This window comes from Mytilus edulis, chromosome 1 (genome assembly GCF_963676685.1).
Source record: "Mytilus edulis chromosome 1, xbMytEdul2.2, whole genome shotgun sequence".
Lineage (NCBI taxonomy): Eukaryota > Metazoa > Mollusca > Bivalvia > Mytilida > Mytilidae > Mytilus > Mytilus edulis.
The window spans coordinates 85,024,126-85,089,116 of NC_092344.1; the positions used below are offsets into that span (position 1 = coordinate 85,024,126).

At 32.8% G+C, this 64,991-nt stretch overlaps 1 protein-coding gene across 1 annotated transcript; it reads right to left on the reverse strand.

The window, feature by feature from the left end:
* Positions 1-25,066: 25,066 nt before the first annotated feature.
* LOC139492950 (uncharacterized) lies at positions 25,067-52,706 on the reverse strand. Its single transcript, XM_071281098.1, has 2 exons — positions 52,479-52,706; positions 25,067-26,674 (listed from the first exon to the last, which is right to left on the reverse strand). The coding sequence occupies exons 1-2, from the start codon at positions 52,546-52,548 to the stop codon at positions 25,965-25,967; spliced, it is 780 nt and encodes a 259-aa protein (XP_071137199.1). The 5' UTR covers positions 52,549-52,706; the 3' UTR covers positions 25,067-25,964.
* Positions 52,707-64,991: the final 12,285 nt, after the last annotated feature.

Sequence of the window (64,991 nt, forward strand, 5' to 3'; positions counted from 1 at the left end):
TTAGTAATCGCAAAAATTAGAATGTTTTTTCATGACCTTTGACCTTGATTTAACAAAAATTGCACCGTACGATTTTTTTTTACGACCGGGCAAAACAGAAAGTACAGATTAACAGCTTTCGAATGATATATAATACAGCCGTGTGTTAGGTGGGTGCATTAAAGTCGTTAACTAAGCGTCTTTTTGAAATAGGTCACTCGCCTATAAATAAATAATGATTTTAACAGAAGCCGAGTCGGACAGAACATGAATAATTAATATAAACATCAATTAAAAATTTCTAATTTATTTGAGACTTTAATGCCTTAATTTTTTCAGTTTTTGTTCTTAATTTATCTATCTCTCACTGTTTCTAATTCAATTTCAAAATACCATTTTTCTCTATTGTTTTCTTAAGTTGCCTTTTTATCTGATTTTCTTTTCAATTGCTTGTCTTTGGCCTCAATTCTTTGATGTATTATTTTAAGACGGTTATTGAATAATTTTTTTTTTTTCAATCTAATTAAAATTAAATCTCTCACTCGCTCATTTTTTAATGCTTGGTCGCTGGGTTTCTTAAGTTGCCTTTTTATCTGATTTTCTTTTCAATTGCTTGTCTTTGGACTCAATTCTTTGATGTATTATTTTAAGACGGTTATTGAATAATTTGGTTTTGTTTTCAATCTTATTAAAATTAAATCTCTCACTCGCTCATTAAAAAATGAGCGAGTGAGAGATTTAATTTTAATTAGATTGTTTTTTTTTTTTAAAGCGATCTAAAGTTACTTGTTTTCGGTTTTTAATTGCAGTTTTTAATCAAATCTTCTTGTCAGTGTTTGATTTACTGTCTAGCCAAGTTTGTGTTTTGTTATTGTTATACACAATTTTATTCTCAACAGCGCCTACACTTGAGTTTGGAGACTGTTTGATTGCACCACCGTCTGTGAAAATATCCTGAATATCATATAAATAAATATTGGACATGCATACTACAGAGATACAGATCCTAGACATTTGCTATAAAAATAAATCCTGAAACCCATTGTATACAGTATACTTATGAACAGGACCATAGCTCCATTGTACCTTTGAAGCCATAAAAGAATCTGCATACCTTTTCGATTGAATTTTGAAAGTCTTAGCTTCTTCAGAACAAATTTAATGCCGTCTTCTTTAGAAAGATTTTTTGTCTGAAGGAATTTATTTTGAACCATCTGTAATTTTAACTAAATACAGTAAATCTTTATGCATAAAGAGGCTATTTGCCTATATGGACAACAAATTACATACCATTCCAAATTTTACGCCAGAAACCATACGTATGGACAAAATTGAAAACAATGTTAGTTGAGTTTTTGAACTGAATATCAGCAAAAAACAAGTTTTGTCAATGTAAGATCCGAGCGAGAAAAACGGACACCAACTTTGAAATTAAAGAATGGACACCATTATAAAGAATATTACCATTTTAGGAATTTAGAAAAAATTGTATGAAATGAAGTAACAACTGGAAACATTACAAACAAAGAAAGAAAACAATGGGCGTCAACATTAAATTCATATAAACATAAAAAAAAACACAATTATAGCAATTTATTACTAAAAGGAAACAACATATCATTTAAACTCCAACAAACAATTTTAGAGCTTTGATTAAATAACTATCCTAATGTAAGTAGTGTGTCAGAAACAGACAACGGATATTTAAAGTTGTTCAGAACTCAGAAACAGATTCACGAATATTGCATTTCTCCACACAAGGAGTCACTAATACTTGTTTTATAACTCATACGGTCTAACTGTAATTTCAGTTTTTCTCATATATGTACACTATTACAACAAAAATTCGCATAACTACTTATTACTACTAGAGTTTATCACAAAAGGACTCTCTATAGTATTATAGTTTACACTGACGGAACCAATTTTATTACAGCTCTTCAAATTTGACCCATTAGGATTCTCCTTTACAAGTCTTTTTCAATTTTCACTTATATTAATTAAAGATATATAAGTACTCACTATCAAAACAATTTATCAATTAAGTACTCGCTTACCAGTACACAAAGTTCTCCATAATTTGACGTACTATACACATACAAATATATTACTTTTATAATTAGTGTCCTTGAACTTTTTGGGGTCTCATTTAGAACTGGTTATTTTAATGATTAAGATTTTGCAGTTGCATTTGTGGTTGATTAAGTCATTTACGAAAATCTTTCACGTATTAACCCAAAAGTATGGATAAAGTCAAACCTAAACACAAATTACTACAGTGGTCGAAATATGGCTAAACCAATTCGGGCCGGTGGTACTATAATCTAAGAAAACCCTCAGATCATCTTCAGTGGTGGTTAATCTGTTTAACTTACAGTCGGAACATTGTATTTGCAAAGCGTGCAATATAAAGATGGCGAAGTTATTTTCAGGAAAGCCACCATATAAGAGACAAGAAACAGATCATTGATCATAGCTATATGGAAACATCGGATAACATAATCTTAAAATATATTATATGTCCAATTATTTTGGGAATGTATGGAGGAACATATTAATGAGACGCCAACTAATCACACCAGAGTTTTGCTTTGCGAATCAAATTATAAGAGATGGCGAGCAGACATGAGACTTTTCGTGTCAAAACATTTAATATGCCACACTGCTCAGAGGCAATCGCCCGCCACTGCGATCTGCGTTATTTCCGAGGAATACCATTTATTATCCAAAGAAGGCTACATCTGTAAGTATGCCACAATACCTGAAGTAGGAAGTAGTCTCTCGATTATGTAAATAACACGCACATACACATTCATTCTCTTTTTCTTTTTTCTACGACCTTCAGACTGTTCAAACAAATCTTCAAAATCGGTGCCCTCACATTTTTGTACTTTGTACTGGATATTTGGTATCTGATAAACCAAGTTTATTGTCCGTCTTTGTGTCAGACACAACTAAGCTAAAAACAACAGCGGCTTGGATTAAAACTGTTTTTGGAGATGTCATTGATAATCTGTTTTAGAGTTTCACTAATATAGGAGTAAGTCCTTTGCTGTTAACCAGAAAGGGGGAACTATTATCTTGGGAGAAAAACGTCAATCTAGTCACAATAATGCACCATTTGTTTGTAGACAACTTAAAATACAAGGTACGGACAATTGCAAGTTCACCTGATAAAACTTATTGAATCTCGAAATGTTAACGACACTAGGCTCTTAAGTGAATAATCAACCGTCAAACCTGACCACAAGATTCCAAGATTTGAGTGTAGGATTGAAGTACGACTTTTAAAGTGTTGATTTACGCAATCTTGAGTTGATTGATATTTCCAAAACAATTGACCCTTCTATTTGGAAATGTTATTTCATTTGTCAGACACTCTTTTTTTGACACTCCTTTTTGACACTCTACCTATATACCAGTTGACTGCCATACATATCCCTATATACGAAACAGAATATTTAACTTTATTTACAATATGTCACAATCTATTTTAAGTGACTACGGGTCAGTGTACAAACTATTTTCATATTCTCTTAGACACGTGCACATATAAGTATAGTGCCTCTGGGAAACTAAATACGATTCTGAATGCGTTTGGCATCCTTTCTTCTAAAATTGATTGATTGATTGTTGGTTGCTTAACGTCCAGTGGCAAATATTTCATGCATATTCAGGACGAGAACAAGTTCACAATACATACAATATGTAGGTTGATACAATAGAGGCCATCTGGGATGATGGTCGGGTAAATTTGGACTGCCACTGGAAAATGAGGGTATATTGGATAGGGACAGAAATTTTGCCTTGCAGCAGGCCACCTACGGACCCCTCAAAGAGTTGTTGCAAGGGTTCTTAACGTGCAAAGAGCATGGCACTCTCTTTACACGAGGCATCGGATTTAACGTCCCCCTTCTGACCGGACGTGACTGCGAACTTGATACATCCCGCACAGCCAAACGGACGCCCCACTTCGGCAAGCGTTTTACTGCCGGTCGGGAGAAGACCAAGTGACCATATTTCTATACCCCAGTCACCCTTGGGGATTTCTTCTAAAATAAAATGTCACATATCAGTTAAAAGTTGAAGAGATAACAAGTACAAAATAGGATCTTGATCAAGCTGCCTTCACTGTAGTTGCAATTACCAATATTGATGCAAGACAGACTCATGCATCAGCACAAATAAGGACACATAAAGAGGTTAACATAGTGATACTACATCTTATCAAGCTCTCAATATTGATTCATCTGGACCTTTTACAACTGTTTATTGAGCTTATAGATTATCTATGCTTTACTTTTTAATAAATGACGTTGAAACTAACGTCAGAAAAAAATACTTGAATTCCTCTTGCAAAAGTAATGTGATGAATTTTCAGACATTTTGCATCCCTGACCGTAAGAACTTTTGTCTCATTTAAAACAAATCAAACAGAAAAGGACAATATTGTCTATCTTGGAGTTCTAAATGAAGCATGCGACAACAAAGAAACTATTAAGCATGTTTTTGAAAACTTCAACATTTTTTTTACCTGTTTTGTTAGTTGAAAAATGGATATACTAAAGGGTTTTCTTTCGTATTACCATTTTTTATGTTAAAGAAAGTACAACCTGTTTTATATAAGATTTGATGCTGGTCTTAAAGAGATAGCAAAAATTAACCACAAAGAAGATGTTCGATTAACTGTTCTTGAACCAGGCTTCAATTAAAACAAAGCTCATGCATTCTTGCTTAACGTTTTGGAGAGCTTCTAAACTGTTCAAACTCTAAAATTCTTGGAACAAAGAGGGGGAAAATGCATTGCTATTTCATCTCAGTATTTGAATCACAAAACATAAGAGTTTTTGTTATAAACTAATAAAAATGTGTAGAACAAAAATATCTATCTAAATTTCCATCAGTATTACAAATGTATGAAGAAGGCATTAACATCTCTGTTATTATGGATAAATTTGACAAATTATGCATGGAGAAAAACAATTTCTGTTTAGGAATTATTTTATTCATAGATCTGGTTTCTCTCAATATATTGCTTTCCGTAGTTCTGCCTTTTGAGACAGATGTGTATTCCAGGTGTACTAAAATAATGCTATCTCAATTTTATAACTTTGTATTTACTTGTAAATATTCATGTATATGCATACAGGTAACTACTAAAGACCAGCAGAGCCCTAGGCATTTTGTGGTAAGCTGAACCTTTCTCCTGCAAGATATTCTGAATGCACAATTCATTCAAATCGCTTGTATTGTAATAAATTGCATTCTATGAAGTCGAAAAGACAATTGACAGCACTTTCATTTCGCGCTCTTCCAAACATGCACAGTGGGTAACACAGTCATTGACAACAATATGATTTGCCTCAATTGTAATATGGAATGTGAAGACGAATCTGATTTTGATACCACAAAAATGACGGCGGGCTCACTGAAAATACCATGATTGATAAATGTAGAAAATGAACTCATCATAGATACCGGGATAGAACATTTGGATTTGCGCCGGACGCGCGTTTCGTTTGCAAATGACTCATCAGTGACGCTCAAGTTAAAAAGGCCAAAAAAGTATGAAGTTGAAGAGCATTGAGATCCTATATTTCCTTGAAGATTTTCAAAATACAGCTACGGTAATCTATTCCTGAGGTAGAAAAGCCTTTTGTTTCAAATATTCAAATTTTTGTTAATTCATATTTATGACCACATCAATGTTAATTCATGTCAGCACAGAAGTGATGACTACTGAAGTGCAACAATATTTTATTACTTTAAGGTATGTTTTCACAATGTCGCGTCAATTTTCTTTTAATTTGCTTTATAATTTGTTTTATAATTTATGAAATCTATTGAAGCCTCAATATTGCGAGAAAAAAGACATAATTAACAATTTTCTGATAGTATAATCTTGATTCTGTATATAAAGAAGTCTTTTAACAAAATGACCAACCAGGAAATTTAATAGTGTCCATACCAATTTTAATCTAATAAAGTCGTCTCGCAGGGCTCCAGATTTCTAGGAAAATTTAGTGTTCACCCCAAGAACCGGTTTGGCCACCACATAACACTTTCAAGTGAATTTAGAATTTACACAGTGTGTATATGTTGTGTATGTTTAAATGAACATATGTTCCTATAGTTTAGGACTTTATTAATTATAGCTATAGGTTGAAAAATACAAGTTCAGATGTTTATGAAGTGTCCTATATTTTGACTCAAGTGGAACCTTAAATTCCGAACACCTGAAAATTGGATTAAGAGTAACTTGATATTTGTCAATGATATTATAGACGACACTGGTAATATATCTCAACATTTTATTCTGGATAAATTAGAATGCAAGATTAATTGGATTGCAGAAATAAATATTTAAAAAAAAGCCATTCCAAAAGACAGTTACAGTCTGAAAGTTCAGAATCTATTAAAAGTATTCTAAATATTCCTAGACAGAAACTAATCTGGAAAGGTAATTACATTGAGGCTTCAAATTTTTCAACAAATATATTATATAAGTCAATTTGTAAAGATAAAACTGAACCATCAATTGGTGTTAGCAAATGGATGCGTATTTTACAAATTAATGAGAACCTTAGTATTAACCAACTATATGTTTTCCTGTTATGCAATGCATGTAACGAAGAAGAAGATTATAACCACTTTTTTATTTCTTGTCGATTTTTAGAAAAATTTTGGAAAAGTATTCATTTAAATTTTAGAGTATCATTAAAGCAATCAGTCTTTGGATATAACATTTTGGACAAAATGTTTTTTGGTCTAAATGATTTCCTAACAATCTTAGGTTTTTCCATATACAAATCATATTATGTATCTAATCAGAAATTGACAAAGGTAAATGTTTATCAAATTTTTGTTCGAGTATACATAAAAAGATACAACGAAAACAGAACAATGAAACTTAATCCCTTACTAAAGTCATTAAAAAGAAGTTTAGACGATTGATAGAATAAAACATAATGTATTAAAATGTTGTATAATTGTATTTCAAGAAATTTATACATATTATTATAATATACATATAGAAAAAAGTATTGCAACACCTTGATTTTTTAAAACTTGAAAAATCAGTCTCTTATTTTGGATGGAATATGATAAAATATTCTTAAAATAATATTGAAACGTAGTTGATGACATTGGCATTAAAACGACCAAAAAATTAATGAAAAAAAAGTTTTATCTAACCAAAATTTTTATAACAAAATGAAGTGTTTTTGGTACAAAAAAATGCATTTTACAACTTTTGCTGTAGTCGAACTTTACAATGTCAGACATTTCAAAATTAATCTTTAGATGATTGTTCACATCATGGTTGATCGTTATACGCCAAAGAATTAGTACTTTGTGCGCAGCCTCCATTCAAACGGATAACCGCATCTTAACGTCTTCTGATTCCTGCCATAAGTCGACTAATTTGTTTCTAAGGTAGCAGCAACCATTCTTGACGAAGGGTATTGTTTATTTCGTGACGTGTTTGAATTTGGGTGTCCTTTCGTGCACTTTACGCCCAATAGTGTACCATGTATGCTCGATATGGTTCAAATTCGGACTACGATTTGGCCAAGGAAGATAAACCGAATTCCATTGGAACAATGGATCTTCCTCCACGACGCCAATTTCCAACTTTGGCGAACTCTGCACTATATTGGATACGCGAATCTGTGTGTCTGCTCGTAGGCAAAGGTCCCCGAAATGGTATTATCGCACGATAACCAGTAGCGATGAGCCAATCTCGAACAGTTCTTGTTAAAAGGCTCCTGTATGGTCATCAGTCTCTTTTTAGGATTGTATTGTTTGCAATGGGTTTCCTTCTGACCAACCTTCATTATGCTTGATTTTCACTAGCAGATGTTATAGGGGGTCTTCTTGACCTCGGAAGGTCTTTAACATCGTTTCTTGACAGATTATTATTCTCAAAACGACTTATAGTGGAATGGTGATGACCAACAATACGTGCAATTTTCACAGCGACATACCTACTTCCCTCATGCTGATTATCTGCCATCTTGCTGCAGTTATGAGTTGTGGATGACCAATTACAAGGTCTCAATCACATAAATTTATAAACTTGGTTATTTTAAGTGTTGAAAACAATGAGGATAAAAACAGCTGTTTTAGTGTTTACGAGTACAGTACCTGCATGTGCAGATAAGAACTAATAGAGTCGATATTTATTAATTAAACTCAAGTGATATTTGAATAATGTTTAATTAGTTATATTTCAACAAATTATTTACCAAAAAAATTAAAAGTGTTTTTTTTTATTTGAATTTCAATTTGGTGTTGCAATACTTTTTTCCATGTGTATATATACATATATACCAGCAGCTGATTGCTAACCTGGGCAATCGGTGGAATGTTACAGGATGCATCAAGAAAAGCTTGGTTTCTTGGTGTAACAATGTAACAAGCATATTTGATGAATAAATATATAATGTTGTTAAAAAAAAAAAAAAAAAATTCGAACACCTCGTGCTCTGTCGGTAAAGTCGAGCGAACCCTAGAAGATGTACTTAAATTGTTCCATATTTATATTGTTATAACCAATATCTAAATTTATAAACTTGTTTAAATAAAATCATTACTAGCACTGCACGCAATAATAAACTCATCATAGATACCAGGACTAAATTTAGTACATTATACGCCAGACGCGCGTCGCGTCTACAAAAGACTCATCAATGACGCTCGAATCCAAAAAAGTTAAAAAGGCCAAATAAATTACGAAGTTGAAGAGCATTGAGAACCAAAATTCCTAAAAGTTTTGCCAAATACAGCTAAGGTAATCTATGCCTGAGGTAGAAAAGCCTTAGTTTTTCAAAAAATTCAAAAATTGTAAACAGTAAATTTATAAATATAACCATATCAATGATAATTCATGTCCTGGGCTTGTGATACCCTCGGGGAAATAAATCTCCACCAGCAGTGGCATCGACCCAGTGGTTGTAAATAATCCTCTTTCTATCAAGTACCGAATTGCCAAAATATGAGAGTAAAAGAAAATATTTCGGCTATTTCAGTGTCATTAATTTTAACAATACTAATCGTTTGTGTTTAATGTCTCAATAATACAGGTAAGTTTTGGTCCATTGATTTAAAACCAAATCTTGAATATCATAATATAAAACAAAACTCATAAAAACAAACAAATGTTTTATTTGCCAATCATTGCGCCCAAAATGAGCAGAATAATTACAATATAATTTTCAAACATCGTGTAAAGTAAAATTAATATAAAATATCAAAGCAAATGAAGTAAGCAATTTGTAATAATTAAAATATATAATATGACCTATTGTCTGTAACTCTGGTCCCTTTATTCGACATTCACAGTACACCTCAAAGTATAGTCGGCGTTTTACGTTCCTGCAAATTGGCATTACTTTTCCGGGGGAAAAAAATGACGTTTCCGGAAAAAAAAAGATGACGTTTCCGGAAAAAAAAGATTACGTTTCCGCAAATAAATATCTTACTTTTTCGGGAAAAAAGAAACTATTCCGGAAAAAATAAATCATTACTTTTCTGAAAATAATTAAAGATCGTATACCTGTTGGTGTTGTTTGCAGTTTCAATAACACAACGACAAAGACAAAAATGTTAAGATGGCTAGCTTAAAACTGCTCGTTCAGGAGGACATGAAAAGACTCTGCACCATTGTTGTTCTCTTTTCCTCGGTGTCAGGAGGTGATGCCCAAATGGTTGATGGATATCTCAAATTGCAATTGCCATCTATATTAAATTCCAATATATTAATTCAACAAAGCATTCTTCAATCATGTCAGTTGGCAAGTAAGCCAAAGTTTAACTAATCCTTACCAGAGTCAACTAGTTATATCTAGTATATTATAGATAAAAGATCAGAACATTTTCTTTATTAAAAAATTAAAATAGATAATTTATCTAATATATATTCAAAAATTTATAATTTACCAGGTAAATTTCCTGAAAAGTAATAAATACATATTGCGGAAACGTATACTTTAAATTGGCGGAAACGTAGTATTGGGAATATGAAAAATTAGCGAAAATGCAATACGCCCAGTATAGTACTGTAATAATTTATTAAATGTAAAAGAAATAACTATGTAAATGCATATATGATCATACATATCATTCTACATGTACATCTTTATATAGAGAAATCTAATTTAATATTGTACTCCTGTCTATATTTTAAACCTCTAATAATTGACAAATTATTATCAAAATATTTTTATTTTCATTTCCCAATAGCCAAATAAAAAGAGATTCGTTATCAAGTTTTGAAATATTTTTATTTTTACTAAATATTTTGCTGAGAAAGGGATTTCTAACATTATCCAAAGTTTTACATATTAAAAGAAAATGCATCTCATCTTCTATTTCCTCATTACAGAGTTGCATATTCTATTTTCTAGTTTAATATTTAAATAACGACCTTTTTCTATTTCAAGTTTGTGTGCTCCAATTCTAAATCTTGTTAAAACACATCTTTGAATACATGGTAATTTCAGTAAGTATGACTCAAAATTTGGTTTGAATAATCGATAAGTTCTAAATTTATTTCCAGAGGTCTTATTTTGTCTTTTATCATTAAATAATTCTTTCTTCCATATGTTGCAATACTTTAAATATAATTTCTTTTTCACCATATTTTTAATGTTTATTTTAGATGAGAGTACTTGATATCATAATATTAAAAAAATCATTACCCAATATAAATGACTAACATTACAAATAGTCAAAATTAGAGTAACAAAATGCAAGTATTTCTAATTGATACCGTTCCGCTGATATACAAATAGTTCTTCTATTTTAGAGCTTTCCTGAACCTGTCGCTGGGATCACTCCAGTGAAAAATAAAATCACAAAAAATACTGAACTCTGAGAGGAATTCCCTAATCAAAGAGTGACGAAAGATACCAGAGGGACAGTCAACCTCATAAATCGAAAATAAACTGACAACGTCATGGCTAAAAATTAAACAGTGATTAAACAGACAAACAATAGTACACATGACACAACATAGAAAACTAAAGAATAAGTAACACGAACCCCACAAAAAAACTTGCAAAATCAAGAGCTCAAACACATCAAGTGAAAATTCTGTTCAATCACTAGGATTTTCATGCGGTTTAAGCAATCAAGGTTGTAACCCGACTATCTGGGAGAAGTTGCTTCTTAGAGATATCACTCCTATGATCTTTGAGTTTTTTTGGGAAAGGGCTGCTTTGACTCACCAACATATTTGAGGCCACAAATCGAACATCCAAGAATGAAAATAACATTCATACATTTGCTTGAAAACATCATAATATAAAACAAAACTCAATACAAGTATCATAATATTAAAACACCACCGTAACATCACAAATTGGCAAAATGAGTGTAAAATAAAACTGCAAGAATGTCTTATTGCTGCCGTTCCGATGATGTACATATAGTTCTTCGTTTAAAAGGCTATCCCGAACCTGTCGCTAAGCATTACTCTAGTGAAAAGTAAAATCACAATAATACTGAACTCCAAGGAAAATTCAAAATAGAAATTCCCTATTCAAATGGCAAAATCAAAAGCTGAAACACATCAGGTAAATGTTGTGTTCAATCACTAGGATTTTCGTGAGGCATAAGTCATCAAGTTTTTGACCCGACTATCTGAAATTTGGGACTATCTAGGAGAAGCGGCTTCTTAAAAATATCACACCTATGGTCTTTTAGTTGTTTGTGCGGATCAATCACTTCAGTCCGCACCAGCAGGTTCCGCGGACTATTCTTTGAAAATTTCGTATTCTTTTCAATGCTCACAGATATAACCGAAGCTGTTTTTGCGAGATGGGTGGTAATTAAGAACACATGGAGTCCTTTTATATTTCGTGTTATCTTTGTATTCTAACAGTTTTTTCTTTTATTTTTATTTTGATCTTTGTATTCTAGCAGCCTATTCAAGGCAAATAAGACCAAAAAGACGAAAAAAGAACTCAATGTGTCCTGGTAAACTGTACCAAGTATTTCCTAATCGTCATAAAAGATAAACATGTTCGCTATGTTATGCTTTTACTGAAATTACCTAAGCTCTGTAATATTATTGTTGAGAGAATTAAACTTACATCAGTGATGCAAGTATGGATGTTTTTTTTAGCAAACTCGATGTCCTGTGTAAGCTAAAACCATTTGACAAAAATCGTATGAGGCACGGGAAAAGTTTATTCAGGTATGTTATTAAATGACTAATTGTATTCAAATTATGGGTTCAAACATTGATTTACAATTATAATATCAAGCGTACATCCTCAGATAGCAAGAATATTGACAGCACTATTCAGTTTGCCTTTCATGCGAAAATCATTTTAGAAAATTTGTCATTCAACCGTTCATTTGTGTCAGTTTAGAAGAGACTTTTCAATGATTTAAAAAAAAAAGAGAATACTTCGCAAAGTTACATAGAAATAAACACATGTATGCAGTTTTTGAATGATGACATGTTGTAGGACAAAAAGACTTAAATGAGCAATGATGCTGAATAACAGTTTTTTTCGTAGGAACCTTTTACCATCTGCAATATCAGATTTCTTAAAAATAGTTGGATAACTACTGAACAAAACATAGTTATATGTTATAGAGATTAGAACCCCTTTCCAGATAAAATCCAAGTTTCTAGAAAAATTATAAATCATCGCCTTCTTACAGTAGAGCTCAGCATTGTCTAAATCTAAGGTGACGAAATTGGCAGACCTAAAATAAAGCTCCATATTTAGAGTGATAATTTAAATCAGCAATTTGAAATAAGAAAATTGAGCCGTTTGTAATAAACCTGACACTTGATACTATCCAATGTGTACGATGATGCAAATACAAAATTTCAATCCTGGTTTCGTTAAATAAACTCCTCATAGATACTCGGATTGATCTTTTGTATTTACTTCGTCTACAACGTTTTGTGAACAGTAATAACATTAACGGTACCAAATTTTCTGCACCAGATGCGCATTTCGACAATACATGTCTCTTCAGTGATGTTCGTGGCCAAAATATGTAAAATCCAAAGCTTATATAAAAGATGAAGAGCTATAATCCAAAAGTTCCAAAAAGTATAGCCAAATCCGTGAAAGGAATCAGAGCTTTGCATGAGGGAGATACATTCCTTAATTTATAATAACTTGATATTTTGTAACAACAAATTTAATAACACAAAAAATCCGTATTTTCATGCCAGTACCGGAGTACTGGCTACTGGGCTGGTGATACCATCGGGGACTAACAGGATTAGTTTCAGTAAGACCCCTTTTTGGCCACAAAATATATCAGTTTTACAAAATTGTTATAATGTAAACTTTTAACTATTTATTGGAAAGTAGAATACTTCTGCTACTTAAATATTGGCTGTTTTTTTACAAATATAATGCACACATATCGGGTACTAGCATCATTAAGTCATGCTAAATCACTGAAATCTTCACAATTTTAGCATTTGAGTCAAATTTTTTTAGACGGTTTTCGTCCTAAATGGAAGTGGCCGAATTCGTGTTCATTCTTAATATTTAAATATAAGTTGTATTTGATGATAATACATAACATATATAAAGGTTGAGGGTGAACACGAATGCGGCCACTTTCATTTTTGACAAAAACTATATGAATAGTGACATCGGCAGTGGGATCGACACCGTTGTTGTAAATAAAACTCATCATAGATACCAGGATTGATTTTTTTATTTGCTCCAGTCGCGTGTTTTGTCTACAATTGAATGATCAGTGACGATCGGATGAAAAAAAGTATAAAAGACCAGAGCATTGAGGACATAAAATTACTAAAAGTTTTACCAATTACAACTAAGGGTGTTGTGGTGTCAGCAATGCATTACACTTATATTAGATGAACTGTGGGAAAGTTGTCAGATATTTAAGCATAAAAAATTATATACATAATGTCATCGAGTAACATTTATGAAGGCTGTATCATGACTTCCAGTATAATTCTTTTATAAAATAAATTTAGTTTTTCGATGTTTCACTTGCTCTGATATTGCAGGGTATTATAAGTCCAATTTTTTTATATACTCATTTTGAAAATCGCTATATACATCGAACATTTTACAATGTTTTCATATACGTCTGGTACTTGGAAAGCATATATGGTGTAATTAAATTGCACGACCACTATATCTTAATTGATAATGGGAAATTATCAGCATTTTTGCTATGAAATTGAGCGACCACAATTGTATTTCCCTTGTGGTAATTGGTATGAAACAACTGATCACTTTCAAATTTGCAGTTTCATTATCACCTTATCGCCTAGCATGTCTAGTAACAGGAAACAAAAAAAGATAACACAAATATGAAGAGTCCGCACCTCCAAATGGTTAGTATTACATGTTACACAGTATTCCACGTGTAAATGAACTAATTAAGACAATATACAACAATTATGTGTCCATAGAACACGGATGCCCCCATCTATAACTATCAATTTCTATGTTTAGTGGACCGTGAAATTGGTGTCAAAACTCAAATTTGCCATTAAAATTAGAAAGATCATATCATAGAGAACATGTGTACTAAGTATCAAGTTGACTGGAATTCAACTTCATCAAAAACTACCTTGACCAAAAACTTTAACCTAAAACTTGCACTTTCATTTTCTATGTTCAGTGGACCGTGAAATTGGGGTAAAAACTTTGATTTGGCAATAAAATTTGAAAGATCATATCATAGGGCATATGGGTACTAAGTTTTAAGTTGATTGGACTTCAACTTCATCAGAAACTACCTTTACCAAAAACTTTAACCTGAAGCGGGACGAACAGATGAACAGACAAACGAACGAACGGACTGACAGACCAGAAAACATAATGCGCCTCTACTATCGTAGATGGGGCATCAAAAACAAATTCTTCATTCAATGCAATTACTCAAAAAGCAAACGTTATGAAAAAGACTAGGAGATTGCGTTTATTTATTTTTTACGGATTCACTCTGTAAAACACTATTAACAGTGATCGTGTTTCAGATTTGAAAGTGCTTATATTGCAGATGCATATAGGACCAAAGGTTTAAAATAAAATTCTGATCGAATTTGATTAGGGATCATGTGGTTGATTTAACCTAATTACATTAAAGACACATGTAAATTGACCTAATCATTTAGTAAGTATGCAACTTTTATATATATATATACTAGAAGACACCCGCGAAATCGCGGGCATTCAGAGGATGAAATTTGAAAAAAATAGGCAAGACAGGAGTTTTGAGTAAAATAAAAAGGCAGGATGAGACACTTGCAAAAAAAAAGTCAGGATAAACTAAAAAAAAAAAAGGCAGGACCAATTAGAGTGAAAAATAAAAATGCAGGACGGAAATTACAACTAAAAACAAATGCCCCCCCCCCTAAAAATCAAATGGTAGCTCCCTTATTCATGTATCAAAGTATACAGAAAAACGTAAACAGGAAGTCTATTCTGACTTAAAATTATGTCCAATGACGGAACAATATCCGGACGTCTTTTTTTTTCATTTTTCTCCCAAAATAAACCAAACTGAATAATCATAAGAATGGATGACAAATGAGACTATGCATGGTACCTATAGGACACAGAGGCATGATGAATAATTTATTGTGGAAAAAAGAGAAGCGACACACAAAATGAGGTCTTCTCGTTTAATAGTATAGATAGTTTACGTATTCTTTTTATGAACAATGTGGTTTCACGTTCAGATGTCACATATTCACCGTAGGGCGAAAACTGCTCTTTTCTTGTGATTTCGTTGTATCAGGAAAGAGAGGAGATACTCTGTATTGTAGGTTTTTGCAAGTACGTAATCGAACATTTTCATTAAAACCACTATCCCGTGACCAGATGTTTTAAGAATAAATTGTATAGATACACGAGAAGACGATAATTTGTGAATAGATATATCTATCAATTGAGTCTTTTCGGACCAAACAACCGATAAACCACGTTAGAAGTTAATAACCTGCAGTCCTTCAGAGCCTATGGGAGTATTTTCAGTAGTATAAAACAAATTATGTTTTTTTTTCTTAAGACTTTATTGTTAATTCAAAGTCAAATAAGAAGTCGCAGATGTGATATTAATACGATGCTAAATAAATAAGGCGTCTTTTACTGTAATTGATTTCATACTCTGTAGGTAAATGACAAACACATATGGCAATATGGTTAACTAATGGGATCGTCATTGGAAACATTTAATTGTACGCTCCTTCTTTATTATAGTTTAATTTGAAAGCCCTTGGGTTGAATAGAATATTACACTGTTAATTATAGTTCTAACAAGTACATTTATTTAATCATTTGTTATGTCAACTAAGTAAAACAATATAAATCTTACTTAGCAACATCTATAGTTTGTCTAAGCAATCAAATGGTTCATGTAAAGTTTTGGAATGTTACGGAATGATTAAGTCGAGCATTATTCTTTGGTTACGCAACATTGCAAGATTAAACACCATATTTTGCAACGCTGTCCTCTTATAACTCATCGTACAGTGTTAGAAGCATTGTGTATGCTGACTGTCCCTTTGGTATCTTTCGTCCCTCTTTTATGTTGATTGATACTTTTCTTTAGATAACACCTATTGAATGTAGATACATAGTATATTGAAAGATTTTGTCGTTCAAAGTATGACACTCCTTAGTATAACGGACAGACACACTATCATATCAAAATGAAAAAGCATATTGGAATTTCAATTGGCAAAAACAGCGAGTTTAAATCACTGTAGAACAATACTTGTTAATCCAACAGTGCGTATTATTCTTGCTAACCATACTCATTCGTAATTGCTCATAAACTAAAACTATCTTTATTGAATGTGTATCCTGATAATTTTTAAATCAAGTGACAGTTGCCATATATCATAGCATTCTGTCAAACGGAAATACGATTTCTTCAATGGAGCTTTAGAGCGAGACGTGATAGAAGGAAACTGAATGAAATTTTATTTTTAAAAAGAACACTGAAATTATCAAATAGATCCAAATACAAATTTATATAACTATCACGCCATTTGACAATTAGGTATAAATCAGCTTAATATCTTAATCATCTCGATGTATTTTTTTTCACATCCTGTAAACGATAACAGTTTGAAAGTTCACATTAATATTCAAACCATGATGATACGACAGTTTATTATTCATTGGTGTTATCATTGCAACGGTGTTTTGAGCTATGTGTTCATTCTGGATGCAATCTTGTAAATAAATGTAAAAATTAAACAAGACCTCAAAAAAATAAAAAAAATAAAGAATTTGACTGGTTTCTGTATTATGAACTACGGTTAGGTTACATGTAATTAACACCAGATTCATAAGTCAATTTACAGAACATGCATCATGCATGGCAATACAATTACATCAAATTGTAATTTTCAATTCATATCAAGTAACATCAAATTGTAATTTTCAATTCATAGCAAGTTACATCAAATAAGTTCAATTATATTATGAAGACCAAAAAAAGATTGCCCTTCGTCTGCATCATTTTGATACTTTGATATGGTATTTTTCCTAATATGCTTTTTTTGTCTATATGCCTTTTTGAGTTTCTTGGTTACATATGACGTGGCCCTGTACTTATACATCCCGTTATTGTTCATTGATAATTTTTATATTCTTGTCTTTCGTTTATGCTGATGTGACATGGCTCTGTACTCATACATCACGTTATTGTGTCATGGTAAATGTTGATTATATATTTTTGTTTTAACACATCCTTGTCAATATAATGGAATTGTATGCAAAAAATTACAAGTGAGAGATTTAGCTATCTATAAAACCAAGGTTAAATCCACCCTTTTCTACATAAGATATCTGTATCAAGTCAGGAATATGCAGTTGTCTATTCGTTCAATGTGTTTGAGCTTTTGATTTTGCCATTTGATTAGGGACTTTCCGTTTTGACAGCAGTATTTTTGTTATACTTTTTTTTATGTAATTAAACCAGTAGGCACAATAAGAAATTCGAGAATACAAGTTTTGATTTCCAAAATAGTTGGAGGGGTTAATCCAAATTAAAAGAGAGCAGCGTCCAACAGTCATTAACATACAAAACTAATTACACCATGGAACAGAAAAATCACTAGAAACCCTTTTATTACAGGCATAGCTTATTGAACCGGCATACTAGTTTCAAATGTTGATTATCAACTACAATGTTCAATGTTCAGTAGCAACGCCAAAAGTCATTAAAACATCGTGAAAAAATACTGTATTGTTTGGTTTACAACTCTCAGTATCTAGATGTAGGTCATCTTATAGACATATTTGTCATGTCATTTGTTCTGGTTCACTGTGGTTATTATTTATTACATCTCATGTTAATATTTTTTTAAATAGGTAGCTGTATAAATAGAAGGCTTACATGTAAAACACTTAAAGTTTCAACCAAAGATGTATGTATCTGTTAAACTACTTGTAAAACAATTGAAATATATTATATTGATTCATAATAATCAAAAGCGGTTTCGAAAACTCTTGGCAACAAAGTCGGATATATTTTTTTCTGTTCACTACCTGGTTTTACTTATTACGTAGTGCTTTGTATGTGCCATCCTGTAATGCAAATTTCAATAAGATATAAAAGCAAAAAAAAAGGCATCACGAGTTGAATGACCGTTTTTGGATATCCGTTTCACAGATGATAGCGGATAAGTCGTTACTAAAATCCCGTTCCCTTTTACGAGAATGTGACCTACCACATTAAGACTTATCATCGGGTATGTACTAACATGTGCAACACGACGGTTTCCACAGGTGGAGCAGCACCTGCTCATCCTTCCGGAGCACATGAGATCACCCCTAGTTGTTTGGTGGGGTTCGTGTTGCTTAGTCTGTATTTTTGTATGTTTAGTTTTGTGTATTATTAACTAAAGGTCTTTCCTTTTTCTATAAAGAAAGACCTTACTGTATTTCTTTTGATTATTATTAGCTCACCTGGCCCGAAGTCTAAGTGAGCTTTTCCCATCACTTTGCGTCCGTCGTCGTCGTCCGTCGTCGTTAACTTTTACAAAAATCTTCTCCTCTGAAACTGCTAAGCCAAATTAAACCAAACTTGGCCACAATCATCATTGAGGTATCTAGTTTAAAAAATGTGTGGCGTGACCCCGCCAACCAACCAAGATGGCCGCCATGGCTAAAAATAGAACATAGGGGTAAAATGCAGTTTTTGGCTTATAACTCAAAAACCAAAGCATTTAGAGCAAATCTGACATGGATAAAATTGTTTATCAGGTCAAGATCTATCTTTTCAGATGAATCAGACAACCCGTTGTTGGGTTGTTGCCCCTGAATATGTAATTTTAAGGAAATTTTGCTGTTTTTGGTTATTATCTTGAATATTATTATAGATAAAGATAAACTGTAAACAGCAATAATGTTCAGCATAGTAAGATTTACAAATAAGTCAACATGACCGAAATGGTCAGTTGACCCCTTTAGGAGTTATTGCCCTTTATAGTCAATTTTTAACCATTTTTCGTAAATCTTAGTAATCTTTTACAAAAATCTTCTCCTCTGAAACTCCTGGGCCAAATTTAACCAAACTTGGCCACAATCATCTTTGGGGTATTTAGTTTAAAAATTGTTCGGCGTTACCCGTCCAACCAACCAAGATGGCTGCCATGACTAAAAATAGAACATAGAGGGGAAATGTAGATTTTGGCTTATATCTCTGACACCAAAGCATTTAGAGCAAATCTGACTAGATAAAATTGTTTATCAGGTCAAGATCTATCTGCCCTGTAATTTTCAGACAAATCAGACAACCTTTGTTGGGCTGCCCCCAAATTAGTAATTTTAAGGAAATTTTGCGGATTTTGGTTATTATCTTGAATATTATTATAGATAGAGATAAACTGTAAACAGCAATAATGTTTAGCAAAGTAAGATTTACAAATAAGTCAACATGACCGAAATGGTCAATTGACCCCCTAAGGAGTTATTGTCCTTTACAGTCAATTTTCAACAATTTTTATAAAATTTGTAAATATTTACTAACATTTTCCACTGAAACTACTGGGATCGAAAAGATTCAACGACTCATTGGTAGGGTTATGCCCCTTTGAAAATTAACAAATGTCGGTTGGCCACTAAAACTCAGAAACCGTAAGTTGTAGCCACCTAGGATCATCACCAATGATCATCAATTCATGTGACCATGAAAATTGGTCAAAGGTCAAGGTCATGACCTCGATTTTGACCTAAGCTTGTTATCGGATTTACTCAATAACCGTAAAAGATGGCTGATTAAATGTAACGGAGAAAATGTGTGTCTTGGTGAAATCAACATGTTATGTTGGGTTCAAAATTATTGGACCAACTGTTATGGAACTAGGGCACCAAAACTGTTTTTGGGGTCCGAAATGATGATTGTTTGCTTATAACTCAAAAGTGGTTAGAGATAGAAAGATACTTTGAATTGCAAAAATGTTCAGCATGAGATCTACAAAGTTAGGTCAAGGTCATATGTCAAGTCACTAGCAACGACATAAAACACCTTAGTAGCCATATATTTTTGAACTTAGAAGGCTATGAATACTATAAATATGAAATTTTTAATACTGGAAATGACATGTTTGTCCCTAGCAACGACAAATAAGTCCTTAGCAATCACTTATCTTTTTTAACTTTAAATACTATGAATAGTACATATGACATGTTTAATACTGGTAGTAATATTTTTATCCTTAGGAATGATGTTTGTCCTTAGCAACCACTTGTTATGAACATAAAAGTCCTTAGAAACCATATATGTTTTAACTAAGAAGGCAACTAATAAAAGAAAAAAGGAAAGACCTTTCAATTGTTCATGAACAATTGACTTTTTAATTGTCTGTCGGTTTTTCTTTTTTAGCCATAGCGGTTTCAGTTTATTTTCTAAGCTTAGTTCTGTGAGCTTAAAATAAGGTGAAGAAGAGATCATGTAAATTTTGTTTTAAATTGAAATCTTTAAAATCAGCTGTGTATACAGCATTACACTTAGGTACATTGTGTACAACGACCAGATTACACTTTGGTCGATATTTTATTTTATCGACCAATCAAATCAAGTTTGTTCAACTAGCGTTATGTTATAATACATTGTTTAACGTGTCTCTTTCATTACGGCTCATGGATCTGCTACAGGCGTTAAGATTGAACTGATGGCCTTAATATAAATGCAGTAGCTGGTTTGTCTCAGTAGCTTAAAAGACAACTTAAAAATCGATTCTAATAATTGAAGGTATACTCAACTTTGTTTGGTTATTTCAGTAGGCTTGTAGAAAAAAGATATTTAACCATCTAACCAAGAAAAGGTTCTAATATATCAAAATATACAATCAATGCAAACAAATAGTAATGATATCTAGATATGAAAAGATGTTGTGTAAGGGTCAATGAGACAACTCCTTTTTCAAAATACAATTTCTAAAAGTAATCCATTATAGGTCAACGTACGGTCTTTAAGACGAAGCCTAGGTTCACATCGGACAGCATACTATACATGTATAAAAAATTACTAGTGTAAAACCATTCAAACGGGGGAAAACACATATGAACCACACTAACAAACGGCAACTAATGAATATCAGATTCCTGACTTACAATGTAGGACAGGTGCAACCAAATGCAGTTCATGTTTTATTTCTCTATTCTGACAGACAAAATAAGTAGCTCCAGTTAGACCCCTTTTCGACCCTAAAATATAGCAGTTTTACAAACATGTTAAAATGCAAACTTTTAAGTTATGTATTGGAAAGTAGAATGCTTTTACATAAATATGGGCTGTTTTTTGACAATAAAGTCATGCTAAATTACTGAAATCTTCACCATTTTAGCATTTTAGTTAAATTTTTAACGGTTTCTGTCTTAAATGAAAGTGGCCGCATTTGTGTTCATTCTTAATATTGAAATGTAAATTGTATTTGATGATAATACATAACATATATAAAGGTTGAGGATGAACACGGATACGGCCACTTTCATTTTTGATAAAAACCATCTGAAAAGTGACATTTTTGGGCATATTTGAAATAATACGATAGATTTTTCATTTTTAAGCTTGAAACGGAGCGTTTTTGTCTCGCCTTGACGGAGTCAAAAAGCGAGACATAGGTATGCTGTTTTCGACTTCGACGGCGTCAACAATGTATTTGTTTGTGATTAGGTCTAGTTTATGGTGAACCACAAGTGGTAGGTCAATGATATTTGGTATTTAGCTATACAAGCATTGGCACATCTCATTTCCATGGAGATTATTTGGCCCTGCCCCTTCAGTCATGGTCTATTGACTTCGAAACTTTTGCTTATTTTACATGTATTAGTTTGTGATTAGGTCAGATTATGTGGAACCACAAGTGGTAGGTCAATGATATGTGGTATGCAGTTGTATAAGCATTGGCATATCTCATTTCCATGGAGATAATTTGGCTCCACCCCTTAAGTCATGGTCTATTGACTTCGAAAAGTTTTCAAAGTTATCAGTCTTAGTTTGTGATTAGGTCATTTCAAAGGAAACCTCAAGTGGAAGGCCAATGTTAATTGGTATTCAGTTGTGTAAGCATTGGCACATCTTATTTCCATGGAGAATATTTGGCCTCGCCCCTGAGTCACAGTCTATCTATCTATCTTCATTTTTCCGCACTCAGTCACAACTTTGACTATTACGTGCCGTTGCATGCGTGGCTTATTTACAATTTAAAAGAAATAAATTTGCAGTAATATTGAATTGCATTGCATTGCAATTGGTGCTTAGAAAAAATAAATAAAGTAAAAATATAACAGTGATTTTTTTGATTTTTTTGGTGGATTGTTATCCTATGTATATTTCTAGGTAAAACTATGTACATTTTAAGCAGTTTTTAGAATATTTTTGAAAGAGCAGATATAGAAATCTGCTCTTTGAAGCCGTCGACTGTTGTACAAAGGATTGCTGATGTAGGAAGTAGGTTCCATTGTACTATTGTATGTGGATAAAATGAAAATGTGTAAGAATCTTTATTTGTTTGAATTTGTTTAAAGTGGTTGGTATGTTTATGTCTTGTTCTACTGTCTGATTTAACAAGAAGGTCTTTAGGGTAAATTGCTATGTGTTGGTGTATGATCTTATAGAATACCACTAGTCTTGTTTGTATTCGTCTCAATTCTAATGTAAGCCACTGTAGGTGATCAAGCATATTTGAGACAGAGCTGGTATTGTGATATCTATATTACATGTGTAGCGAGCAGCACGTCGGTCGTTGGACCATCTCAATTTGGTTGACTTGGTTTTTGGTGTGAGGGTCCCAGACGCAAGAGCTGTACTCAAGCTTAGGTCTGACTAATGACATGTATGCCCGTTCTTTGATTTTTTGGGATGAAACTTTTAGGTTACGTTTTAGAAAATTAAGTTGTCTGTTTGCATTAGCTGTTACATCTATAATACTAAAATTACGAGGTCCAATTTGTCAGCCGTCATCACGTAAAAACGACGAATCACAGAATTCAACTTTATATATAACTAATATAGTACAAAGGTGTAGATTAAAAATTACACCACTTCAGGCCCTTTTGTTTTCCACGTAATTAATATTGCCAATAATTAAGAAGTTCCGGGTCGAGTACGCTACCGATACCAATACTATATTCACCTGTTACCTATTACCTTATCTGTACGTTCCGCATCTGACAGGCGCACCACCAAACGTTGTATTCAGGATTAATATGCTATATACACGGGTCATAACCACAGGGTTGACACTACTAAATTGTCAAATTGTTACCTATTGTAGTTTTTTAATCAGTAAGACTTTCTAAGATAACAATACGAATACTAAAAATCTGGACTAAAAATAAGGCGTATAGGTACAGTTTTCAATTTGTTAGTGGGCATGACGTAAAACAGCGAAGCAAAGAATTCAACTTTATAACTTATATAGGACAATGCTGTTGATTAAAAAATACTCCATTCCAGGACCTTTTGTTTTCCAAATAATTAATATTATTGTTTCAGTTCGACGGGTTCAAACAGAAAGACTTGAAAGCAGAGAAAAACTGTGTATCTTATAATCGGCATAACTTCATCAGATGACAATACTAATACTAAAATAAGGCTTGCGCATAGTTATATACTTTAATTCAGTCACGGAGGATGTGGCCATGAAGGATATAGTCATGGTTGACTGGTTTCTTTTTTTTGTGTAATTTTAAGTATGGAGCATTTGTCTGGATGAAATGACATTAACCAGTCTTTTTCCCATTGTGCCGCTGAATTTAAATCCTTTTGTAGTTTGGCAGCATCATCTATGTTTTTGATGTTTCTAAAGATGATGCTGTCATCGGCAAATAATCTTAAGGTGCTGTGTTGTTAATATTCTGGGAAATAATTTATGTAAATTAGGAATAAAATTGGACCAAGGACAGTGCCCTGTGGCACCCCAGATGTTACCCCAATTTTTTCTGATTGTTCTCCATCTAGCATGACTGTTTGTGTACGATGGTGTAAAAAGTCACCAATCCATTCCAAGGTATTATTGTCTATGCCGTAATATTTTAATTTGTAAAGTAACCTTTTGTGAGGGACCTTGTCAAAAGCTTTGGCAAAGTCCATCACAACGACATCAGTTTGTATGTTAATGGTGTTGTCTCTTGCAAGGTCTTGAATGAAAGATAGTAATTGTGTCTCACAAGAGCTCACAGTCTAATGACTTTGAAACTTATCTTAGTTTACATGTATTAGTTTGTGATTAGATCAGTTTAATATGAACTGCTAATGTTAAGTCAATGATATTTGGTATGCATATTTATTGGCATCTGCAAGTATCGTTTCCATGGAGATTATTTAGCACCACCCCTCTTCATGGTTTATTGACTGAAACTTTTTCATAGTTTACAAGTTAATGTTTGTATTTAGGGTTGGGAACGACTTATAATTAAGGTCAATGGTCTTTGGTATGCAGTTGTATTAGCATTGGCACATCTCATTTACATGGAGGTTGTTGAGCCATAAAACTCAGTCATGGTTCATCGACTTTGAATATTTGCATAACTTGTGTAAGATGTTAGCGTATTGCTATTTTGATTTCAACATTTGCATAATCAAAATTACAAAAAGGCGAGACTTATCTCTGTGATAACAGTTTATTAATGATCGTTAGATGAACCTGCAATTTGAGGCCAAAATCGGCCCTTGCCGGACCTACTCCTTTAGACCTACATGTCATGATGCAAATTTTGAAATGAAACAAATTTCAAAATATTTATTTAATCATCTGTCTGGTTGTTTTGAGTTTAATTTATAACTCATATTGTGTCTCCTTAAGTATTTAAAACATCACCAATGTCTACTTAGCATGAGCAATACAATACATATAAAGTAATGTATAAAATTATCAGCTCCATAATGGTCCTCTGTTCGAATTACAATTATCTTGGTGAATAAATATAGCAATTGAGACAATTTACTGAAACCTGAGGCGACGAAATCATGTCTTTTTGAACCGATTTGTTATTTAAATATCTTTGTCAATGAAACCTAAAGTACCGTGTTATGCTTTGGATTGAATTATGCAATATGTATAATAAAACCCATCAAGGATATTGTTCTTAAATTTAATACAGAATTTTAATTTGAAAATGTTCGTATATCATCAGTTGATAGAAGTTTTTTTTCTCTTTGTCTTAATTGTACACGTTCATTATCATTTTGGTTCGTTTTGAAATATTAGTATGATCGGTTGTAGAGCCATATACAGTCTGCTGATTTCTAATATATGTCCAATACAATCAGGCTGGAAAAGGACGGAGATATATTGAATATCCTGCTTGTACAATCTACTCGTCATCCATTTTCTTATTGTTTAAGAATGAGTAACCTCTTCTGAGTATTTACATAAAATTATCAAAAAAAATAGATACAAAAATTAAATTTGGTCACATTGACAGTGCTCGTAATTTCCAGATGCGAGTCGTGTTGTTCCTCTTTTTATGAAAAAGAAAATAATACTTGAAAGAGATAAATCATTTTCCAATTCCAAGAAGGAAATATGTTGGGTCTATTTTAAAAGGTCTGTACCTAAGAATTCGGCGTATTCGTTTGCCTTTGATTTTACGACGCCGTCGATATTTAAATGGAGGAACGCTGAAACTAATAACAAATCGTTTGTTCTTGTTCGGTACAAGTTTGTGAGTGTCTTGACCAACATTAATCATGTTCTCAATCCTTGATTCAGTACGGTCATTGTTATCCACTAATCCTCCCAAGTTTTCCATCGGTGTATTAGACTTCTTGGAAACGTCTATGCTCCGGATATTATTCAATATATCTATAAGTTCCATTTTTTTATTCGATCGTATATCTCTTTTTTGATCTGGTATATTACTGTGAGGTTCCAAGCTAATGTCAATTGCTGAATAAACATTTTCGATCAAAGGACTATTCAGTTGAAAAAGTGCATCATTATCGTATGTCAGCGGGTATTCGCTGTAAAATGTTTCATCTGGTTCAGACAGAAAATTCATCCCAACTCCAAAATGCCCGCTTCCTTGGTTACGTACGATTTGTGTTCCATCATTTATCAAAGGTTGAAATAAGTCTAGCTTTTGTTCCCGATTTTCAAATCCTTCAGAATCTACATAGTCCAGGTAATCTAGTAGAAGCTGCATTTTTCTGTCATTATTTTCTTCAAAATCCATCTGTTTTCCAGAAGATACAAAATCAAGATCACCATCTGAAAAGGTATACAAAAAAACAAAAGTTATCTTGTACATAAAGCAACTACAAAAAAAGTTTCATTCTTCTGTGTATGTCAATATTAACAATAACATTCAGATTGTTGTTAAGACATACATGTACAAGAAACGACTCACATCTATGATGGAATCATTTTTTATAAATAAAATGGACAAAAAAAAAATACATTTAAAATGAGAAAAGCATTCAGATATCCCCGACTTTTGATAAAAGTTATAATTTATTATAATTAAAATTTAAACGGTCGTTTTTTAATAACTGTTTTAGTTAGTTTGGAAAATTGGATGTCAATTGTCTATCTTTGATTATTTCTTGTTTCAGATTTTGGCTTCAACTTGCTATTACATGAGAATGATTACGGGGAAGTGCTGCAGTAATTTGGTCAATAATTATACTGGTTTTAATAGCTTTTTTTATTTAATTATTTATACCGAAAGTAAACATGAAATATTTATATATCTTTTAGAACCTAATATAAAGTCAAATATACGGTAAATGTGACTAAGTCAACTATTACCGTCGAAATTATATAGTAAGAACTTTAGGTAGTAAAAACATCAGTGAAAGAACAACTGCACTTGTAAAACTGGGAGCAAAACTAAATTGTTTGATTCATATGTTTTACTTCGTTGTAACCTTTGTAGCACATTCATTTATTTTTGGACAACCTTTAAATCTAATTTCATGTTATTGTGATTAGAACGTTCATTTTTAAAACAGGAAGTAGTAGATCTGAATAGCATGAAAATAACATTTCATTCATGTCTGACCCTCTCAATGATTGAATAAAAATGCCTTTTAGAAATCATTTATTAAGCCGATTATGTCTATAGGGAATCTGTTTTCGCTGTCATTGTTTTGTGATGTTGTTTGTTTTCCATACGTGAGAAGCTGTTACATCATGAGAATTTTAAATTCACACTGATGAGTAAACAATAACTTCATTTCAAGTCACCCGATATACAAATATCGAAAAAGGGATTGCTGCTGTCAAAAAGCTTTCAAATTCTAATGTTACATGTATCAATTCTGAATATTTAATGGTTTTCATAAATCAGTGATGGTGATAGTTTAATAATTAATTGATAAACGGAGCTATTATTGTTCATTTTGAAAATGTCAAATAAGATATATTATTTAACCGTTTTTCAAAACTAGTTCATCAGTTTAAAATATCAAAACCAGGGGGGAAACGGCAGTAGCAAACATTCTAATAGTAGAGGAATCGTGTTTGTCGACAGAGTAACCGTTATTTCCAATGCATACAACATCCGCCAGGCAAATCAAGATCACTATTGGAATAAGAACACAAATGTATTTATAAAGGTTACTCGGGAACACGTGTATTTGTTCACTTTTAGCACGTGTGTTTAAATCAAAACATGTTTATGTTTAATTTGATTGGAAAATAAGTAAATTATTACCGGTTTAAGTTATATCAATCATGATAACTTCATGCTAGAATTTTAGCGCTAAAATTATAATAAGAAAGTCTAGAATTGTCATTCGAGGTTCGCCTATCCGACAGTAAAGGTTAGTTTTCGTAAATCGCCACTTGGTAAAATGTTAGAATCTTTTCCACGTCTAGAATTGAATACAGACATACTATTTGAAGGAGATAATAGTATACCGCCACCTAATATTCATAAACCAGCTAAGTCTTCTGATTTGGTCGATACTGTGAAACTTTTCAAGACAATTTTAGACAGCAAATTAGGTGAGTTCAAATCCGAACTCATACAAGAACAAGAATGCCTTAAGAGAAAAATTAAGGAGGGGTCACTCTAAATTAAGGGGGAAGGAAACAGAATTCAGTACACCTTCAACGAGGAATTATTAGACACTGTTAACAAACTTTCAAAATGCATCCCTAACTCTAATACACAAGCCTATAGATTAGTTCTTGACATAACAGATAAGATCAAAACCCGTAATATGAAAATTTGCATAGCTGATTCTTCCCTTGCAGGTTGGTGAACCGTTAGGGAATACGAAGCCAATGCCATGGCTTCAGATTCTGAAGATGAGAGAAAGATACGACAAGCTGAGACAAGAGATATCCGTACCTCCAAGGAGAAGTCTAAATCTCGCCAGCAACCTTACCCTAAAAAACAGCCTCGTCAACAATCTGCGGAATCATATGGTAACCCTGCTTATGCTCAGCATTATCAACGTAATCAGCCCTTTCGTGGGAGCTTCGCAAGGCGTGAGAGCCCTGCCCACTCGACATGTGCCACTGGAGAAAAAACTGTCCTCTTCTCGCCAGCTTCAGGTCATCCAACAACAACTCAACAACCTACCAGAAGTAGTAAAGTAGAGCCTGAACTTCACTCTTCAGTCATTGTAAATGATAAGTATTCAGACACTATTAATGACTAATTTTCTACATGTTTTCTTGATAACGATTATATAGAATCTTTTTTAGAACAAGTTCAATATTTTGAAAATCGTCAGTCATATGACAAATTTAAAGGGTTGAACGGTAGATTAGCTTGTCATGTAAGGTATTGGGAAAATATAGGTGCTTGTCCTTTTGTGCTTGATACAATAAAAAATGGTTATGTTATCCCATTTATAGATACACCTTTTAAAATGTACCACAGAAATAACAGATCAGTACGGCAGAATACCGAATTTGTCACAAAGTCAATTGAAGATTTAGTTCAAATAGGTTGAGTAATAAAAGTGCCTTTTCGACCATATGTAGTAAATCCATTGAGTGTTGCTACTCAAAAAAATATCTGAGGATTGAAAGTTAGCTATACAATATTTTGACAAAGATATGTATCTGTATAAGATTTATTTAAAATCTGGTTATTTTCACTTGGACATCTGCTCACAGCAACAGACTTTCTTAGGTTTTCAGTGGGAAGGTCAATTTTATTGCTCTACTGTTTTAGCTTTCGGAATTACTACCGGTCCGTACATCTTTACTAAATGTTTAAGGCCACTAGTAAAATTTTGACGTGAAAACGGTATAAAAGTTGTTTTTCATTCCCCATTTCCATTCTCAATTTTATGGTATTTAGATGATGGATTTGGCATGAGTCCAGATGAAAAAACATGTTACGAGCAATCGTCCTTCGTGAAAAGGAATTTGATTGATGCAGGTTTCCTTATTGACGAGGAGAAGTTTGTATTCAAACCTGTTACCGAGTTAGAATGGTTGGGAATAGTTTGGAACTCGAAAGAATACAAATTATCTATTACTCAACGTCGTGTTGACGATTTGATGTCCTCATTGAATGTCATTTTGGCTAAATTTCCCTATGTTACAGCTAGATCTTTAGCTCAGGTGGTAGGCAGAATTATTTCAATGACTCCCGTAATCGGAAATGTGGCTAAAATTATGTCAAAGTTCTGTTACATGGAAATTGAAAGTAGAATAGGGTGGGATATTCCCATTACAGGATGCAAACCCGTCGAGGTTTTATCAGAGTTCAAGTTCTGGTTAGAAAATATCACTATGATTTAAGTCATTACAGTAAATATGCTGCTGTCATATACTCAGATGCTAGTAATATTGCCGCTGGTGCATACACCGTTGAATTAGAAAATAAGAATTTCCATAAGATGTGGACATGTAGCGAAACGGTGCAAAGCTCCACCTGGAGAGAGCTGAAAGCTATAGAGTTAACCCTTTTTTCTTTTAAGAATAGTTTCACAGGAAAAACTATAAAGTGGTTTACTGACAATCAAAATTGTGTCAAAATAGTTAATTTGGGAAGTATGAAAGGAAATCTACATATTATAGCAAAAACTATTTTTTCTTTTTGCATTCAAAAAGGAATATAAATTGATATTCAATGGATTCCCAAAAATGAAAAGGCTGATTATATCAGTAAAATGGTTGATTTCGAGGACTGGGGAGTCACAAATATATTTTTCAATTTTTTAAATGATATGTGGGGTCCTTAATCGATTGACAGATTTGCAAGTGCCGAAAATAGAAAAGAGATTTAACTCCTTATTTTGGCAACCTGATTCTGAAGCAGGTGATGCATTTCTTAAGCATGGGTAACCCTACCAGGAGACGAAGCTCCAGCTGGCATAGCTCTTGGGGTCACTGAGACACGCAAGCCCCCCGACCACGGCAAGGATAGCGATCCACCGGAGGGAATTAATCTTGTGATTGGATCGATTAAACACATTATAGCTTGTAAAGCTCGAGGCACGTTAGTTGTGCCTTAGTGGACTTCGGCTGCATTCTGGCCTTTGATATTCGATAAACATTTGATTTATCAAGATTACGTAAAAGATGTTATTGTGTTTAAAAATACTGATGGTATTTATAAACAACGTTCGAATAAAATACGATATTCGGAGTTGAACCGTTTGGTTCGCCAGCTTTGGCTGTTTTGCTAGATGCATCTTAGACATGGCCCTAATATATGTAAATATATTTTAGCAGGCATGGTCTGTTTGTGACATGGCCCTAGTATATGTATATATATGTATATTGTAGCAGGCATGGTTGTTTATGTTGACATGGCCCTAGTATCGGTAATGATATTGTAGCAGGCTTGCTTTTTTATTTGACATGGCCCTAGTATCTATAATGGGGCGTATGTATGTACGTATGTATGCATTTCCGCTAATTTTTCATATTCCCGATACTACGTTTCCGCAAATTTAAAGTATACGTTTCCGCAATATTTATTTATTACTTTTCCGGAAATTTACCTGGTAAATTATAAATATTTGAATATATATTAGATAAACTATCTATTTTATTTTTTGAATAAAGAAAATGTTCTGATCTTATATCTACAATATACTAGATATAACTAGTTGACTCTGGTAAGAATTAGTTAAACTTTGGCTTACTTGCCAACTGACATGATTGAAGAATGCTTTGTTGAATTAATAGCCGATGCTCCATCTGACGATAAATGCTATGAAGTTTGCCGATTATATGTTGGAATTTTATATAGATGGTAATTGCAATTTGAGATATCAATCAACCATTTGGGCATCACCTTCTGACACCGAGGAGAGAGAACAACGAATGGTACAGAGTCTTTTCATGTCCACCTGAACGAGCAGTTTTACGCTAGTCATCCTAACATTTTTGTCTTTGTCGTTGTGTTATTTAAACTGCAAACAACATCTTACATAAAGATGATAACTCTAACTGTAAAAGCATCCGTTCGGAAATATGAAAAGGAGAAGATGGACTTCCTTCTTGACTGACAAAATAAAAAATTGTAAACGGTGAATGTACAACTGTGGGCTTTGTACACAGTACGACGTGTTGGCTACAAATATTCTGCCAGCACTGATTTATGAACTCATATCAAGATATATTTGATTATATAGTGCTGACTTTGGTACATAATTATGTTTTCGTACATTTTAATGATGAATTTTACTTGCATGTCATGATGACCTTTAACTTAATAAATATTTATTTTGTATTATGACTTTGCTTTCGATCAACAGGTATTCTTTAATTACTTTCGGAAAAGTAATGATTTATTTTTTCCGGAATAGTTACTTTTTTCCCGGAAAAGAAAGATATTTATTTGCGGAAACGTAAACTTTTTTTCCGGAAACGTCATCTTTTTTTTCCGGAAAAGTAATGCCAATTTGCGGAAACGTAAAACGCCGCTATAATGATATTGTAGCAGGCATGGTTATTTGTTTTACAGTACATGGCCCTAGTATCTATAAAGATATTGTAGCTGGCGTAGAAATATTTTAATATATATTATATTTTACTCTGTGTATAGATATTTGAAATATGCGAATAATTCGTTCTCGGTATATGTATATAAAAAGTAAAAACACAAAAATACTGAACTCCGAGGAAAATTCAAAAAGGAGAGTCCAAAATCAAAAGGCAAAATCAAAAGTCCAAACACATCAAACGAATGGATGACAACTGTCATATTCCGGACTTGGTACAGGCATTTTCTAATGTAGAAAATGGTAGATTGAACCTGGTTTTATAGCTAGCTAAACCTCTCACTTGTATGACAGTCGCATCAAATTCCATTACATTGTCAACGATGTGTGAACAAAACAAACATACTCAAAGAGTAAAAATGTCAAAAATATGGGTACAGCAGTCAACATTGTGTTATCATCTGAAACACTATAAAAACAACAAATGTAACAAAGAAGCACAAAAAGGCATACATCAAATTTAACAACCTCATTTTGCTTATCTTGTACGATTTTATTTATCTTAGTAAAGTCTACCCGTAAAGGATGGAAGGTTTTCAGTACTGATGTAAAATTGCCCGTTTGAAATTCGCACAGGTAGACATAAAATAATTTTGTCGTTCAAAGTAGGACGGCATACATAAATGCAGAGTCACGTAAAGTAGCTTCACAAAAGACAATTAAGCCTTCTGCATTCAATCCTAGCGTCTGAAAATCAAAATCTTAAGGATATCTTGTTGCGTCAGTACCGACTAGAAATTTGCAATGGAACTTTTCTACACAGAACAGAAAATGTCCTGCTTCAATATAGCCTACCAAGCATTGATGAGCTTCTAATATGTCTTCCAACAAAAATTAAATGGAAACAATCCGTCAGACATGCTATTAATCCATTTTGGAGTAATAAATTTAGATCTTTAAATAGAGAAAAATCAACCCTGACTAGGCTCTGTACGGACATTATCAATATAGGAGAAATAAGTTTGGAAAACAGCAACAGAAATTCCGGGGGATACAAAGAAAGCCATAACAAAAGCTAGAATACTAACTGGGACCTACCTTTTACAAGCAACCAAAGCTAAATTTAATATAGGAAGTACAAACCCAATTTGTCCGCTTTGCAAACTCGTGGAAGAAAACCTTCTACATTTCCTAACTAGATGTCCATCTCTGGAAGGGGTCCGTAGGACTTTTTATGTCCCATTAAACAGGCTGTTATAAATAAAATTGGGATCGATCAGTGGAAAACAAATTTTCAAAATAGGGAAACATTAAGCCAATTAATCGTTGACTGCAGAAAACTAGTGGGTTCTATACTTCCAAACGACAACAATTTTTTAAATATGGTTGAATCAATTTCTAGGAATCTGTGATAAATTACATCAACAGAGGTTGACTCAGATCAATTCTCTATCCTAATATAAACATCCATTAATCATCATATGGAATTGAGCTTTCTTTCAATCCTTTTCAGAGCACAAAATAGTGGCGTACATAAAGATCAGTTAGAAGTGAGAAGTACATGGAGGACAGTTGAGATATAGATGTACTTCGGAATACGTTTTTGTTTACAATAATATACGTAATATACAGACAATTGCTGTATCAAAGTGGTAGCTAATGTTCTGAATATAGAGACATGCAGATATTTAATAGTGTCAGACCACTGTTTTACTAATGTTATTTATAAAGTGAATCAATGTCATTTTAGATTTTAGACTATTTTTGACGAAGTATCAAAGTGAATAACTTTTATTATCTTACCTCCTATACATTTCCAGGAATATGATTGGTTAAAAGCGTCCGCGTGCAAACCGTGTATATTTGATATTAGGTTAGTAGGGAGGCGGAGCTTATCTCATACACGGTTAGTAGTGGAGTTACGTCCCTTTATATTCCATATTAGGTAAGAAGGGGCGGGGCTTATTTCATACACGGTTAGTAATGGTGTTATGTCCCTTTATAAAAACAACGGTACTGAGAAAAAATGTTAAAAGTTCCAACAGACGAAGAAATTGATAATTAAGATTGAAATAAATTCATAAAACACATTTAAACCTTACAAGTCGTTATTGTTGGCATCTGTTTTTGTAGGATCAATTGAAGTATTTTCTTAACACTAACAGTATTGAAGACTTGCTCATTTTGAGAATCACTAGTCTTAATTTCACACGTTCAGATAGACGGTAAGATAAATTCGTTACATAGTGTGCTAGTGACGTAATACGGTATATATGGGGTCAGTAAATTCCATATGGGGATTGGAGCTTCGCTCTCACCCCATATGGAATTTACCGATCCCATATATACCGTATTAGGTCATTAGCACACTATGTAATACGGTATATATGGGGTCAGTAAATTCCATATATACCGTATTAGGTCACTAGCACACTATGTAATACGGTATATATGGGGTCAGTAAATTCCATATAGGGATTCGAGCTTCGCTCTCACCCCATATGGAATTTACTGATCCCATATATACCGTATTAGGTCACTAACACACTATGTAACTAATAATACCGTCCGTGTAATATAAGCCCATCGTCTTTTTAATATATGCAATTGCGTTTTTTACTGTGAATTAACAAAGTGATTTTAGCTATATAAGTCCGTGTAATATAAGCTCGACAATAAGAATGAAATTAAAAAAAACAATGTTAGAAAATGTCATTCCTTGTTGATGTAATTTGGTTCTTCGAATTGATATAAAAAAAATAAGATTAATAGGTATATGCAGAAGACTTAATTGTTTTAGTATGAACAGAAAATAATTTTTAGCAAAGGTCAAAATCTAGAACGTCAAATTGACCTTTGACCTTGACCTCAATTTTAAGGTCATAGGTCAGTGATCTCAAATCAAAAGACCCCAGGTCAATCACTTGTATGGTTGTGGAGAAATACTGATTTCAAATACATAAGGAGAGAAAACTCCTATAACGGTTAACCAAAACACTTCGACTGAAATAGGTTGAAGTTGCGCCTTTTTGTAAACAGTTATTTGGCAAACAAATCATATCATTTACTGTCACAGTTTCTGTGGAATAACGATAACAAGCAAAATTCTAAATTTAGAACATGACCTTGACCTTTGACCTTGACCTCAATTTCTTCAACTGGACCAAGGATTCCATATCAAAAGACTGTAGGCCTCTACGACTTATAACGTATGAATTTATCTAACAAATCGCATATCTTAAATTTTCAAAGGGAAATAACTCCCATAAGATGTCTTCCGATCACTCAAGTCAAAATAAACCAAATCATTCGCAAGAGTAGACAAACAATTTGGTGAAAACAGTTTGCTAAAATCTTTTACGGTTTTAGAGAAAAAGTGACAAGAAAAAAGGGACGCGGGGAGATAACTCCTATAAGAATAAGTGTTCGGTCACACAGGGTGAGCTTTGAAACCCCCATTACTGTACAACATCATTGGCCAAAAAATCAATTCGATATTTTGTAAGACGAAAAAGCATCTCAGACGGCAGAAGGAAAAAAAAATAATCAGAAGAAAAACAAAAGGTCTTTCCACGAAAAGTGGAAAGACCTAATAAAAACAGACTTAACACCAAAAGTAATAATAATAAATAAAATAAGTATGTGGTTCAAAGTATGACGGGATACATTAGTACAGAGTCACGTCAAATGTATATCATAAAAAACAGACTTAACAGAAAAAGTAGTATTAATGAATAAAATAGTTTTGTCATTCAAAGTATGACAAGATCCATAAGTAAAAGTTGTATTAATAAATGAAATAATTTTGTCGTTCAAAGTATGATGTTTTACATAAGCACAGAGTCACGTCAAATAAATATCTTAAAAAACTGACTTAACAGTAAAAGTAATATTAATAAAGACAAATAAAAGAATACTATAACACGTAATTAAGATGATAACCAACGTCAGTACGCAAAATCTATACTTCAAGACCATCTTGTATTATTTGTGAAGTTGATACGGAATATTTATCAACAAGTTCTTGGAACCTTCCGATGAACTTTTTTTAGAAAAAAGACATACCCCTGGTTCATCAACTTTCTGCTCAGACACTGGTGACGTTTTACAAAGTCTGCATAGGAGCTGCAAGCTCTTGAATACCGAATAAGTTGGGAAATGTATATTCCATATGCAGGTGAAGTTGGAGTATTACTACTAAGGTGGGGGAAATTGATAATTTCAAAATTAAAATCGTCTCGTTTGTCATAGATTCTGGTACTGAGTTGACTGTCAATGTCAAATTCGAGGTATAAGTCTAAAAATGAGACGGAGAAAGCCTTGTCTGTTGTCTTTTTGATTTCTAGTTCTTGTAGGTATATTAATGGAACCCAATCAGAAAAGTTCGGATTGTTAATGGAAAGAACATCATTAATATATCTGAAAGTGAAATTAAATAACCTGGCTTCTTTGATCTTCTTGTTTTTGACAAGTGTCTGAAGGAACTATTAAATAACCTGGCTTCTTTGATCTTGTTTTTGACAAGTGTCTGAAGGAACTCCGATTCATATGAAAATAAGAAGAGGTCGTCAAGGAGAGGCGCACAGTTCGTCCCCATAGGAATGCCGACAATTTGTTGAAAAAGTCTACCTCCAAATTCAACAAATATGTTGTCAATAAGAAACTCCAGCATACTGATCACTTGTTCCTCTGTGTAGTATGTTTTACCCTTTTGTTCCTTATTAACAAAATATGCCTTATGGTATCCCAAAGGGATAAATTTATAGCGTATGCTACCATTTTTATGATGAAAAGCATTGTGGTTATTTCAATTTCAATTTCACATGGGGAATGGTTGTATATAAAATGTTATTGCAATTTTACGTTTTTAAGATATTTTTTCAGTAGGACAGTGGTAAGACTTTAATTCACAAGTTGCCTCTAATAATGATCTCAGCAGTTTGTTCAAAAAGTTACCAGAATTCCTTCTTTCATCCAAGGCTGAGAGTACTCAGAAGAAATATAGATATGCCTTCAATTCATGGTGTAAGGGGACTAGTCAATATTCTGTTTCACCATTGCCGGCATCTCATTTGCATATTTCTTTATATCTAATTCATTTGTCTGAAACTGCAAAATCTGTTTCAAAATTAAATGATGCTTTTTATGCCATAAAATAGGCACACAAATTAGCTGGCGTTGCTGATCCCAGTAAAAATAATCTAGTTACATCCGTTCTTGAAGGGGCTCATAGAAAAATAAGTCATTCAGTTGTCACACCGCATATTTTGAAAAATATTGTATGTAAATATGCTAATAATACAGAATTTTAAATATGTAAGAATAGCATGTATGTGTTTATTAGTCTATGCTGGTTTTTTAAGATTATCCGAGTTAGCTCTGATATACAGGTTTCCCCTACTTACCTTACACTTTATTTAGTCAAGAGTAAAACTGATGTATATAGGGAATGGAGAGATGTTGTCATTTCAAAAACAGGGAATATTACATGCCCGTTAGATGTACTTCAGTGTTATCTAAAGTTAGCTAACATTCCAGAAGAATCAAATGAGTTTATCTTTAGATCAATTTGTTATTGTAAATCTTTGAACATATACAAACTTAGAAAGAGTAATCATATTTCTTACACCAGAGCCAGAGAGTCATCGTTATCTGCACTTGACAGTTTAAGTCTTGATAAAAAAAACAGTTTGGCTTACACAGTTTGAGGTCAGGAGGAGCAACTGCCGCGGAGATTGAAAAGTGATAAAGCCAAACATGGTTATGTTAAAGAGAGTATACTAAACAGATTGTCAGTCTCTAAGAATTTAGGCTTGTAATATATATATTGTTTGTCCCCCCCCCCCTTTTCTATATGTTCCTTTCTTTATCAATCGAAGCTTTCTGTGCTGTCGCGGCGAGCTGATAACCAAATAACGGTGTTGAGTTTTCATTTATAAATGCTTTAGTTCGTTTGAAGTATTGAATAAGAACATAATTGGTATATGTTTTTGTTAAAGACAAAAGGCTTGTAATTTATGTGTTTGACTTGATTTGCTATCGTCCATCTCCCTTTGGAGAAGGTTCTCGGCTGACTACTACACTTTGTTCATAGAGTGAAGGGTAATGCAAGCAGAATCTAGTTCACCTCTCTTGGTACGCCAGACGCGCGTTTCTTCTACATACGACTGCTTAGTGGCGCTCTAATCAACATAGTTACAAGGCCAAATCAAATACAGATTTACAGAGAGTTAAAAACGAAATATGCTTATAGGTATTAATAGTAATAATGATCTTTGTCAGGGATAGAAAAACTTTAAGTGCTTCGAATATTCCATAAAAAACATCAATGTTATATATTGGAAACATATAAGTACTCTGATACCATTTGAACAAAACATCCACCAGAAGTGGCTTCGACCCCGTGGTTGTTAAAAAAGACTCGTCAGAGCTAGTCGAAATACAACCGTTGAAAGAACATGTACGTTTTCGAAGAGCATTGAATGCCAAATAAATCAAAAAGTGGAAGGCAATCTACAAAAACGTATGCAATAATTCTTTTTTTTCAAAACTAAACAAAAGTCATTAACAAAAATAAACATATCAATGACATGACGTCAACACAAAAGTGTATGTTAAATTTGTGTAGTATCGTCTTCTTCTGAGGTTCGGTAACGATACTTGTGTTATTTTACTTTTTGCAAATAACTAAAACACACGTGTTAAATTCGACAATATAGCAAACTATTCAAGAATAGTTATCGTGGTTCGAATGCCCTTCAAAAAAAAATTGGTCTAGATTACAGTATCTTTATCTAGAATTGTATATGGTTATTTAGATCTGAAAAATTGATTATTAAAGAGTATGTATGTTGATTACATGTGTTTGTTTTTGTTGGGAAGTCATCTCATTACTATACTTTTCTTTTAATTAGATTGCTTTTCTCTTTTATTTATGACTTTAATATTGTACTGCATGATTTAACTGACGAGATGTCAAAATTGCATTGAGATATAAAAAAAAATTAAAGTCGGTACTTGATTTAATTTTAGTAGGATTCTCCCTAACGGGATATCCTTACAACTTCAATAAAAACATAAGGATTCTTTTATCAGTCGTTTTCGAAAAATTGTTATTTTATCTAGATAATCGTAGCCTTTCCTTTCACAACAGATCATTAGACAAGTAATTGGATGGAGGAAACATTCTAAATTGTCATCAACTGGTTAAATAAAGTGAATTTGTGATATGAATATTCGCCTGAAATAATGTTTTAATTGAATATTCCCATTTAGATGATAAGGTGAACAAGTGGAACACGTAGTCAAGAAATGTGAGAAAGAAATTAAGACTTTGTTAAATTTCTGATACTAGTATCTGAATTGAATTTATTAATAAGGAACCAACACCACAGTTAAGTTGTGGAGTTTCGCATTTTGGCCCTGTGGATTTTTAAATATGAAAGTTAGTGGATTTTTTAAGTATGAAAGTTAGTGGAATTTTTAAATATGAAAGTTAAGAGTGCAATTAAATTCTTTTTTGGATAGCTGAAGACTAATATACATTTAGCCTGCATAGTGGGTGTACAGGAATATCAAGATTGTATAATGGTTGTATTATGGGTCGTTTTTTTTATGTATAACAGCTACTCTATACCAGACATTTGTCAGGAAAATAATTGGACTGTATTTTTGTCTTATTGTCGCACGAACTTTGTAATAAAATTTTCTAAATTTTCTAAAAAAATTAGACGAAAGGCACCTAAATTGTATCTGCAAATTTGGTAGATAAATATCAATAGTTTCAGAAAAATGTCACTTTGAGGGACTTTAGTTGTAGTTTGAACCGAATTTTGAGGGAATGTGCGACATTTAATAAATGCAGAATGTTGCCATGGAGTCGAAAAAAAAATGAATTATAGATCTCCATTTCAACTTTTAAAAAAATCAAATCTACGGAAGATACTGCTGAAATATATATATTAAATAATCATACCAATCCATTATAATAAAACTATAATAATCTTGAATTTCATACAAAGGAGAGGTCCGGTAAGGGCCCATTTTGGCCTCAAATTTCAGTTTCATCTGAAGAAAGATTTTGTACACTTTTTAAACACTTATAAAAGTGTCTGCTTCATTCGATTCAATTACTTTGTGTGAAAGATTTGAACTGATATAGTAATTTCAGACACCCATATGCAAGCTTAAATATGAAAAATCTATCAATTATGCCATAATATGTCACTTTCAGATAGTTTTTGTCAAAAATGAAAGTGGCCGCATCCGTGTTCATCCTCAACCTTTATATATGCTATGTATTTTCATCAAATACAACTTACTTTTAAATATTGAGAATGAACACGAATGCGGCCACTTCTATTTAAGACGAAAACCTTCTAAAATTTAACTCAAATGATTAAATTGTGAAGATTTCAGTAATTTAGAATGACTTAATGATGCTAGTATCCGATATATGTGCATTATATTGTCAAAACCAGCCCGTATTTATGTAGCAGCAGTATTCTACTTTCCAATAAAAGTTTACATTATGACAATTTTGTAAAACTGATATATTTTTGGGCCAAAAAGGGGTCTTACTGAACCTACTCCTTTAAAACCAAAAACGAACCACGTTTGCATAATTTTATAATTTTACATTTTCAAAGCTGACAATTTACAACATTGATTCAAAACATTAGGTAGCGAAAGTTAAGGTTCATCGAAGTCTTTTGGCTACAAGACTGTAATAACCATAAGTAAAAACAAACATCTGTACCTGGAAAAGTTAAAATGCATCTTAAGTTTCAGAAATTTATAAACTTTTCTTGAATTTTTAGATTTTGTTTTTTCGTTCCCGCTAAACGTGTCAAAATAATTGTTTTGAAATATGTTTGACAAGTTTCCCTACGTAACTATTTGAAGTTAATTGTATGGTTAATACTTGACAACAAACGATGATATTTACTGTGTACATGTTTGATTGTTGTTTAACGTTCAGGGACAAATATTTCATGCATGTTCTATATACGAGAACAAATGATAAAAAAAATACTGTAGGCAGGTCCAGTAAAGGGGGCCTTCCGGGATAAAGTTTGAAACAATTGAAACTGTAACAGGAAAATGCGGGAAGCGTGGAACTCTTTCTACACGAGGCACATAGTTAATATCCCCATTCAGACCGGACGTGGCTGCGTAATTGCATTTCTTACACAGCTGAAAAGACCCCCAGTTTGTAAACGATATACCTGTCGGTGGAAGAACAATACGTGTATTTGAGTGTAGATTATCGAATGAAACGCAGATGTATGTTTTTTTTAAAGCACTGTATGCAGGCTTCAAATAGGAAGCTGTTGTCTATCCGTTGTGATTTTTTCTCGGAGTTCATTATTTTTGTGATTTTATTTTTTACATTCTAGGGTAGTGTTTAATTTTCTAAAATATAAAATGATTTCAAACTTTATTTTCCTAGTTCCTGTCATAACCAAAGATGAATAAATACTTGACTACGTGAATGGCTGTTTGATATTAAAAGGGACCTTAACAAATGCTCATTTAAGTTCCGCACTGTCAAGGGTGTCGAAATAATTTCAAAGAAAAAGGAAAACTATGTTATTTCTTTTCCTAGAAAACGACCGTTAGTTGAACTTATTTAGTAATACTGTAATTATCGAAGTGGTGTCTAGTTATATCTTTATGATCATGGATTTGCCTTTCATAAAATGTAACTCTAGTGAACATTGACCCTACTAATGATAAATTGATATATTATTTGTCACGACTGATACAGTCGTATTGTCTTTGAGTTTCACAGATTACCTTGCATCCAATATGAGCGTCTTTTGAAAAAGATTCGAGCATAATTAAGCTTCCTATCCTGTATATATGGCGATATATTAAATAGTATACATGTACATATATTACAATTACTAAATGAAATAATTTGTGTACAACTTGATATTAACCCATTTAAGTTTACAGAAGGGATCGATCATAGATAATTTTGGTAGAATTTTAGTCAGCATGCCGTTCAAACTCCCAGCTCACTGCCATAAAAATGAACCATTCGATAGTGTTACTTTCTTCGTATATTTCATTTTAAGGAAATTAATACAACATCGATCCACTCAAAGTCTCTTTCCATCTCCGAATAATATTAGTTTTCTTGTAATGGTTATAAATATAATAGATTTTGTGATCAGGTCACACGAAAATAATTCACGAGTGACAAGTTATACAGAACAAGTGTCAGGAATTATGAAGTATGATATATATCTACCTAAAATTATAACGAAATTATGTGCGGAATTAGATATGCTAGATACAGACGAGGCATTTTCACTTTTGTGGGGAAATAAAACTATAATATATACCACCAAATAGGCATGGGGAATATAAGTTAATCTCCGTCCGTCTGTCTTCATATTTCTACGATAACCAATCATAGATTCTTCGTAGGTTATACCAATCTCCATCTGGTTATATCATTCCACTATTCTGCTTTAATGCTATTTCAATATTGACTTTGATTGTAATAGACAGTCATTATAGTAAATATCGTATGGCACCTACCTTTTAAATGCACACCAAATAACTCGCTATAATATTTTTATAGGAGTGACTGTACTTGTATGTTAAGGAAAACAGCAAAAGAAAGTACCAAATACTAAAAGAAGTAAGTACTCCTTTAATGAAAAAATACCAATATATTACTTTTTAGTCCCATCACAGGAAAAAACTGCTTGGTCTAGTCAGCCTACCACTTTAAGTTAAACGAGAATTAGTGCAAAGATGTACGTAATATAAAATACCAATACATTTTTTTAGAAAAAAGAGCATTCTCAATTATTTATATATTTTTGTCCGCAAAACCTAACTAAAAGACCTTATAGCTAGACTAATTAATGAAAAGCTTACTGATGCATTTGCTTTACAAACCCTTCAACCTCTCTAGATCTTTGAGAGGTGCGTAGGTAGCCTTCGCAAGGTAAAATGTCTTTCCTTATCCAATAAACCCTCATTTTTGCAGTGACAGTCCCCGATCTTCATCCCGGACGACCTATTTAGGAACTATTATTTGTTTGTTGTTGATATGTTCTCATTTTGCACTTGCATGAAATGTTTGTCACTGGGCGTTTAGTAACGAACAATCAAGTTGATGTATACTGAACATCAAGTGTTTAGTGACGTTCTAAGGAATTACCTACAGAACAAAAGCATTTCAAAGTGGAAGACCTTCTGTCAGATTAAATTTACACAAAGAAGACTTTACTCTGGTCAACTTTGGTACATTTATCTTATTTTCAAAATGAAATAGTTTGTCAAGGGTAGTGTGCAAATGAGCCCTTACTTTACGACTAACAATATCCTGTAAACAAATGTTGCTGAGGTCATTTGACCGCAATTCGTTTCTGATTAGATAATAAAAGAACCCCAAAAGTCATTCCGGATGAATGATCAATTTCCGTAAAAAAAATATTCTGTAGATATTTTTTATGAATATATCTGAAAATACTTTTTGTGAAGTAGCAAAGACTATTTGTAACAACTTTAATAATAGTTTAATGTGTGAATTAAACCAATGTAATTTATTAGTTAATTTTACTGAATATTATCCCTGGGTATTCAGTGGTAATTTAACAGGGAAACTTGATGAAATGCTGTACACCAAGTTTAATTGTTAAACAGCAATATGTGCAATAAAAGAATCAATTAGAGTGTTAAAAAAAAAGATTTTTTTTTTGTTACTTCCCTAAAAAAGAAATTGTAACGGGATATTGATGTCGGTTTAAAAAAAAAACTTTGTACGTCGAAGTTGTGTCAGGTTGTTACACTCAGTATAGGTAAACATACTTTGTTTTATTCGCCAGTCTAGTAGTCAGCACTTCCGTATTGTGAATTATCATTGATATGGTCATAATTATAAATTATGTTTTCAAAACTTTGAACTTTTTAAATACTAAGGCGTTTCTACCTGAGGAATAGATTAACTTAGCTGTAACGGCAAAACTTTTAGGAATTTTGAGTCCTCGTTGCTCTTTTACTTTGTACTTAATTTGTTGGGTTTTTTTTCTTCTTTTTTTTATCCGAGCGTCACTGATGAGTCTTTTGTAGACAGACGACACGCGCTTCTTGTGCAGATACAAAATTTTAATCCTGGTATCTATGATGATTAGATATAGAAAGATGTGGTATGAGTGCCAATGAGACAACTCTTCATCCAAATAACAATTTATAAAAGTAAACTATTAAAGGTCAAGGTACGGCCTTCAACACTGAGTTTATTTAGTACTAGTATATCTCTTAATATTTCAAGATATAAACTTTTGCAGACTTCTCTTAACTAATAATAGAATCTGCGGCCACGTCAGTCGATGTATCAAATAAATCAATATGCACGTATGCCTACAGAAACATCACGGTAAGGATTTGAAAACAATCGCCAACCAATTTTAGGAAGAGCATTTTTTAAAAGAACTAAAATGATGGCAATAGCTCGCTTTGCCTATTTGGCCAAGTGAGCTATGAAGTCGGTAAATTATTACTGTAAATATCTTTATATCTCATTAAATAAGATAAACCCCATTCCTATATCCTATGAATTATGTTTATCAGTTCTCAGAAACACATATAATTCCATGCAGTGATTGAGTGAAATGCGTCAAATAAGACTTCTATAAGCCTGCTTCAAGTATTTGCAATAAAAAAAAATAGCAATAACCCTTTCTTTATTTAGTCATTGTATATGTACAGCCTCATGCTGTCAATCAATGATTAAAATGTTATGCAATTGTGTGCGGTTTGTTAAATTTGAAGGAGTTTTAAATGGTTTTAATAGCCCAAAGACTGTGCTTCCATTTTAGTCATCATTCCTTTTTTTTGTACCGTTGTTTCATATTGAAGCTGCGCAGAGACGCAAATTTTATGTAAAAAAAAGAAGAAAAGACAAAAACAAGTCAACAAAACGCAATAAGGTAACTAAAGATTGAGCAACACGATCCTGACTTAAAACTGGGGTTGATACAGGGTATTCTTTGAAAATCATTTAAGTATATTACTATGATTCTGTTTACTAGTATTTAAGAAAAAAATAACAGGACTTGTATAAAATAGTGATGGCATAAGAAAAATGTTGCCGTACCTCTCGTAAAACACTATCCTGGTTAACTATTTCCTTGATGCTATACCCATTTAAGGTGGTACCTAACACTACAGGGGGATAACTCTGTAGTCATCTAAACGTTTTAATTACGTTGTGTTGTAAAAGGAATATTAAGCTTCTCAATGATCAAAATTGGTGTTTGTCAAAATGCTGTATAACCAGTGTAATTTTTATGACAAAACGGTTGGTTCAAAATTTTTGAAATTTTTATATTTTTGATTAAGGGTCCAAGTAAATACATTGTCAAAATTTTATGAAAATTAAACGAGCCAAATTGATTTTAGTGCAAGTGTGAGATACCTGTAACTTGGCATTGCACAAGGTCATGTTTTTCTATGGCTGTTTATGACGTCTTTACACTAAATCCATTGGATGTTGGATGTGTACGGATTGATAGTTTAGTCTTAGATGCATGATTTTTTTAATTAGTTGTTAGTGGCTTTGAACTAACTGTCAGATAACTGCGAGTACTCTCAGATCTGTTCATTGCGTCTTTTTTGTGTCGGGATGTATAAGTACCCGGCCACGTCCACTTGTATTTTTGTCCATCTGATGAGTTAAGCCTTTTTCAACTGATTTTTATAGTTCGTTCTTATGTTAAAATTGAGAATGGAAATGGGGAATGTGCCAAAGAGACAACAACCCGACCATAGAAAAAAACTGTTATACCACTGTCCCAGGTTAGGGGAAGGGTTGGGATCCCGCTTACATGTTTAACCCCGCCACATTATTTATGTATGTGCCTGTCCCAAGTCAGGAGCCTGTAATTCAGTGGTTGTCGTTTGTTTATGTGTTACATATTTGTTTTTCGTTCATTTTTTTTACATAAATAAGGCCGTTAGTTTTCTCGTTTGAATTGTTTAACATTGTCTAATCGGGGCCTATTATAGCTGACTATGCGGTATTGGCTTTGCTCATGGTTGAAGGCCGTACGGTGACCTATAGTTGTTGATGTCTGTGTCATTTTGGTCTTTTGTGGATAATTGTCTCATTGGCAATCATACCACATCTTTTTTATATTGGGTTCCTCCTTAAGGGTAACATTTGGCTTACGTATTAAGACTTCCACGTCACGAGGGAAGATCCTAATTCGCAAAAATATTATTTACTGGGATTTTTTTTTTTGGTCATAAAATGCTTACTCAGATACTGATCGATAAAATTATTTCCAATACATTGTTGATTAATCGTATATATGTTTTCACATATACCCTAAATATTTATACACTATGGCTTCATTATAAGGTGAAAAGACAATAAAAAATAATTTAACAGACTCGATTAAAATCAACTAAATATGTAGGACTCTAAAGTGCGATGGGGACGCTAAAGTACGATGGTCACGCTAAAGTGCGATGGTCTACGCTAAAGCACGATTCCTCCATACGCTAAAGTGCGATGGTCCGCGAAAGTATAGACGAGAGAATTGTACTTGGATTATGACGTTAACAGTCGTTTATACAAACCAAAAATGTATATGCCGGAACATAAATTAAGAACATTTAATTCACAACTTTTAAACCAAATGTCCATGTTTTAATTTCAGACCTAACCGTGGTTCGTCGGCTGAAGCAACTGTGTTGATTTATTTCGGATGCTGGATGAAGGACTTGGGTCCTGCAGTCAACCGTTTTACTTTTTAGATGCTAAATAGGTTGAAAATAGTATACGCATATAGGTATCGTAGATCCTGCTTCTATTGGCAGCGAACGGATGCACTGAAATTATTGTTTACAATTCAGTTTACATTGCGGTCCCCTTAAAAATATTTTCGATTTTATTAAAAAGTAACGTCAGTAAAATAAAGGTTCATGTTTTTCAGCGTAAATTATAAATTGTCGGCTAAAACATAGTTTGTACAGTGGAGAAAAATATAACATGTCTTTTTTACGGAAAAGAGAAAGCTTGACGAATATTGACTTTTTCTCGCATTTAAGAATAAAACACCTTGTACAAATAAATGTTACTTAATGTATTCCGACAATGTGGTCGGTCTTCAAAATAAATTTTAGAAACTATCACTTAAGCTTACCGATAAATCATAAAGCCTATTAAATATGTTATACCTTAGCATTCTAGCTTTTGCAAATAGACCAGGTTTTTTTAAATCCATGTATTTTAATGTTTTAAACCGTCGACCTTATCATATTGGTCCATCGCACTTTAGCGTGATATACCATCGTACTTTAGCAAACAAACAATCATCGCACTTTAGCGCGAGACAACATCGTACTTTAGCGTAGACCATCGCACTTTAGCGTGACCATCGCACTTTAGAGTACCATCGCACTTTAGAGTCCTACAAATAGAATAAGGAGAGATGTGGGTTGTTTGTTAATGAGACAACTAGCCACCAGAGTGTGTTTTGACATTGAATCTGTCACTTTCTTTTTATATTGTAGACCACTTTACTCAAATGAATATTGAAAGCTATTGCCATTATTCAACCGTTCGTTGTCTACCCGTCTGTTATTTTATCACATCATCAAATTCACAAGATGTATGACAAACTGTATAAACAACTTCGTTAAATACGATGTTTTCACTGATCAACGAAAATGTCAGAACATTGGATAAATTTAAAGTAAAATCTCAAAAATATTGAACTCCGAGGAAAATTCAAAACGTAAAGTCCCTAATCAAATGGCAAAATCCAAATGATAAAACATATCAAACGAATGGACAAAAACTGTCATATTCCTGACTTGGTACAGGTATTTTCAAATGTAGAAAATAGACTAACAAAACTCCTCATGCACAAAAGTTTCTTGTAAATTATCTTCGAGTCGGTGAATAAAAGGTAAGCAAATTACTATCTAGAAGCTTAAGATTGACGCTGTAAAAGATATAGCTTATAAATTTTACTCACTCTCAAGTTATTCTCCTGGGGGCACATTAGATGATGGAGAGGGTGTTCTAGATAGACTACTAAGTTTCAACTGTTGCTAAATGTCGCATGTTGGTTGATTCGCCCGAACATTTATTTTATCTTTTGTTCACATTTTTATCATGCATTTTTGTGTTGCAGAATGTATGTTTTTTTATCCTGTCTTGTGCACAGCTATTAATTAAGTTTATTTCTTTTCAAAATTCTCCGTGATTAATGACTATCTGGTATTTAACGTGACCTCCAATATTGATAATACAGATCGTATTAAAGATAATAGGGTGCATTGCATTTGCGCCAATTTTTACAAAATCCAATTTTTCATTTGCGCCACAAGGTTATATTTCATTTGCGCCATAAAATAAAAACTTCATTTGCGCCATTTCACAGGTAATACAGGTAACAGAAAAGTTAAATATTCATTGCTGTAGCATGAATAAGATTTGTTTCTACATTATATCTCCTGAATAATTGTTCATGATATATATATATAAAAAGATGTGGTATGAGTGCCAATGAGACAACACTCCATCCACGTCACAATTTATAAAAGTAAACCATATTAGGTTAATGTACGGTCTTCAACACGGAGCATTGACTCACACCGAACAGCAAGCTATGAAGGCACGAAGGGCCCCAAAAATAACTATTGTAAAACCATTCAAACGGGAAAACCATGGGATCATACTGATTTCTCTGTTCAGAGACAAACAGAGGAAATAAGTCTATTTTTTATGATCCCACATACGGTATATAGCTTATCAAATGCATCATATTAAAAATCGGACTTAGGTGCAGCATAAAACTTGCAAAGCCTGGAAAACAACTGATATGGACAGAAAACGTAACTTTACTTTAGTGAATAATGCTTAGAACTGTCTCGCAATTTTACTCCTTTATAAATAAGTTCAAAATAACAGAACTATGCTCTAACGAAGTTTAAACATACCTTGTATGGGTTTATGATGACTGATTTCTGAGGAATATGTTTTATAGTGCAAATAAAATTGTTTTTTTGTCATTAAAATTCTTTTTTGAAAAAGAAATCATTTTTTTTTTATATCTACCTGTCATAATAGTTTTTCGTTTAAATAGTTTAACATTTTGTCATGTCGAGCCTTTTATAGATCACCATTCGGTATGGGTTTGTCCATTGTCGAAGACCGTATGATGATCTATAAGTTGTTTAAATCTACGTCACTTGGGCTGCAATGAATAATTAACTCATAAGCAATCATATCGGATATCCCTTTTTATATAAGATATGAATTGCATGAGTTTTCTCATTTTATTAAAACTGAAGACAGTTTTTTTTTTGTGGCTATTTCACGATCTAAGATAGATAAAAGAACACCATTTTAAATTGTTAGCTGTATTAACTATTTTTGTTCAAAACATTCATGTATATCTTTCTGTTTTTTATATAGATTAGACCGTTGGTTTTCCCGTTTGAATGGTTTTACACTAGTCATATTTGGGACCCTTTATAGCTTGATGTTCGGTGCGAGCAAAGGCTCCATGTTGAAAACTTTGTACTTTGTCCATAATGTTTATTCTTTTACAAATTGTGACATGGATGGAGAGTTGTCTCATTGGCACTCAAACCACATCGTCTTATATATAATTATTTCAATTCTTGTACAAATGCGGTTGTTGTTGTTGTTGTTGTTTTGTTTTTTTGGGGTTTTTTTTTTTAATGGGGGATCGTTTTTCTATATCATTCGATACTATAGTGTTTCACATTATCCCCATGTTTTGGGGATTGTTTTTTTTCAAGAAAAGGTGATGGTCTCAACAAGAAACACTTTTGCAATAAAACATTTTTGATCGATGTTTGGAATAATTGCGAGTACTTAATTAAATCATACTGGCACTGTAGTTTCCAAGAATGTTAAAAAAAAAAGTACCATTAAAACACCAATGGGAATAACCAATAATTCAATCTTCCACCCATTAATGATCATTACAAACCACTCTTATTTTCTTAATAACAATAAATTACAAACAGTTACCGTATAAAGGAAAAGTTTTGATATTCAAGATTCTGTACCAATGACACCTGATTTCCTTCTCGATTTGCCTGTTTCATAACAAGATAGAGTTTCCCTCGGCGAGCTTCAATTTCTGCTGGGAATTGTTCATTAATACCAAAAGGCTTTCCCTTGCAGCCGGTGATCGTTTCTTTATTGTTTATATATGTATTTGCATTAATTTGTCTGAAACTATTTTCGTCTAACCCTTGTCCTGATTATGACATTTAAATAGTAGCACTTCCGAAAAACTATAAAAAAAACATACAGAAGCATAATATATAATACTGTATTATACATGGTGTTTCGATAAACTTCACGGATGTTTCAGCACGTAAGCTAATTGTCGACGGTTTTTTGTTGGTTATTTTGGATGGGTGAGTAAATGGCTGTCCTGAATTCTCTAAAAAAAAATCTGTATTTGCATTTGTTATCGTCACGAATAAAATGTACATTCTGAAGAAATATTATTGTTTTTGAAAACGTACATTGCAAAAATATTTAGCTGTAATTTTGCCTACATTTATAGAACAGATAACCCTTTTCATTTCACTTTCATTTATCCACGTGACTAATCACGCAATGATTTGTTACTGTGAATTAGTTAATTACAATCGTTTGATGATCTGTTACATTTGCAAAGTATCAAATTACTTCGAAGGAATAATGTATAAATAAATGTCCATAGTTTCCCATTGGTTTTAGGGTTAAGCCATCATTTCAAAAGAATTTACCAAACGGTGTGCAATTAATTTGTCCAGTTTCTTTTCGTTTTAATTGAATTGTATGTAACTGTTCCATTTGCAGTTTGATAAACATCAAGATACCAGGTCTTAAAGGCAATTTCTAAACTTGCATCTTTTACCGATTTATTGGAGATAATGCAATATTGTTTCTGTAATATTTCAAACTTATGGGGGCTTGTTATGATGAAACATCTAGATTTTTTTTTGACATGAGGCCAGTTGTTAGGAAGAAAGGCCGACATGGTTTTCGCACAGTTACTAACATGATTCTGTATAACATTCTTGTAATTGTTATAAATACATCAATTGTCATAATTAGAAACCTAATCTTGATTTATATCCAATATTTAGAAATTTACCTCTGACGTTACTTTTTTGGGCGTTGATACATTGTACATTCGTGTGACAGACACACAGTTCGTAATTCTATTAAGCGATGTGTTTGTTTACTGTCCTAAATTAATTTTCATTCTGTGGTTAGCATGTCGAAATGTACTATTATATTATTTATTTGTGTATTATCTGTCTTTGGGTATTCTTGCATTTGTGTGTAATGTATTACCGTAATGAAATATTGTCATTTAAGCGGTATATTTAACATCGCCATAAAGCGCGAGGTTTGGCTAGCCACAAAACAATGTCCTACCCACCATTTTTGTTTTAAATACCATGTACCAAGTCGGGAATACGACAGTTGTTATCTTATAGTTCGTTTTATGTATGTTGCATTGTCGTTTGTTTTTTTGTTGTACTTCAGTGTTCTGTTGTTTCGTTGTTTTCCTCTTATACTTGATGGGTTATCCTCGGTTTTAGTTTGTTACCCGAATTTGTTTTCTCTAAATCTATTTGTGACTTTTGAACAGCGGTATACTACTGCTGCCTTTATTTATTCCCTCAATCTATATCAAATGATTCACACAGTTCAGATCCTAACTTCATTACAGAACCTTCAGTCTTGTTTTTAACGTTAGGAACTAAGCATATAATTTATATAAATAAGTAGATGACTGTATGATTGCCAATGAGAGTTCAAAAGAAGTGAGTATAAGCAAAAATAGGCTACCCCTATGTTCTTATTTCTATTACGTTTCCGCGTGTATAATTTGCTTTGAATTAATACAAACTACTAAAATAATAATCAAACCGTCAGTTTAAACATTTAATTATTTATTTATTTTAAAATAATTCAATGTAACTTTTAGTGTTTGTGTATCAATTATTTTTTCAAAGCTTAATTATTAGAGCGAAAAAAATTATCAATATTTTTTTTAATTACAATCGTCAAATTAAAGGGTTGTAAAAATTGTATTACAGTAAATATTAAAAAAGTTTAAATGTTTGTAACTTACTTTGAGATATAGGAATGCCATTACAAGGGAATCGTTCCAGTGTAATTAACACCAGTACTCCTAGAATCATTATGTCCCACAAAACACGCGTATCATTCCACAATTATTTAAATACGATGATCAACGCCTTCTCTTTTTCTTTAATAGCCATAAGATAGGTTATTCAGATAATTAGAAGTTCAAGCATTAAAATTTCATGTAAATTATTGGTGATCACTGGTAGGCAGAACAACGTACAAGGAAAAGAGGCCAATAGATAGTTAGCATTGACTATTATCAAATTTAGTTGATGGGCTTGTAATATTTATCTGCAATCTAATCCTGACAAGAATTAAAGAGACATCTGAGGATAAACTAATTATATGGGTAGTAGGAATTGAGCCTATATTGTAACAATATGCTCTTATATCGTTTAAAATGAGTATTTAGCCTCTTTATACTGTTGATGTAGACATATTATTATATGTAATAATTTGTTGATAACAAAACGACTTTACATGAAAACATATATATAATCTCCATAAAATCTTTGTTTTAAAACTAAGGTTATACTGACGGATATTATTTCTTTAGCTCAAATGTGCAGACATTGACTTTTATAACCATGTAACACTAATCTCATCAGCCTTGGAACACTTTCTTGATTAAAGGGAATCAGATTTAAAAGACGTTTTTCTTTTGTCTTTAAACCATTATAAAGGCAAATTATCATGTTTTTGTGAACATTTTAACATACTTCATTGCGGTGTCTGTGTTGCACAGTCGTTATATATTGTGTGTTATGTGTACAGTTGTTTATATTTAAAATTTGGTCTTATTCTATATTTGTCATGTCGTTGTCAGTTTTATTTCAATTTATGAGTTTGAATGTCCATTCGGTGTATTTCGACTCAAATGTTTAGTGCATGCCTAGAAGATATGATTCGAAACTTCTATTCGCATCTTTTGTTTTTATTTTTTGTGACTTTGATAAACTCATTCTAGTAGAAACCTATCTATCGTAAGAAGTGAGGGTTTTTTTTTCATAAAATTCTACAACGTTGCAAGCCATGTTTTCAACTTTTTCCGTTATTTATCTTTTCTCTGACACGGTTTCCGAGTTTAATCAGTAATAAAATGTGTTTTAAAACTGTCTTTTGAATCCCTTTAAAGTCATGTATCAGAACTTACATTAAACTCTAATTTTCTGTTACTTTTAGTTTTGAAGTTTTTAGAGAGATCTCAACGATTTCTTCGCATTATTTGCGTCTATCGTGAAAAGGTACAGGCATGAAATACCAGCTATTTTTGTTTGTTTTTCAGCAAATTGAATGTTTTAGCTTTTACGGTTTCTTAAAAGCGGCAGTGTTTGTTTCAAAATAGTTTTTATCCGCTCTTATTACTTGCTCAAACATAATGCAGATAAAAAGATTAGAGGTCGACTATGGTATAATTTTGATATACTTCCCAGAAATGTTTAATAAATTGTAATCAAGAGTTAAGAACAAGTTGCAGATATTAAATGGGTACCCGGTCCCTCAATAATTAAGACAAATGAATTTGCAATTGTATTATTTATGAAAAGCATGTTCATGTTTCATGAACTCTGATTTATGGGAACAACATACGCGAATTCTTGTATGTGTGCGGTTGTGATGAAGTCCAAGTCTTGCAAAAGTAAACTCCAAAACATCCATCGGATGGAAAAATACAAGCTTTCTTTTTAAAAAAACAACATGTGAGTAAGTTTATTTTGAAGTTTTACAAAATCGGTAAGAGGCGGTTGCGGAACCGGCGTTTTACGTTTCCGCAAATTGGCATTACTTTTCCGGGAAAAAAGATGACGTTTCCGAAAAAAGGTTACATTTCCGCAAATAAATATCTTACTTTTCCGGAAAAAAAGTAACTATTCCGGAAAAAATAAATCATTACTTTTTCAAAAATAATTAAAGAATACCTGTTGATCGAAAGCAAAGTACACAATAAATATTTATTAAGTTAAAGGTCATCATAACATGCAAGTAAAATTCATCATTAAAATGTATGAAAACATATGTACAAAAGTCAGCACTAATCAGATATATCTTGATATGAGTTCATAAGTCAGTTCTGGCAGAACATTTGTAGCCAACACGTCGTACAAAGTCCACAGTTGTACATTCACCGTTTATACAAGTTTTGTATTTTGTTCAAGAAGGAAGTCCATCTTCTCCTTTTCATATTTCCGAACGGATGCTTTTACAGTTAGAGTTATCATCTTTATGTAAGATGTTGTTTGCAGTTTCAATAACACAACGACAAAGACAAAAATGTTAGGATGGCTAGCGTAAAACTGCTCGTTCAGGGGCACCATTCGTTGTTCTCTTTTCCTCAGTGTCAGGAGGTGATGCCCAAATGGTTGATGGATTTCTCAAATTGCAATTGCCATCTATATTCAATTCCAATATAAAACCGGAAAAATTCATGCATTTATCGTCAGATGGAGCTTCGGCTATTCATTCAACAAAGCATTCTTCAATCATGTCAGTTGGCAAGTAAGCCAAAGTTTAACTAATCCTTACCAGAGTCAACTAGTTATATAAGTATATTGTAGATATAAGATCAGAACATTTTCTTTATTAAAAACATAAAATAGATAATTTATCTAATATATATTCAAATATTTATAATTTACCAGGTAAATTTCCGGAAAAGTAATAAATAAATATTGCGGAAACGTATACTTTAAATTTGCGGAAACGAAGTATTGGGAATATGAAAAATTAGCGGACATGCAATACGCCCTGCGGAACGTGTGGACGAACGTCAACATACTCCACGACCATTATACATCAATATACAATTACATGTAGTCTTTAAGAAAAACAGAATGTTTTTCTCCTAAATAAATGTAAAAAAGGATTGTATTCGTTATTTATATATTGCTACAATAAAATGACACTTAGGGTGTATATAGTATATAGCTGTCACAGGGGAAACATAACACAATTAAAAGAACGCAAAATAAGTACAAGGACTTCGTGAAGTAGAGCTTTAATAAAAGTGTTTGAGTAGACATTTCTTGGCAAATGCTATTTGGGACACTACGTTTAATTTTCTGCTTTATATCCACGAAATATATCAAATAAAAAAGAGAAAAGTGATAGAAGCTAGTGCAAACTTCAAGTAAAGCATCATAGTTATCTCTATATACGTGTACATCATTCCAAAAATGTATCTGGTTGATCAACAGTTACTGAATGCAAATATGACTGCATGTCACCAGATTTTGTAGCAGGGGTCTTTTTGCTTGAAGGTTATGGTTCATTTATTTTCGGATTGGATAAAGTGTTGGGGTTAGGTATATGTTAGGATAAGGGATGGTTTAATATAGCACCATGTATAGGTACATTGTGTAGGGGTCTTTTGAACATCTTAGCTCACTCATACAATCATTGGAATAATTTAATAGCACATTCACATTCTTCAGCATTTTCAATTGTGAACTTGGCAATCCCATCATTATTTCATTGTACACTGTTAATGACCTTAATTATTTGACTGAAATAGATTTTAAAATGAATTTAAAAGAATGCGATTACTGCAACACGGATAGTAATAAGTATTCACAAAGAAGGAATTGCTTGTAATGTCGTGTTAAGAAATGTGTAACAAAACAAAAATATTTTGCTTTAGAATCCTAAAATGGCTTTATCACGATCATTTTCTAGGTTTCTCATGATTTTAAAGCCCTGTAAAATTATTGTAATAAATTGGATAATAATTACAAGTCCTTGTAAAGTATGTTTACGTTGTATTAAGACTGTCTCAATAGAATCTTGAACTTGTCAGTAATTACATGATTGCTAAATATTGTCATCGATCTTCACAAACCGATTTCACCTCACATCTCAACGTTTCAAATGAATGTAATGAAATATTTGCGCACCTTAAAATGTAGGAATACTGTGAAAACAATTGTAGTAATTTGGCCGTCGAGAGTGATTTTATATTACAGTATAATTTTTTTTTAAAGATTTTATCCGCGTCATTTTGACTCTGGTGGATAGTAATAACAGGTGTCTCATTTAAGCAATCAAATTACCACTTCTTATTTTCATATTGTTAATCCTTATACCAATTTGCTAACATAGCGTTCTATATGGTATTCTATTCGATTTTTTTTCTACTCAATTTTTGTCGTGCGAAAGCTAGACATAGGGATAGTGATCCGACGGCGGCGGCGTTAGCTAACTTCTTCAACGCTCTATATTTTAGAAGGTGGAAGACCTGGATGCTTCATACTTTGTATATGGATGCCTCATGTTACGAAGTTTGCATCAGTCACATGTCCAATGTCCTTGATTTCATTTTCAAGGTTCAGTGGCTAATTGAAAAAAAGAGCTTTTTTGTAATGTTAAATTCTCCCTTGTTATAAGTAATAGGATAACTTTATTTGGTATGTGCGTACCTTGCAAGGTCATCATGCCCGTCAGACAGTTTTCACTTGACCTCGACCTCACTTCATGGATCAGTGAACAAGGTTAAGTTTTGGTGGTCAAGTCCATATCTCAGATACTATAAGCAATAGGTCTAGTATATTCGGTGTATGGAAGGACTGTATGGGGAAGGCCGTACGGTGACCTATAGTTGTTAATGTCTGTGTCATTTTGGTCTCTTTTGGACAGTTGTCTCATTGGCAATCATACCACATCTTCTTTTTTATATGTCCAACTGGTAGGTGGCATTTGACCTTGACCTCATTTTCTTGGTTCAGTGGTTATAGTTAAGTTTTTGTGTTTTGGTCTGTTTTTCTTATACTGTATGCAATAGGTCTATATATTTGGTGTATGGAATGATTGTAAGATAAACATATCTATCTGACCTTGACCTCATTTTCATGGTTCAGTGGTCAAAGTGAGGATTTAAGTTTTCATTTTGGTATTTTTTCTAATACTATATGCAATAGTTCAACTATATTTGGTATACGGAAATATTTTATAATCTTTATGTCAGTCTCGCAGGTTTTATTTGACCTTGACCTCATTTTCACGGTTCATTTCTCAGTGTTAAGTATTTGTGATTTGCTCTGTTTTTCTTAAACTATAAGCAACAGGTCAACTATATTTATTGTATGGAAGAATTGTTAGCTGTACATGCCTGCCTGGTTTATCTGACTTTGACCTCATTTTCATTGTTCATTGATTAATGTTTAGTATTCTTGGTTAATGTTATTAAGTTTATGTGACATTTATAATAAAGCTTTATATTTAGGACTATCAACATAATATCAATGATTAGTACAGAAGGCGAGACATTTCAGCATGTGCAGTCTTGTCGTAAATAAGTATAACGACGGGACTGAAAATATGATTGCATCTGTGTGCTTCATGAATACACTCTGCTTTTTATTATTTAAGTTGGGCATCCCTAAGTTATAGCTCCCAGTTCTTCCTTGATAGCAATCCATCGGTCTTACTAACTTCCAATGAAGACTGGGTTTGTTCATAAGGATATGTCATTCAATCTCTTTCCTTTTTTATCGGAATCTGTTTGCGAAATAGGTCTTCCTGTAGGATTGTCGCGTATTTTCACTTCAGCCGACATTTTTGATCAATTTGAAAGCATGCTTTTTTCATGCGCAAACAAAGTTTGATTCAAAGTTCTCATGAATGACAGTTAGAATTAGGTCGAATTATTCACTTGCAATTGAATAATTAATCGTTTATGTTTATTCGTTTATTTAACCAAATGAAACGCAATTGGCTGCTAAAAGCGAATTATTATTTCATTATTCCATTTTCATTAATGCTATACTTTTTTGCGCCTGTCATAAGTCAGGAGCCTCTGGCCTTTGTTAGTTTTGTATGATTTTTAATAAACTTATGGAATCCAAATATAACCACTCACAGTTTGGATTTCCAGAGAAGCATAGAACTTCTGATAGCTTAGTTATTCTTAAGTCTGTTATAAATAAATTTCCTCTTAAAAAAATTTAAAAAAAATATACGGGTATTTGCTTCACAGACCTTAAAAAAAGCCTTCGACTCTCTTTAGAGACTGGGACTAATGTATAATACATTGTGTAGATTAGGATTTGCGGTACTCACATCGTTAACATCATTAAAGCACAATTTAATCATACTCATGGTTCTTTAAAACATAAAAATGCAGAGTCTAAACATTTCATTACAGATAAAGGTGCAAGACAAGAACATTCTTTAAGCTCCACATTAATTAATATTCAAAAACGGTCTGCAAAAAAACCCAGCTACATTTTGTTAAACTTCTACTGGGGACAAAAAGAAGAACAACAAATCTAGCTATTAGAAATGAACTATCATGATTCGTTTATTTATCTAGTTCAACCCCCAAGGGTGACTGCGGAATAGAAATATAGTCACAGGTCTTCTTCCGACCGACAGAAAAGCATGTCCTATCCTTTTCCCCTCATTTTCAAGTGTTGTACTTATTGTATTTATTGTTAATTTGTTCTCGTCCTGAAAATGAAATATTTGCCACTGGATGTTAAACAACCAACGATAAATCGATCAATTTATTGACATGAAATGCCATAATCCAATCTTACTCCCATCGTGCTGCTGAGTCTAAAACAAATTGTAATGTATGACAATCATGTTGTTTTTTTCATCTCTGTGACATATGCCGTCATCATTTAAAGTGTAAGCTTGTTGTGTTGTAAATATTCAGGTAGATCATTTGTATCGCAAAAGGAATAATAAAGGAACTTAATATATAATTGATCATATATGTACACCTTAGGAACAATGTACAAACATGTAACAAATATGTTTAATAACAACGTTAAACGCCATCGTATGAAGGTTCGTTCGTTAGTCAGATATCAACACTATTATCTTTGGATTTTATTTATTCACTTTCTTGTTTTAAAGAATCAACAGTAACAACTGCTAAAAATGACACATTTTACAATAACAAATAGACTTATTAGGAAAAAAAAAGAATATGTCATGTCCTATGGGAGTATGTTAGCGCTATACAAATGTTTTCTTTTTTAATTTAAACCCGTAGTTTATATTTGGAAACAAGAAATTATCAAAGAGCAGAAAATAGCACAAGGCCACCAATGGACCTTAAAAGCAGTGAGAAAATCCTTACACTGGCGGAAGGCTTAAGCGGACACTTTACTCTGAATCATGTAAATAAACTAAAACTATAAAAACACACGAGACTAGTCTACCGGTTTGTGACTTGGAACAGGCGTATAAATGCGGCCGGATTAAACATGTTGTAGGAGTCTCGTCCTCCCTCTATACAACTTGCAAAAAATTGAAAACACGTTTAATAATTGCATGCGTCCGAAGCACTTGTTTAGATTTACCTTCATCAGGAACGCTCAAAACCAAACATTTGAAATCCGAAACCGTTGAAGAGCTATATGACAAAAATACTTGAAATAAATAGCCAAATTCATCTAAAGTCAACTTTGCCTGAGGGAGTTGAAACCTTAATTTCATAATAATTTCATAATTTATAAACGGACAATTTTGGAAATTTTTTACAAATGTGGCACCAACAAAGTTTAACACGCACAGTTAAGCTTAGTTTAATAGAAAGTAGATTCATATGTCAGAAACGGTAACAGACGAAGCTAAATAATATGACAATGATCAACATAATTAAACAAAGAATTCAGTACTAGCAGTTACTGTCATGCCAGCACCAGACATCAACCAAGACGTCTTCATCATATGAAAACATATGATACTAAACCCATAACGGGAGGGATTGTGCCTGATATTCATATGATGAAGACATAATCTTTCAATCAGTTTAATTGAGGTCTGGAGCTTGCATGTTAGTTAACTGCTAGTAGTCTGTTCTTATTTATGTATTATTGTCATTTTATTCATTTTCTTTTGTTACAATCTTCTGACATCGCACTCGGACTTCTCTTGAACTGAATTTTAATGTGCGTATTGTTATGCGTTTACTTTTCTACATTGGCTAGAGGTATAGGGGGAGGGTTGAGATCTCATAAACATATTTAACCCCGCCGCAAGTTTGCGCCTGTCCCAAGCCAGGACTGCTTCTGGCTTTTGTTTGTCTTGTATGATTTTTAATTTTAGTTTCTTGTGTATAACTCGGAGTTTAGTATGACGTCCATTATCACATATTTTTTAAGGGACCAACTGAAGGACACCTACGGGTGCGGGAATTTCTCGCTAAATTGAAGACCCATCGGTGGCCTTCGGCTGTTGTCTGCTCTATGGTCGGGTTGTTGTCGCTTTGACACATTCCCCATTTCCTTCCTCAATTTTATTGATAGTACCATCCTACCTGCTATGGGTATTTTGCTATCATATATGATACGAGAAGAACATAAAGCTACTTTACTTGTTTACCTCTTTATTGCTTTGCATACAAAAACTTCAATATATTTAGCTACACTACAATAAAGCACATTTCCAACATTAATTCATATTTCGCTACATTAATTCACATTTCGATACAAGACAAACAGAACATGTTTAGTCTTCGCCTAAAGATTCAGTTGGTATATGTCATAGATTCCGTCGACACAGAAATTTGCAATATACGTGACTGTATATTTTTTGTAAACAGTTTTTAAAAAAATATATAAATGATGATCACGAAATTTTTATTCGAAAAAAAAGATAACTGTTTATCATGAATTAATTCTAAACACGTAGATAGACGTCTGTGTTTTGTAGAAAATAGAAGATAGAATCATATTCAAAACAGTGTGGTCCTGGCCATTAATTGACGACCTAAATTATCCCATTGACTGGGACAGATTAGGTGAACGTTTGTCGGTAACAATCACTGCTCACTATGTACTTGTTAAAGACACTGAATCTGTGGGGTCACCAAAGGTTCTCAACACCTAAATAAAAAAATTCGAAAAACGAATCCGGAATAATACGATGTGTTGATTTATATCAATAATATAAATCAAAACATAAAGGTTATTCCTGAATAATTTTTCGAATAATTTTATTATTAAAGGCGTTAAGAACCTTTGGTGACCCCACAGTTTAAATTCTATAATAAGCAAGAAGTGAGCAATGGTCGTTATAGACAAACGTTCACATAATCTGTCCCAGTCAATGGGATAATTTTGGTCGTCAATCAATGGCCAGGACCACACTGTTTTGAATATGATTCTATAATAACTGTAGATATTAACAAAACTGTTTTACCTCTCATACAACTCTTTGTTTATCAGGAAATAATGTTAAATGTAATAAACCCAACACTATAGATATAAGAAGATGTGGTATGAGTGCGAATGATACATCCAAGTCACAATTTCTAGGTAAAAGTACGGTCTTCAACACGGAGCCTTGTCTCACAACGAACCGCAAGCTATAAAGGCCCCAAAAATTACTAGTGTAAAACCATTCATACGGAAAACGAACGGTCAAAAAAACGAGAAACACTTATGAACCAAATCAACAAACGATAACTGCTGAACATCAGGTTCCTGACTTAGGGCATGTGCAAACAAATGCAGCGGGTTTGAACGTTTTAAAAGGTACCGAATTTCACCCTTACTTGAATCATAAGTGTAACATCACAACATAGAAAGAAACACTATAAAATGTCAATTAAAATGACTTACCTAATTCAAAAGACATACATTGTACTTACACAAGTGAACATACACAGATATAGGAAGATGTGGTGTGAGTGCCAATGAGACAACTCTCCATACAAATAACAATTTAAAAAGTAAACCATTATAGGTTAAAGTACGGCCTTCAACACGGAGCCTTGGCTCACACCGAACAACAATCTATAAAGGGCCCCAAAATTACTAGTGTAAAACCATTCAAACGGGAAAACCAACGGTCTAATCTATATAAACAAAACGAGAAACGAGAAACACGTATATATTACATAAACAAACGACTACTACTGTACATCAGATTCCTGACTTAGGACAGGTGCAAACATTTGCAGCGGGATTAAACGTTTTAATGGATCCAAATCTTCTCCCTTTTTCTGAAACAATAGCATAACATCACAACAAAGAAAAACATACGATAAAATATCAATTGGCAGACTTATAATAACTCAATCAAAAAACGTAAGATTAAACAATGAACGAATAAATTTGATCTGCGATATCTGAATACAAATGCACAGTTAATTAAATATTAGAGACAAACATTCATGACCAAAAAGCTAACAAACAAATTCAATCACAGGACATGACTGAGAAATATTTAACCAATAAATGTTCACTTTAGAAAAAAAAACGGTTTTTTAATAATCTTGAAGTTTATACAAATGTTGTAAGAATAAGTGAAAAATTGAAGATATTACAAATAATCAAAGCTGGTGTACAGACAAGATCCATATAAATAAAAAATAACAAAAAAGCATTATAAACAGTATCAACAGGTCGAATTAACAAGAAAATACGATTTGAGAGTACTCGCAGTTACTGACAGCTAGTTAAAAGCCAAAACCAATTAATAATAAAAAATCATGCATCAGAGACTAAAATCGACTAAAACACATCACAGGGATTTAGTATTTTAACGTCATTAATAGTCAAAGAAGACATGACTTGTGCACAGAACGAATACATTTAACATACACAGAACGAATACATTTAATTTATGGCACAATCTAAATACAAAATCAATAAAATACGGGGTGAATAAAAAAAGGCAACAGTATTATACCGCTGTGAGATGTTAAAATAATTTCAGAATATTACCAATAACCTTGAAATAATAGCATTGCCGTCAAATAGAAGATGTAAAATTAATAAACTTTAGATCTCGAAAAGAAATTTTTGTATCGTCGGGTATCTGTTTCACATATATACATGTATACTGTTATTTTTTCGCTTTGAAGTCTGAATGTTCATGCTGTTAACTAATTGGCTTTCATTATGCCCGCGTCACACTGTCCCGATTTTTATATACGATGGACATCCGAAAGCGAAAATTGTAAGTTCGTACGAAGTTGGTCCCGATCTCGTTAAAATACCAAAAAGTGACCGAAGCAAGTACGATGAATAACGATGTCTATACGATGGTGCCGAAATTATATACGATAGCAAAAGATGGACATACGAAGGTTAACCGAAGACGGGTATTTAAGCTTCATATCTCAGCCGAAGCCTACACGATGGATCACGAAGGCTACACGATGGCTTACGAAGGCTACACGATGGATTACGATGATGCGCGATGGCCATACGATGTCTAAAAGACGTCGTGTACAGCTTACTTTTTTTTATGATACGAACAGAATTTCGACAACATATCGTTTCTGTACAAGTCTGCCATGCATAGCGGGAAATCGATCTTTTTGTCTAATTCTTATAAAACTTAGTTTATTATCCCCTCGCCTACTACATGTAAGTTGCGTGTAGATAAAATTGTTATGGACACTCTAGAACCAAAATGCACAAAACTTGGTATGGTGTTACTCATTAAGAATATCTTAAGCGCTATTGACTTAAAAGTTCAAAGGTCAAGGTCACAGTGGCAGTTGTAATACAAGGCAGTATCACCCTTGTGGACACTCTAAAACCAATATGCTTCAAAAGATTTTAACCACATTTGGTATATTATTCCTCCTTGAAATGATCTGACATTGTTTACATTCAAGGCCAAAGGTCAAGGTCATGCAGATGGACTTGTTTTTTCTCCTTGAAATAGCATAATACACAGGAAATTGGTTGCTCATTTTTTTACCTGCTGGTTCTAAAGACAATATTAAAGGTATTTTCAGTTATTGAATGTTTTGGTTGATTTCTAAAAAATATTTTATGTATCAAATATGCATATTCAATTTACCATTTTCTGCAAATGTGTCATATACAAATATAGTGTCCATATTTGTCCCCAATATGTTACATACGAGGGGATGTCACGCTCGGCATTGCCTTGTTTGAACTGTAAAATGTGTGCACTAGTCTGAAAAATCACCCATAATTATGCCCATGTTTACTGATCTGTCTTAAAGGTAAGGTAATGGGTCCGTTGATCACTTTTATTCAAAAAGAGCTCTTTCCAGGAGAATATCATAATAATATAGACAAAAGGAAGGATGTGGGGAAAGCAACAAATGCGGCAAAATATGACATATAGAAAACAAAATGGTTATGGAGTAAACATTTGTGTGACAACAACTCATACGATAGATAAAAAATCAGAATAATGAAGAAAAAGTTGGTTTCCCTATATACGTGTACCTGCAGTGTTGGTGTACGAGGCGCGTTTAAGATTTTCATTATGTTACTTGATATGAAAAATTGACAAAAAATAATATTTTACTTGTAAAAGTAAATCCTGGGCCTGTAATAGCTGCTCTTCTTGTTCCATTCGAATTAATGGAAACAACGCTGTCGCCTTTCTTGTTCTCATAGAATCAGATGATATGAGCTCCATGTTTTGTGAACGTCTTTCTTAACTGTCGTATTAGACTGACCAGTGCATTTCGCGCATGGCTTTTTAAATGTATTTTAGTGCGAAAATTAACTTGCATTTAGCTGGATTTATTGCCGTCGTAGTTCCATCTTGTCGC

Bases quoted from the DNA above. Each gene is read 5' to 3' on its own strand.
- LOC139492950 (XM_071281098.1), bottom strand. From the start codon at position 52,548: ATGATTCTAGGAGTACTGGTGTTAATTACACTGGAACGATTCCCTTGT. The intron at 26,675-52,478 runs GTAAGTTACAAA...ATACCTTTTCAG, and splicing joins TGGCATTCCTATATCTCAAA to ATGGTGATCTTGATTTTGTA.